We start from the raw sequence: 61,466 nt of genomic DNA, 5'->3' as shown, positions 1-61,466 counted from the left end.
AATAAACCAATCTTAGAAAGTATCTGTTTTTAGAAAAGAAAACTCTTTCAGAGTTTTGTTTAAGTAATGCCCCCTTCCTCTCCCTTCCCTTCCTACTCCCTCCAAGAAATCAGTACAGAAGTCTAATATCTCTTCAGAGAGAATAAAAACCAATGCAACTTCACAAGCTTCCACTCCACAGAATCTGGTGTCCAACTTTGGGTCTATGAAGAGATCCACAGAGACCAAAAGAAACAAGGCCACAGTTAGTGCAAAGTTCATCCAAAAATTTCCCCGTTTCCAGGATAAGCAATTACAAGTCTGATGATCATAGTTTGCCTTTGTGGAAATGGCTCAGGAAACTTAAAAAAAACAATACTGCAGAGCACTAGCATAACAGCTGCAATACTGACCATTTATGCAGGAAGGCACTTCCTACAGACAGGAATTCACTTACATAGGCAGGGATAAATTACAAGGAAGAGCACTATTGCCTGGATTCACCCTATCAAAACACAAGCATTTATCTGAGATGCCTACATGAAGAGAAAAAGAAGTGAGCTGAATCTGAGGTAACACCCATGTCCTTCCTTGGGAGACAGCAGGGAGTCAAGGAGACAGGCTCTTATCTCAGTATCTGGAGTAGAGCTTGAAGACCACATGCTTAGGTCTGTGGTTAGTGACTCACCTGCAATTAAGGTGAAACCTGAGATCCCTATGTAAAGATAAGTCTCTAGACTTTGTGGTTGTAGAGCAGCATCTGCCTGACATCCGCTAACAGCTCAGAACAGTTGTGCTGAGAGGCGAACAGTCCCAAGCATCTCAATGGGGTGCAACTCCCCAGCTGTGCTGGGGGATGTTCCCAGCACCTTGTTCCATAGATACTGCACACAGGTGGCTCCTGGAAGATGGCAGAAATCAGGGTTCAGTTCCCTTCTGCTGAGGAGAAACCAATTAAAAATAACCTTAAAATACAATAAAATTCAGTCCCTCAAACTTTTTTTTTCCTCCAGGAAATGTCGTGTGAATTTTTTCGCTTATACTTCAAGCCTTCCAAGGAGGGAGACTCCCAAAACCACAGTATCCTTTTACCCCAAGAGATGCTCTAACCTACTGGCATGCAGATGTGGTCCATGCAAAAGCACTGCAAAATGCAACCTGATGCTGACAACCAAGTCATCTCACTTTCAAAGCAATCTCCTTCCTTTCCTCAACATACTCTACTTGCTGAAATTTTGTCCTCAAAATTTTTATTGGGTAAGATTCAGGAAACCTTCTCCTGCCCATCTCTTTCAAACAAACCCTTGCCTCTGCTGCTGTGTGTGCTATTTACAGCCATTTTCATAGCACTTTCAGGTTGACCTTGAACAAGAAGTCTACGAAGTAACCTCTTCCAGGGTAAAGACTCCCTCCAAATTCTAAATAGCCAAAGAATTTGGATAAATAACCAAACCAAAACCCAACGGCTCAAATTGAGGTTTTTCTATTATCAGCCTTAATATTACATACAAGCAGGATTAAAGAAGTGCCAACTAATTTGAAGTGAGACACAAGCTATCAATCTGGTTAAAAAAATATAATGCACCTTGATCTAGCATTTTACTATTGGTAAGTATGTGTCATTCAAATAAGATGCATTAGTCACTGAAGAATACTTGCAGAAAATCAAGTGTTTTCTACTCCCTCTCTCAGCTGCAGATGTTAGGAGGTAAGCTGCAACTGCACATGCAATAAGGTTTCCAGATTACTAGCAACTCTGAGCTGGTCCTAAATGCAAAACAAAAACCAAAACAGAGTCTGATGCTCTATGCATGAAAGATAATAAGCAGTGAATGGGTCTGCATACCTGGGAGACTGGCTCTGAAATTACAGAAGCAGTACCCTGGAAGATGATCAGCATCTTCTGTGACAAGTCCATACTTCCAGTGAGGTCTTCAAAGCCCCCATACTTGGAATACTGAAGTAGTGCTAATTTGCTTAAGCCCCAAAAGCCCACTTGCCTGCTTCTGAACTGGCAGGGACAGGAATGAAAACAGAAATGCAACAAGATATGCCCTTCCAGGGCCCCATTTATTAAGTGAATATAAAAATAAGATCATTTAAGTGTAGAGGCACAGTAATCTGCTCCATGGTGAAAAGATGTCTTGGGTTAGTGGTAAACAGAGTTTACAATGCCTTGTAAACAGACTTCTTTACAAGCAAGAAGCATACTGAAACATGCCACACATTGGATTAAAAGTTCCCTGTTGCAGCAATACTCCACACCTCTCATCTGGTGATTTCAGAGTACTTCGCAAAAGGTGAGAGCATCTTTTGCTCAGGTTTCAGAGGAGCACACATGAAACAAATGAAACACAAGGAACTTGCACTGTAAACAGCTGAAAAAGTGCCACAGCGTTTTCTGAGGATGATGGCTTACCCCTTGTTAGATTTGTTTTATAATGAAAAATAATGGCCAAAGCTATCGTGCATTATGTAAGTTTTAAAAATTACTACTTTTTTTTTTAACAGCAACCTGTTGCACGATTGAATAAAAATTATTTTTTTTCCTTAATACAGTACATGGCATTTCTCCTAAATTGCACCAGAACTAAATTTGGAAGCACTTTCAATTCATGTTATAGGCAAACAGGAAAGAAAAACAAGTCACACAGGCTTTCAATCTCCTTTCCATCCCTCTGCCCACTGTTTTAACCCCACCCTTTCACAGCTCTGAGTCCACGTACATTCCATTGATCAGGTAATCCACTTGTGTGTAATCCTTCTTCTTGTAGCTCTCATAGGCCTGCATAAGGAAAAGAACTATAACAGTTATGAAAAAAACCATACCAACTAAAAGCACTGCAAGAAGCAGACTTTTATCCACTAAGTACTGAGTCAGGGGCTCAGCAGCAATGAGAAGATACTCATTGCCCATGTCCTGAGTTTCTGCAAGGCCCGAAGCTGTTGCTTTGGGTACATCTGCTGGAGCTGTGGTTGTTGAAAGAGTGTGAGATGTTGACTTTATCCCATGCCCAGTTGTAGTTTCTGCTGTAGAGGCAGTATTTAAAACTGTGGCACCTCTTGTAGAGCCCAGAAGAGAAGTTGATTTACTCAAGGATGTTGTGGCTGTACTTGCTTCTGGCCCTAGATATAGCAACGTAATGCCATGCAGCGTATTCGTAGAGTGTGAACTCTCCAAGGGGGTGAGTGCTGTGGCACGAGTGGAAGCAATGGAAGATGTTCTTGCATCCTGCGGGATGACGGTAGTCAATGTTGTGCTCAGTGTCTTCAGGCCAGCTCCAACAGCGGCAGGGCTACTAGAGCGGGGAGTGCTGGTAGTGGCTGGGTTAAACTGCTCTGTTTGAGGCACTGGAGTACCTGCTTCAGAAATGACAGTGACGGGAGCAGAAGTAGAAGTGGGGGACAATACTGAGACAGAACTACTATTTCCTGATTTTTCGGTAGTGGTCACAAGCTTGGTGACGTGACTGGAAGTGAAAGCAGAAACATTACCAGAAGTGGGAGAAGAAGCAGTGGATGACATGGCTTCAGCAAGGAGACCAAAACCTCCAGGGGCATTTGAGGCTTTGGCAGTTGTTTCATAAGCTGTAGTGAGGACAGTTGCGTTTGTAACATTTGTTGTTATGGCTGTGGCATTGGTGGTGGTCACTGCAGTGGTGGTTGCATCACTTGCAATTGTTTTTCTTGCATTTGTTGTTAAATCTTCACTCTCAGCCCTAAGCAAATGCCTCAAGTAAATCTTGCGAGTCCAAGCAGTTGAGGAAAACAGGTTTTCCATGTTGTGTCGGTCAACCCATGCATTCACCATCCTCTCCTTTTTCTGTGGATAGCTTTCATGGTAAAACAGGATTGTTTCCCTTTTCCCATCAACAATTTCTTCAAAGACAAAAGCAATGAGATTCATAAGAATAAAACTCTCAAGCTCAAATCTGACCTCATACCCCCAACATGCAAACCAGAACACATATTCTGCAGTACACGTAGCACCACTGGAATAAATCAGTCCTGAAGTCAGGAAGAGCATGAAAACTCAGACCTCTGCCTTTATTGCACATAATCCCTTCAAGGGTTTTGTTTTGGTTTGGGTTTTTTGTTTGTTTGGGCTTTTTTTTGCCACAGACCTCTGGCATTTGCCCAACCAGGGAATTAATTCCACTGAAGGCAGGTAAGAAAGTACAGAGCTACAATGCAGAAGCGCATTATCAACAGGAGCAGCATTACGAAATGTCAGCTCCTGAGAAGATGACTCATGCTTTCAAAGTTACACAGCACTGACAAAGCCTTCATGCTTAGATTTAGAATTTTCACCTCTCAAAACTGATTAAAAATTTCATTTCCACCTTCCAGTTATACCTTCATACTTCGGGAGAATTTCCTTCACAACTAGTGATCTAGATTTATAGTGACATAAATCCCATCTGCTTATCAAAGGTCTGGTTGCTACGTTGCAGAGAAACCTTTGCTAACCCAAAAGAACCATAAATACACTGTCTTTTTTTTTTTAAACTTGTGTACAGTGAACTCTAGGAACATACTTTAGAAGATTCATTCCCCAATTACCAACAAGCTCCATTTTGTTATTGTGTCACTTTATTAAAATTTAAGACCTTGGCCTGGAAAGTCACCATGAGCAATTGCTGCTAAGGCTGCTGATTATAGAAGCAGCCTGCTGCCTCTGGCACAAAATCCTGTCAATCTCAGAAAAAACAATGCCAAGACATTTTCCTTTCTCTTAAAAAATATAAATACATCTGTTAAGCGTTTATTTTCCAAAGGACAGCGTGTGAAGTGCAAATGGCTTGAATTAATGATGTCTTCAACATGGAGACAAACTGTTACTCAGTAACAGTTACAAGAGTTACTGAAAGACACATCATGCACATGTAAGTGCCAGAGCCCTTACAAGGCTAGTGAAACAGTTTTTCCAGCGAACTGACTTTACCTACAGAATCATCCTGCAAATATTTCACAACCCATTTCCCTCAGCTGAAAGCCAGTCAAGGTCTAAACGTAGGCATTTGAAGCAAAAGGACCAGGATTCTGGATTTAGCAGGAGCCTGCAGCATGGCATTACCTCCAAGCACATCTTTGATATCTTGTTCTCCGGCATTCTGGCACACACTCAGCTGGTGACACTGCAAGAGGATGCAGCGATTCTGGTAGGGCACAGACCAATTACAGTGATCGTTACCTGAAAACAGCAGAGAAAATGGGTCGCTACACACAGTATACTGAACACACTTCATGGCTGGAATTAACGAATTAAAGAAAAAAAAAAACAAAACAAACGATAGCTGCAAGGTCTGGCCTTAAAGGATCCTGACCCAGCTTTAGAGAAAATAACTGGAAAGCCAATGAAATCAATATAGCAGCTGCAGCCTACCTACCTTCTTGTCTTCTGGTACCAACATCTAACAACAGCAATTCACTCACCCAGACAGGGACAAAGGGAGTGCACTACAGTTTGGACCCATTTAAATGCTAGCATTTATCTAGATGTCTGGGGGGGGGGGGGGGAGTGAGCTGAAATGGAGAAAACGCGCACCTCATCACCCATGGGAGACAGCTCTCATCTCAGTGCTTGGAGTTACACAGAAATTTACTCTTCATTCACTGAACAATGATACCATTAGCCATAGGAGCCATCACAGTAATTGTCTTTTAGTAAGTTGAATCCCAACACAAGCTAAATAAGGTAATCACAGCAGGAACTCTCTCCTGGCATCCCTTTGAACTAACTAAATAACTTCTTTCTGGGTGTGTCTACATACACATAACCAAGCTTTGAGGGAAGGAATGAACCTCCTCTAACCAGTGCTGAGGAGATATCTCAAACACTGCACCCAGTTTTGGGCTCCCCAGCATACAAGAGCAGTATTGACATACTGGAGCAAGTCCAAGGGAGACTACTAGATGTCTGAGGGGCCGAAGCAGATGATTTACAGGAAATCCCAACTCAACATCAAGGGAAAAAATTAGTTTCCACCAAGAGGGCACTCAAACACTGGGCTGGGGGCCAGAGAGGTGGTACACTCTCCATCAGGTCTTGAACAGCCAGATTTAAGTCAGGTTCAGACCAGAGACCTTCAAAAGGTCCCTTCCTGCCTAAATTATGCTATGATTTTATGTAATACCACAGTAGCACACAATTAATTTCTGGGACACATGCTGTAACAAAAAGCACAGAAGAGGATAACACAGTGCTTAGTCTGGGATGAAGCAGATGTGTGCCCAACTGACCACCCATCAGTGGATTAAAGGAAACTTAAGTGTACGGTAGGAGAAATTAATTTCTGTGTTTTGTTAGAAGTGTGAGAAAGGACAAAGAACATGCCTATGTGCTACATATTTAAAGCTCTTATCTACAAAGAAAGTTACCCTCACTGAGGATTAAGGCTATGGGAAGCTTGAACTTTTCATAAAAAACCATTTACATTACCACAGTTATTAAAAGGGCTTGTGGAAAATTTATGAACTTGGAGAAATCCCTGTACCAACAACTGCAGTCTGTTTTGACAGCCCTAAAGAAACTAGCAAAGGTGGAATTTTACTGACTTTGGTAAATTAAGAAAGTGACTGAAACCATGCAAAGCCTTTAAAAAATTGTACTTAAAAAGTGATAAAATGAAAAGCTTCAACAGTCACAACAGTCACACAGAGCAGGAGATACAGCAGCAGCCCTTCAAGAAATTAAAATCCACTCCTCAGAAGTGAAAGCATGTTTGGATGTGCCCTGATTCCCAATCCCATCTCCTGTCCCTCACTCAATAAGCCATGCTAGTGGGGAAACACAGACCATCTACTACTGTAAATCATGCTATTTCTCACTTCTCGGGAAAGGGGAAAACAAAAAGACAGCAGCATATCTTGCATCGGCTACATATCTAAGTCAGTCAGTTCAGAAAGGTCAAGAGACTAATGCAGTCAGTATGGTTAAAGCACCCTGGTTTCTGCTGCCACCAGGATGGTATCCAGCTGCTCATGACTTCCCTGTTGCTCCCAAGGACAACCAGATACCTCTATTGAGCTGAACTGATTCGTACTCCCTTTGATGCAACTCCAGATTGAGGCTCCAGCTGATGTGTCCACTGCAAGACACATGCCACCCAGTGGCTCCTTTTTGCTCACTTCCAATTAGGAGACAGGAAAAAAAAAAGTGGAAGGACAACAAAAGCTCTTCAGAGCTGTTTTGAAAGGAAGCCATGTAGGCAGATGCCAAGGTCTTGCCCTACCAAACTGGTCTATTTCATTTTTAAGCCTGCTGTTACTGGAAAGAAATTGCAGATGCCCAAAGGCAAGCAGAAGCCACGTAAGCAGATGTATTGTGGAAGTAGGGGGCAGGAATATTTGCTCTTGCAGCCACATCATATTTCCCTTTATTTTCTCCAAAGCACGCAAGATAGCCCAGAATTATGGCCAAGTGTCTCTGTTCTCAGAGCTCAGATGGCCAAGATGTTCCCCTCCAGCACTGGACTGGCCACCCCAGAAGAAACCTGGGAGAGCTCTGACTAAAGCTGGGGATGCAAAAGGAAGAGCACAAGCTTATCTTACCTCCCAACATGGGTTCACTGTGCTCACCAGGCATCTGGGAATCCTGGATTGCCAAATCTTTGCTAAGATGGGCACTTTCTCCATCATGTATATCACTTACCCTAGCAGCATCTGGAGACTTGAACCCATTGCATTAGACAACATACGGAGGTTAGAGTTACTACCCATGCTGTCAGCCCTAGAGAGTTTTGCTGCTTTTATTAGCATGTAATTGAAGTGTCAAACTGTCTCATGATATTGGTACAATTGTTTTGTGATACATTAGTTTGCTAACTACGTATCCTGGCCTTGGGTGTGGATATTCGAAGATGATGCTGGAATAGCTAGATCAGCAACCATTCCCTTTTCTGCAGGGCACATCTAAGATGTGAATGTACTTGCAAAAGTGGTTCTTTTTGTGATAGTTGCACTACTTCTCTAAGTTAGTGATGTTATGTCAGCAAGGGTGTAAATTACTTCTACAGAAGAGAGCCTAACCAGCTAGGAATGTTATTTTTCCACTTCTCCAAGCAATGTAGCTATGAAGACATCTCCCCATGCAACCTCGTCCTGCAACTTAACACTATAATACCTTAAAAAACAACACCCAGTGCTCCTTTACTGACAGTTACATAGGTGTAACTATTCCCATATCTAAGTCTCAGGCCTCATATCTGTAATGAAAGAAAGCACAAAAATAAATATACTTGGGGAAGGTGGGAATGAAGAACAAGAGCAGTAAAGCTGATCTTAAAACCCTAAGCTAATCACAAAAAAAAAAAAAAAAAGACATTTCAGGTCTTTATCTCCAGATGATCTCTCTGCACATGGCTATACGTTTACGTCAAGAGTTTGTATCTTTTCCATCTCCCTTGACCCTAGGTAGTGCAACAGACTGGCCATCAAGTAACAAACAGGCATTAAATTGCTTCAGTGGGTTTAATACAGAACATAAAACCTGAAAAGGTTGATGCTTTGGGGTTTAGTTTCGCATGGCTTCCTCAAGATGAAACAGGTCACCTAATTCTAGAGGCTCAACCCCCTCTGCTTAACAAAGCAAACACCCAACTGGACTTACTCTGTAGAAAACACATCAGGAGAGAACAAGGTAAAGGGTATAAAAAAAAAAGTGGTTGAAGTCAGCAACGGGGTGAAGCATGCACTCAGATCATCTCCCAGCCCTGACCACAGACTAACTAAATTCCTTATGTCCCTCCTCTGGAAGAGACAGCTGATAGCACCTTTTCTACCCTTATGAGATATCAGGAGGTTATGATGACATGTGCACAGTGTTTAGAGATTAAGGTGGAACAGATAAACAGGCAGTGCTACAGACTGTCAGCACAGTCAGTATGAATGTGTCCTCTCTCTAGGGTTTACCACCTTAAAATGCAGAAGCTGAAGTTTTCACAGCTCTGGTGCCTGGGAGGCAAACCCACTCATATTTTACCTCCTAAATAAAACAGTTTATAAAGGTGCTTTCTTTCCACTATGAAGGGATGTCTCATGTTTAAAATAAAGGTTTGAAACCACTGGGCATTAAAAAAAGGCATCTTTATGATGTTCCTGTCAATCTGATTGTCAAATATTCATCCACCTGAGCCAAGGTCTCATGTTCACCACAGCATCACCAGTTGTTTGTAGGTGCTACAAGCTCTCACATGTGGCTAGGTAAGACAGGGTTCTTCATAAGGACAACTCTGAAAGACTCATTTAGAAGTTTAATGCTTTTTAAAGACATCTCAGAGGTAGACAGCAGAAGGCTCTCATCTCCCCAGACTTGTTTAACCCTGTGCTTGGTTGCAGGATACAACTGGTTTCTTCTAAGGCAGAAAAAATGCAGATAAATACCAGTGAGCAAAGACTACTAATTCCAGTGCAGCTGTCTACAACTGCACTGTTCACTTGCAAACGTCCGGCAGAATAGAATAATCATTCTTCAAGTCAAGTGACCTAACACCCTTTGCACGCTACCAGTGCACAACAAGCGCACATGCATGCTGTTTCTTACAGAAGCCAGAAAGGCCCTGGGAAATGGTTGTTCTGGATTCAATTTAACCAAAGCTGTCAGAAGTTATTTAGCACCACAGGACTGCACAGGAAAGCCATAACTGTAAATGCCTGTAAACAACTGGAATTAAGAAAGATAGTTGTCAGGGGAGCAGAAGAGACACTTAAGAAACAGAAAACCCAGCTGGAATTCCAGCTAAGGGACAAGAACCTCACCTGAAGCACCTGGGCTTTGACAAGCCTGCCTGCACTGCTTTTCAGTTGTAAGCCTGTTTATTCGCACTACATGGACTCCTCTCCCTTTCAGGACAGAAAACCTGTGTTCACATATACAGAAGGAAATCAGCAGGAAGAATACAATGGCAGTCCACATCTTCAGGTTCTTATATCACTTTCAGATCCACTGCAATATACCTATTAAAAAAGAAAAAAAAGAAAACTAAAATGATCAATTGATATCAAGAGAGTGTTTTACTAAACACACTCCTATCAGCAGGAATGGGGAAAAAAAAAGTACAAATAGCAGGCAAGCATCATTACACACAACATACAGGCAATGATGCAGAGGCAGGAAGAGAAAAGACCATTCCCAAATTCACAGAGAGGCTCTTTCTTTGGAAAGGGTACTTTGCTCTTCTTCACTCAGGCCCCAACGGAAAACAGCTCAAGTCAAAAGCCATGTATACAAAGCCAAACTCAAAGCCCACAGGCATATGGCAGCACAGACATAATGCCTTTTGACTCACTCTGGGACCCTTAATGTTGTTCCTAGGCTCAGCAGAAGGGTTTGCACCAGCTTGAGCACACTCATAACGCGGGGAGCTATAGTCCTGGCCCTGCCTTTACACCAAGTCAGTCAAAACCAAGCATCAACCTTAGCTGATTCCTGCTTTGATTTTCCTGCTCATTGCAAAAAGCTAAAAGGAACTTTGATTGAAAACAAGCAAAAGCCAGTATTTCAGGTCTTCCAAGACATTACACAGACACAGAAGCTGTTACTGAAGGAGATTCACACCCACAGTAAGCCTTCATTTCCCCACATAAAAAAAATAAATAGGCAATGTCTTTTCTCCACTACCAATGCATGCACAAGACTCTGTCCCAATGGATGGGCTTTCATCCTTGAAGTCACTGGAGGAGCTCCTGTTGACTTCAGAGCAGATCATCAGCTTCTGCCTGGATTTACCCCTCTTGTTTCCAAGACTTTTTAAAGCTTTATATGAGCTTCCAAACGGTTCAGCCTGAACCAGATGAATTGTAAGTCTCCGGCCTAAGTCATTTTTAAGGGGAATCCTCTTCATCATCACCGAAGCAAGCTTTAGTCCTCATCCTGCATTTATGAAGAGAAATGTCATGGCCTTCAAAGAGTGTTGAGATTCAACCTTGCATGACATCTCAGAGATGTACGTGACTGCAGTTGAAGATGCAAAGGCAGTTCACAACACAGAATGAGCAGCATGTGTGAATGGTATAAATAGCATAGTGAAAAATGTCCAGTCATCAGTAACATGTTTAAGACCCTGATTTATCCATCCATGTAAGCAGTTTCACCCTGAGCTCTCAACTCCAGTCCCAACCACTTGTGAATTTAAAAATACAAGTAAGAGCCTTTTTTTCCTCCAAGAAAGCCCAAGATAACATTTATTAGCTTTGACTCCCAGATTGCAACCTTTTGATGCTTCATACCATGAAACTTTTGTTTCCAAATTTTCCTCCTTACTCTACGTCCTAAAGCCCTGAACAGGGTAACAGAGTTTTAGCCTCAAAACTACCCTGCCTGAAAAAGGGTGAAATATAAACAGCTACCCCAAGCTTTGCAGAGGACACACAACATACAGGTCTACATTGGACTGTCAAAGAGTCAAAGACTGGAAAAAAAAACTTGATACTAAAATGCAGTGCCTCAGATTCAGCATCCGTAGTCACCCTACAAGTTCCCTAAGGAACTCAAAGCCTCCTTCCTGCCCTATTATTTATTCTAGTAAAAAGTTATTTTGCCTGTTGAAAATAGATGGGAGTATTTCTACATCCTCTGCTCTCCCTGAGAGCAGGGGAGCCCAAAAGGACTGGACTGTAGGGTACTTGCACCGCTGACCTTAGCTCGTGCACTTCTCTGCGGCTTTCTCCCTCGAGTAAGCGTGCACAGCATCACGCTCATTTTGGGCAAGCAGGTTTCTCACTGCAGCCAAAAGTTCATGCCTGGGTCATTCCACCTGGCAGCTGGAAATATTTCTAAGTCTGACCTGACAATAGAAGTCTTGGCAGGGAAAGGCAGCTCACCAGCCCCATCTAGTCCTGCGTACCAGAGACTGCGCCTGGTGCCCAGCCAGCACCAGCTTCGCTGGGTTGTCTCTCCCATTTCGCACTGCGCATGCACAGCGCAGACTGACTTTGCTCATTCCTCCTCATCACTTGCTCTTCCAAGTGCACCTTAGCAGGAGTTGAAAGAATCGGCACAGGAGAGGAGATGACCTGTGCCAACCACGACCGCAACCCCTGCAACATGGTACACAGGCATCGGCTGCTCAGGAAAGCAACCTCACTTTTTCGGCAGGGAATTAGCAATATGAATTTGTGTTATCCAGCCAAGATAACTTCAATACTTTTTCCACTGTTCTGAATTACAAGGCACTTCCACAAGTTTGCCTTAGCCTTTAGAACGCTCCTGCTGTCACTCTTAGCATATGCTGTAGTTGAATCATTGAAAATTCCAGTTGACAAGACTGGGAGCAAGGGAGAAAGCAAGGGAAGATGTGATACTCTGCCCACAAGAGATTTTTCCTAGAGCAGACAGACTCTTATTGCTGACAGACAGCACAAGTTTGCTTTAAACTCCAAATCCTTCAACTTAAAGCAAGCTATTTGGGTTCCCTCATGGACACTATAGGTACCTCACCAAGACATTCAGAGTACCATTTGTCAACCTGCACTCCCACCACGTTATACAGAAATAAGTGCACTTTTTGTAAAGTTCACAGGTCACAGGCAGAGATTCAGCAAGATCTGACCCACAGAAAAAAAGAAAGAATACATCATTAAGGGTAAATTTTACATTTTAAAGAGAGTCCAGCTTAGGTTTGCTGTCCCTTTTCAAGGTAAAAGGCTTACAAGAAGCAGTATTTTATAGCCTAAGAAGTGACCCTGAGAGTGAATTGGCTGTGCAATAATGTATGCATTTACTGTTTTAAAGAAAATAGTAGAGAATAACAGCAATGAATACAAACACAGAGCACTCTCTTATTATAGGGGTTTTTTTCCTACCTTTACTAATACCTTTGTAGTTATACTAACCAACCCTCAAAGAATAAACATCTTGAATTGCATTTTGGAAATGCAGATATAGCAGCATTATATCTATCCATAAATACTATAATTATTATTATAGTTAAAATCTCAGTCAGTCTTTTAGGACAAATAAAATAATCTTAATCAATCTCAACTGACCCAAGAACTACATATATTTCTAAGATCAAATGTTGATCATACTCGGTGTCTAGAAGCTGTTGCATTAACAGAGCCATCTGTCCCCTATGCACAGAGATGCTTTGTATCCCCAACCACATTAACCCACCAGAAGTCCTTCTCATCACAGCTGACTTTGGTCCCACTTGACTGCAACAGCACCAGAGGAAAGCAAAATCCCAGTAAATGCCTCTCACCTCCTTCACAGCACCTGGCAGCCTTTCTGGATTAGGCCAGCACCAGTTAGGGGGGATACACCAACCTCAGACACAAGAGGTTTGTCTCCCCTTTCCCTCTCTTTAAACACAGTCTCCTCAGGGGCCAACTGATAATCCCTCCCCCAAGGCACTCATTACAAACTTACAAGCTTAAAATAATTTTAAATGTTCTTTAGCCAACTAAAAAAATCTCTTTATGAATTGCAGAGTGAGTGTGTGAAGTAGACAAACACAATACACAGACTGTAAGTACAGCAGACAGGCAAACAGCTCATTTCCAAGTCCAGCGAGGGGATAACCAGATGCAGTCATACCTTAATGTAGTCCAGATGATGCTTGGGATGCTGTATTAAATATCAGAACCTCCAGTGAGGATTGGTTTGGGTTTTTTTTGGCCTCTTCCACCTTAGCACAATCCCATACATCCAGAACAAGAGTTGCAATTACTCGCAGATCACTTTTCCCATCTTAACAACTGCCTTTTATAATTACAAGCAATAAGCTTTATTTCTGCCTTCCCATCACACTTCTAGCCAGTCCCACATAGATTTGTACTCAGAGACCCCACTGAGTGTCCACCCCACACACCTACATCCCAGAAAAGCACCAGCTAAAGCTTCTTCTCCAGATCATGTTGCTCCCCAGAAGAAACCACCCTCTGGCTGTTGGAGACAACACAAAGGAAGAGATGAACGCTACTGTTCCCATGAGAAGTAATTTTGAAAAATCAGGGCAAAATTCACTCTTTGAGCACTACCTTCTCCATCTGTAGGCATCCCCAAGGAAATTAAAAGTCAAACCAAACCACAAAAGGCAGCAACAAATAAAATCTGGGAAAGGACTACACTTTGAAAAGTACAAAGTTTACTTTTACCATCTGTGGCTATAACTCAGCAGGGAACAAGCATGCTGGAAAACCAGAATAACTTTGAGTCAACAACTGAATGACTGATGACTTTGCAATGTACACACACATCCAGAGGGCATTGCCTGCTGGGTTTCAGAAGCATTCCTCCCTTCCTGCCAATTTCCCTGTGCTTGAGCCAAGGAATTCGTGAAAAAAAAAAAAAAAATTCGAAGTATTATTTCAAACAACATTGATTGGGCTGATGTTGCATGAGCAGAGTGAAACCTTTGGAATATAAACCCCTTGCCTCCATGACCTCCCAGCCAGCCTCAGTTGCTCCTGGTTAAGCAGCTTCAAGGCGCATGCAGTGACTGCACCAAGGTGAGAGATGTAGAACTAGACAAAAAAACATGGAAAGAGGGAGTGTGCGTGCTAGAGATCACAGGTACAAAGCGAGCAAAACAAAACATTTAGGGCAACACATGCTCCTTCAAGCTGTCAAAGAGCCAGCAGACACTGCCCCAAAATTCTTACTTACAAGTGTGCATGGACTAGGCATGAAATAAGGTCAAAGAGCTGCAAAGAAATCTTCTATCCTCAGTATAACAACAAAGCAGGGAAAACAAGGGTGGAATACCTTTTGCAGACAATGATGCTACTCTCCCTTCAAATTGAGAAGACATAAGGCCTGGTTTCAATTTGCAATCGCTGCTAAACACTTCATGTGTTGTCAACTCTCAAAACAAGTGCTATATTTCACTCTTTAGAAAAACAGGATTAAACCAGATTTTGCTAAGGGAAGACAAGCACATCTCATTTTGCAAATCAAGGCTAGAATGCAGGAGGCAGGGAATCTGTGCTGCAATCTTGAGAAGCATTTGGCTTCCCACGCTTATCTCCAAGGCTGAAGTTGCATACATGGATAGGTCTGGAGTCAGAAGGGGCAGCACCAAGGCACATGAGGCTGGCCCACTGTCAGCTGAGCACAACCAGATGAAGTTATATCATTCTCTGAACAGCAGCTTTAGAGCCATTAAGTTCCTCTGGCTCCTGAAGAAAGTTAATGACAAGTAACAAAGTTGTTTCTACAAAATGTCACATGCTATCAACAATGAAGGACGAACTGAACACAGGTTGAGAAGCATTAGACATTACAGGGGAGGAAATGCATTACTAGGTCCCTGGTCTGGACACAGTTCCTTTGACTTCCCAAGACACCTGCACAGCATAAAGTGTTCCCACTTCCTTAGAAAACCCAGGACACAATGGTCAAAGCTCCATTTGCTGCCCCAATACAGGCTCTCGATGCCCCCACCATTTCCAGTATTAACAAAATGCTCCTCTGGGAGGACAACTGAGGTGGGATATGCACAGTTCCATACTTTCAGAGGGAGTTTTGAAGGAAAATGTGCCTAGAAATCACCGAGTCTTATCTCATGGATACATCAGCCAGGCTAGGATGGTGACCAACAAGCTGGATCTGATAAACACCTGGAGCTGACATGAAGCCAGCAGAGCATTCAAGGCTGATCTGCTGCAACAGTAGGATGCAAGTTACCCATGCTCCGAAATGTGATTCAGAGAAGAAACATTAACAGCTCAGGTCCGGAAGAACATCAGTTGAATTTCTTCTCCTACCACACAACTTCTTTAGAGCATAACACTGCACAGCTGGCCATGTATTATGGAAGAGCTGGCACATCCCTCCACATTAGCAGGCACACTCCTCACTGCAGCAGGCAGAATAGGGTATTGGGTGAACATCAGTTTGGTCTGCTGCTGCCTTTTCTGATGTTTCTCCTGATACATGTCCACAAAAGAAGATTTAAGAGGATCTTACAAAGCAAAAAAGTCCACACAGACTGCATCACATTGGAATCTGTTAAGAACAACAGCCCAATAAACAAAGACATTTTAATTAGGCAGCCATGAAGTTATACATCTTCTCCTCCCCTAAATATGAACCACCTCCTTCAGTTTGTAGTGTAGTCCCCATCTATGGCTGAATCTCCCATCAATCTGCATGAGACACACCCCACAGGAAAGGTGACTTGATGCCTACAGCAGCATCTACAAGGGAATGAGCCAAAAGATGCCAACAGCTGCAAACAATGAAGTCATAAGAACAGAGACAGCATTCTTGCTCAGCACACCCAATACACCCTCTAGATTCACATTTGACCAACTTAGATGGGAGTTATTAAGCCAGACAGTAAGGAATAATCCAATGTCACTGAGCAGACAGCCTCTGAGAAGGCTGGAATACCGGTGTGGAAATGGTACTTTTTAAAAATAAAAGTTTGCATCTGCTAAAGTATTTCTCCAGCTGCCACATATTACTCTGCAAGAAAATCCATTCTTCTGCTCATAAACGGCCAAGTATAATAGATCAGGACTTTCAAGATGCTCTGCATGAACAGAACAAACACCTTAAAGTCTCTTTCAAAGAGGTGGAACGCCAAGTTTTGCTGAGAAACTCTGTGATCACACTTGGAACTTGGCCAACACATGAAACTTTCACAAGTATAATGTACTTCAGGCTCCATGCTGACAAAGGCACATTATGCTACACAGGGCCAAGGCTGTGCAAAGCTCACAAGAAACAGCATCTCTGCAAGGTCAACACCAGCACACTCCCACAAAAGGAATGGAAAGCCATTCCTTGGTGGATTAATTGCAGGCTCTGAATAGCAGACCTCATTCACACAGATATTAAAGTGCTATATCCTTCAGGTTCAAGATTTTCAGCCACTTGCTCAATCTTCTCTTCCCTACCAGGAACCCAGAGAGGAAGGAGGTTTTAGTGGTTAGAGCCCATGTCTGACAGTGACACAACCTGAGCTCAGGCTCCTTCCCTGCTTCCAGCTTCCTGTGGAAGCAATGCAGGGCTACAGATTCACAATCTTTGGCACATCTTTAGCTGCAGTCAGTTTTGTGGGTAGTTCTTTTGGTTAGTTTTGTTTTGAATATTACCAGTTTTACCCATCTCCATCTTTCTGTGCCTCAGTTCCCCACCCATATTCCTCTCTCAGGGCACAATGCAGACAGCTTACGCTGGCACCATTGAGGCTTCAGGGCCATCACACTTTGCCTCTGAGAAAATAAACGTTAAAGCCTAAAACTGCAAAACCAGCATCACCCATCCATCATCCTTTCTCACCCATATTAGTGCCATGCTCTGCAGTTCAGATGGTGAGAAGTACTACTTAGTGGGATACTTTTCCTGTGAAAAATGACCAGACAGCTGGTTTTGGAATATCTGAAACAATCTAGTTTTAATATAAAGAGAAATGAACTGTCAAAGGCTAACTGCATAAAGCTGTAACTGGACAATAAATCTGTCAACAAAAATACCTCCAAGCAATAAAAACATGCACTATGGCTCAACTGCAACCTTCCCTGGTCTGATCAGCACCCGAAGCAGCTAGCAAATTTTCAGACATGGTGTTGTCTCATGGGAACAGGAGATCATATCCAGGGCATTTCATACCATGTGTTTCAAATTAAACAGCTTTCAACAAGACCCTCAAAGGAACCATCCCAGTGGGCTCCCACATGAACTCTGCAGCCATTGAGCTAATACAGAGCAAAGGAGATCAAAAAGGGTAGGAGGCAAGCTCATGATTTTGGTTTCTCTAAGTGCCTGCAGAAGCAGGTACTCTGCAGCATGGGTGCTTCATGCTTGCTGAGAGATGGCATTAGAAGCTAGAACCAACACAGTGTACATGCACAGGAATAAATTGTGTCTGAGATGCTATTAAATTCAAAACTGCGAAGTCTGGAGCTAACAGACTTAAACAAGTAACGACTTCAGCCTGAAGGTACAATTAACCAAGGGTTACTTTTGGAGCAAATAAAACTGCCAATGTGTTAAAGTCTGACCACCCACCCACCTCCTGCCCTGCAGAATTTTACCACTGTCAGCAATTTCCTGGCAATACAGGTCAAGTTAAATTTCACTGAAGTTGATAGTTTAAATGCTATCTTTCACTCCAGATGTTTTTGAGAAATCATTATGCCCCTCTATAGGTTCATGTAGCTGTAATACTAATTTTAGGCATGTAGAAACAGAGGACACATCTTCATCCAGAACCAAGGTTCTGCAAGTTTGCTCAGGAATTTAAGCCCGTACATGGTTTTCAGCAGGGTTATGCACAGCAGTGATAGCACCCTGTGTTACAAAAGCATCACGCAATACTGTGGAGAGCTCAGAAACTGAGAAGAAAGTTCAGACAGTCTGGAAACAGCCAAAACACAGTCCCAGTGCAATGACTGAAGGGGAGCTTCTGCTCAGTGCTAAAAGAACAGGAAGGAAGGAAAGCAATTTTTGTTATTTCTCCCTTCTGCAAGGAAGTAGGATATTTGTGCACATCCTGACATATGGAGAATAAAAAAAATTAAAAAAAAAACAACAAACAAAACATCAGAAGATACATGCCTCCACCTCCGGTTATCCTCACGAGCAAAACAACCTGAACGCTCCTAGATTATAGGAGGTTTCTTCTTTTTAAGCTAACAACTCTGGTTAACAAACAAAGGTAGCTTTATATAGAAGGTCTGCCAGGTAAGATGCAGCAAAAAGACATTCCAGCTTATCACAATGCAATATGATACTGGGGAGCTTTTCACCATATATATGTTAGCACAAATCAAAAGATTCTTTCCAAACTCTCCAAGCCAAGAAGACATTTATAGCAATACCAAATGCAGGTTGCTGGCACATGCATCCCTGCTTTGTGATTCTGACAGCTTGAAAGATGTCAAAATCACAGGGCAGGGTGGGTGGGGAAGCTTAGCTGAGTCTATTTTTTCCAAACAAAGAGAGAATCAAATACAGCAGCAGCTCTCCTCACCCTTGCTGGCCTTCCCTGTGGAAGGTTCGTCATAGCCAGTAAGTCTTCAAGTCATGCACCAACCTGAATTTAAACCTATGGGTCATGAGAACCTAGAGGAAAAACATCCTTCCCTCTCCTTACTCTCATGGATGTCCATGGCTTCCAAGGCAGCATCCATAGAAGTGCTTCAGCCCAGCTCTTGGGTCTCTTGTCTCCTACACGGCAACAGGGCAGCAGTCGTGCTCTCCTACTTCATTCTAGGTTCCCTCTTTTCAGTGTCAGAGGAACTCATGTAAGTATTGAGTTCTGATGCTAACTGATTAATAGGTCCAAGTAAAAAAAGCTTGGTTTGAGCTCCTCAAAGCTTTTCCAGTACAAATACGTTTGTACAAAGAGCCCCTTACTCATGGAAGGGGGACTGCACAGGTAGGTTCAGAAGAACCTGCTACTTTCTGAGCTTGATATGGAAGGTCTATCTATCTGTCTCCTACTGATGCTGCTAACAAGGACTGCAAAATTATACCATAGGGTTACCTGAATACCATGGGCATCTACAGACAGTCAGCAAAGCAGCTCACCAGAGATTACAACTTATACCAAAAAACACGGAAGTGAAAAACTGCATGTTTTCCCATAATCTCTCTCGTGTTCTGTATTTTCCTGGACAGATGGGGTCCAAATACAGATATTTCCTGAAGCACTCTTGGATGCCTCTGCCCCTATCTCAGTCTTCAATTTTTGCTCAGCAGTACAGCAACAGAATATGGAAAAAACAAAGTTGAAACCTCTCTCTCAACTTGTAGCACCTGAACTCGAAACAAAAGAAAGAGGTTATTCTTACTCCTCCAGAAGTTGTGACCTAAAAGCAGCAGCATAGACTGAACCCATTAGAAACTTCTGGCTACTGATTTTATGCCAGAGATGCTCTGATCCTGTAACAAGGGGAACAGTGAACTAGAAAAGCCAAAATACCAACAAGATCAGCCCACCCTGGTCCAAAGATGAGCTCAGCATACACTAATTATCTAGGTCAAGAGACTGCCTGCGGGAGGTTGTCCAAGCATGGACAATAAAAACAAGGATAAGGACAAATATGTGAAAGCCACACTGCAAGTAGTAACTCTTACTGCTCACTTTGATACACTGAATGGTGTTTTGAAGACTTTGGCTCCAACGTAATCCAATACAAACCTGTCTGATATCATCAGATTGCAGCAGAACACCATTATAGTTCAGGAATCAACAGCTGGAACAGGCTGTGACTGAATGAAATCAGATACAAAGCAAAAGACATGCCAAGAGTTAAATAATTCACACTTGAATTAACATGCACATCCTGCCTACCAAACCCCACCTTTTGCTCCAAATCCAGTTTGCTGCTAGAGTCTCTGCAAGCCTGGAATGAGAAAAGGCTGTAAATGCAGAAGAGCGAGGACCCAGGTGGCCAGCACCAAGGTACAGTACTTCTTCACCCTCATCCTTTAAAGCAAGTTCAGGATCCTCAGAACTAGACATCACACAAACAAGCCCAACTTGCAGGCTGGAGAGCCCCATCGGCTGGTTGTAGGGGCCTCCCACCCATAAACCCACCCCCACCCTCTCAGCTGCTACACAAAGTAGCAGTGATAAACCACAGCAGGGGTAAATCACACCAGTAAACTGCATCAGTTTAGAGCCAGGTACACAAGGTGAAATAGCACCAATTCTGCCTTCCTTGAAAGCTGCAATTTGTAGTAAACCAAGAACTGCCCCATAAGCAGCAGAGTCATCCATACAGAAGAACAGGAACCTCAGAGTGACATAACGTGTGCTGTGACATGATAACTATCAACTACTAGGAAGTGTATTTGCTACTTAAAATCATTTGGAAAACTGAAAGCTTCCAAAGGAGATCAGAGAAAGCTCCAGAGCTATCTTTTAAATGACTGCATGGGTCAGAGGACCAGCAGTCTCCTCTTCTCTTCTCTATTCTGGGTCAGTTTAGTAGAGAACCAGCATCTTCTCAGGACTTGAGGGAGAAGGGTCCTTTGTGGAAGGCTGTGGCCATCTTGGGAAGTTGCTCTTCCAGCTTCTTACTAAGTTGTTTCTGGTGAATCTAATGACAATGCTCACTTCCAAAAGGCCAAAAATTAAAGAGGCAGAGAAAGATGTCCCTAGCCTTAAAGCATGGCTGGGCACAACACGCCCTGGCAAGGCAATATGCAATTGATGCCAGGTTTTCACCTTCTTTGTCAACAACCAGTGGCCATCAGGCTTCAGCAGTATGATGCCACCAACTTTCAAACATAAACAAGAAAGAAAGAACATTTCCACTGGATGTTGGACAACAACTCTCAGCTCTTCCAGCTCTCCTTTGTAATTCCAAATTTGACTTTTTCTTTTTCAAACAAACTCTGAAGCACCTCTTCAGAAGAGGTACTTTGATCTTTCACACAGAAATCTGTCTTTAGGCATATAAAGTAGGAGCCAACAGAGTAAATCTCAATCTACCAAGGATTAAGTGTTACAAAACCTGTCATGGTACTAAAAGGTGCATTTGCTTTTAATGGAAAAAAAGACTTGGCACACTTCACTTTATGGAAGAATCAGCTCCAACTGGGACACTGTGACAGTACCTCTTCAACACCAGAAGCTGTGATCAAGTTGCGTGTCTCATTATCTAGCATGGTTAGCCTGCACCTAAAGCTAGCAATAAGCTTTAGTTATCATCAACAAAACATTTGCACAACCTGTTCTTGGCTACAGAACATTTATGTATTTAGTGAAAGCATGAGATAACCTGAAAACACAGCTCTAAGCCTGATGACATTGTATCAGACACCTTTTAATCAGCAGGAAGTACATAAACTATTATCTTAATGTCAGTAACCACGAAGACTTTAGAAGGCAGAGTGCAGATAATATTCAGGTGAACCACCGTAGAGAAGTGTTCTCCATCAGAAGAGGCTCTGCTCCAGGTCCAGGGTCCCAGTTCAGAGTGATGATGCCAGAGACACACAGGGAGCATGAGCTTCAGCACAGCACGGAGACACCATCTCCCCTACCAGCTATATCTCAAACAATGCAAGCACCCACAGAAGGGTTTAACAAAGCTATTATAATAGCTCACACTTTAAACTCACTAATTTTCCTGAGACCCTGGCTGTAACTGAACAGTCAAGTACTGTTAGCGTTCAGTGGAAGGATCTTCATGAGTTTCATTTGCGAGTGTGGAGAAGTTAAAGGCTTCCTCTGCCCTGGAAAGCAGTGCTTCTGCCTCCACCAGCTTCCGTCTCAGCACTCAGCTTCTTGGGCATCTGAGCCACTTTACAAGAGGGCACTTTCACTTCAGTTGCCTGAAATTGTATCATAAGGTAGATCTGCCCAAGAAGATAACAGAGCAGATAGCGCCCTGCAGTGAGAATTAGATGTTCACAGCATGGATTGGGGTTTTTTGGGGCTGTTTTCGGTTTTGGTTTTGTCTGAGCTTTGGTTTTGGTTTTGTTTGTTTGTTTTTTAATGACAGCCATCTGAAGAGGAATTACGCATCAAATCTTGCTTAGCAAATCCTCTAGCACTGACAGGCCAAGACAGAAAACTCTCTCTTCCTGCATAGTAACGTCTACAACATCAAACAATCTCTAACCACTTAAACTGCATGCCCACCATTTCAGTCTTTACTTTTTAAAGGTTCTGCCCATTTTCTTCATTTCCCTCTGGCAATAACTTTCCTGGAGATGAGAGAAAAATACTGAAATAAAGTTGTACATGTATTTTATTTACAAATTCTCTCCTTCATCCAGACATCCTTTATGCAGATGAATCACCATATGAAATCCAGTGTTACAGCTGTATGTTCATTGGATGTATGTCCACTGTATCTTGCTCCGAAGCAACTGTAAATGTGAATGCTTGAGCACGCTGTGGGATATACCTAACGAATCACAATTTTGGAGCACGTATTTTAACTCGAGGGAACCTCTGCAGGTGTAATCTTAGTGATTTCAATACGGTTCTGCAAACAAATTTGTCCCAAGACATGCAATAACCTAAGAGCTCATTTAGCAGAAGGGTTTGCAGTTTTCAGTCAACTCCCAAGGGACAGATTGTGCACTCCACAGTTTGCATTACATCTGTTTCCACTTTCAGAGCTGTCAAAGACCAAGTGGATAACACACCACCCAGAAAGAACTGCTTGCTAATATTGCCAAAACCTGCAGGAAAAAAAAAGCAACCAAAACCCACAAAACCTCCCACCTCACCAGCATTTTCTGTTTATATTTTATTCTAAAACTCTTTCATTCAGATATTCCTTATGAGGATGGGTCATCAGCACCAGAAATCCACTTCTGTTACAGCTGTTTATTCACTGAATGGATTTCATTACATCCACACATATCCAGCTTCTAGACGTTACAAGATTTTCAAAGCCTAGAAATCCTTGCTCCCTTTGCAACGGATGGAAAAGCAACAAACCGGAATCTATGAATACACCGGATCCAGCCAAAAGCTGTTTGCTAAATAGAAAACAAACCCAACTTCCGTACTTTTGCTTTTCAAGTCAGCTGGTAACAAAAGCCATCCGCATTACAGCTCCATCTAGGCCACGTGCTTCTCAAACTCAAGCAGCAAGTGTCCCTGAAGAACGTTATCAGCTGTTTCTATGTCAGCTTATCTGCCTTAGGCAGCAATTCTTCAAATACACAAAGCACGTGTTTAACTTTATACATGAGAGTAAGTCTAGCAGAACTAGTAGAACCTGCTACCCACATAAAATTAAGTCATGTAACCACTGGCAGGCTCATGGCAGGCTCATTCCCCTGCTGCCTTCACTGCCCAAAATGTGCCCACTAGAGCCAGGTATGCCCCAGATGTCGTCAGTGATACATTTCAGCCACAGCATATGCCTACTCCAACCATCTCAGAGATGGTCACTGCAGCCAGAACACATGGATCCTGCCATATCTACAAGGCAAATATAAACTGTTGGCCATCCCTCAAAAAAGACCATCACAGATGAAGATATAATTGTTCTTGGTGTCAATTATCACCTTGCTTCCTGGCTTCAGGAAGAGTCAGCACAGCTTTTGTAGCACGAAATTATCTTCCATATCTAAAATATTTGAGGGTATTCATTACACTTGGATTTGTATAAAGGATTTTGGTGAGGGACTATTTCAAATTTCTAATGCAAACTAAGATGCTGTTGGCTACAAAGAAAGGCTTTTGCATGGACTGGTAACTGATTGGAATAGGAAATAAAAAAGCAGAAAGAAGCCGTAGGTTTTCATGAGGACAAGTGGTCACCAGTGAAGTTCCAGAGATCTGTGCTGGGGCCTCTGCTATTCAACACATGCAAAAGATTTGAAGAGAAAGGGAATAGTGGGAGGATATTGGCTTTTAACTGAACTGCCAGAAGGTCTCATGATACCAAGCGTTGGAGGACGATGTCTCTAGCCAACAATACTGATCACTGTTGAAGACAATACTGTACTAGACACTCTCCTTCTACCTCATGCAGATAGCTTCATGCACTTAAGGTCCGCTAACAACGGCGCAATAAGCTGACTGATTAACAAGTCCTACAGCTCTTATTGACCAAATGTCCACTGCCATAAAGGCCCAGAAGCAGTGGTGTGGACATACAGTTCAGATGACAAAGGCCAGAAGCTCTTCTAGAGACGTAAGAACCTACACACCATGCAAACTAAGTTTATTTTGTACCAGGTAGCTTGGCCAGAGTTATGACTTCCAGTTAGAAATTAAAGAAGCTCTCTGCACAATTTTCACAGAATCACAGAATGGCTGAGGTTGGAAGGGACCCCTGCAGGTCATCTGGTCCAATCCCCTGCTCAAGCAGGGCCACCTATGGCCAGCTGCCCAGAATGATGTCCAGATGGCTTTTGAGTATCTCCAAGGATGGAGACTCCACAATCTTCCTAGGCAATCTGTGCCAGGTCTCAGTCACCCTCACAGTGAGAAAGTGTTTCCTGATGTTCAGAGGGAACCTCCAATGTTCCACCGTGTGCTCATTGCCTCTGGTCCTGTCACTGGGCACCACTGAAAAGAGCACTCTCCCTTCAGGTATTTACATACATTGATAAGATTCCCCTGAGCCTTCTCTTCTCCAGGTTGAGCAGTCCCCTCTCTCTGTCTTTCCTCATAGGAGAGTTTCCCAGAACAATAGTCACAACACCAATTCAAGAACAGAAGCCTCTACAAATGTAGCAATGAAGGGCAGTTCATATGGACTGCACTAATGGCCATGTGATATGGCTTAATGCACTGTCAGGAAAAACTCTCACCTTCAAGGGCATATGCTCCACCTCACTATCAGGTGAGAGGTGGTCTTCAACCATAGCACTTACACTTCTCATTCCTAAAGGAGCTCTGCATAGCAGTACCACGTTGAGACAACACAGGAGCTGCTGCTCTTGCAAACGAGGCCATTTCCAAGCATGGAAAGCATCTGAGATACATCAGGCTCAGCAGTTCTACATCAGCCTAAGCAAATATTGTGAAGACACTACACCATCTGTATCACAAACCAAGGAAGATACCGTGACTATCCCACAAAAGCCTCACTATAAAAAGGAACTGGAAAGATTAAACACGTTTTGCACATTTTGTAAAGCTCTAGATAATCAGGATTCATTAACAAAAAGGACTAATGACAAAAAATGCTTGAGGAGAGAGCGTGTTTGCTCTTTTCAAAGCTGGTCTCAAGTTTTCATACTCAGACCAGCTGGTCATGCCTACAGTCCCAGCACTTTCCGTCATGCTCATGAATGAGATATTTTCCAAACAAAATTTTTAAAAAAATTGAAACCTGGGAATAGAATGTTTTCTTTTAAAGGAGGGAAGCACATTGCTCCTTTTTTAAGCCTCATCAGGTAAAAGAATGTCAGAAACCCACATGAAGATTGCTTTGAAGTCCTAGTGACAACATAATCTTTCCAGATCAGTTAGGATACGAAGAGCTTTAGAAATGGGAAGAAATTATAACTTAAAATAAAACTTGTCTCAGCAGGAAAAAACCCTTGATCAGCACAGCTGAGAAAGGCAGGAAAAAAGTGTTATAGCAATACTTATTGTTTATTAAGTTAACAATTAGACTAGCATCCATTTACTGCGGGTAGAGATCTAGGGAGTAAATGCTCTTTGCTTGGACATGGAGAATTTCAACTTATCACTGGGCATTTCTCACCCATAAGAAACTCCCATCCTTAACCCCCTTAATAAAGCCAATCTCTTGTTTATCTTATGGCAAAAAATTAGAGAGCTTTTCCACCATGCTCTCCTTTTTAATTACCTATGGGAACTTAAGTCCAGATGCTACTGCCAGCAAAAGACATGCTGATGATGTGAAGTTTCATCAAAAGGATGATGATGTAAAGGAGCTTTGCTGACAAGTACACCAGCCCAACCTTTGTAACATGGGTCAGTCCATAGCATGACAGGGCATCAGTTTGAAAGGGCAGAGCATAGGTAAGATAGCCCAACCCTCCCTTATCTCACAGGGTGGAAAAAGAGGCATGAGAAGACTGAGCCATTTGTGTATAGCTATAGGAGGAAGTGGTCAGAGCTAGGAATGAAAATAGAGTCTCCTGAAATCCAGCTTAGTGCATGAGCTACAAGACAGTCTGCTTTTCCTATGAAAGCATATATTTAGTAAGAGTGTCATTAAGAGCATCTCAGGAACATCCAGAAATACCTGCTGTGGGGTTTGTCTTTTCTGAAGGAGAGGGAGAAGAGGAGTGTTCCTATAACATAAGTCACATACAAATAAAAAATAGTCAATAGTAAGATTCAGGGGATGACAGACATTGAGAAATGAGGAAGTGAAGAGGTAGCACAAATGCATGAAGTAGCCTCCTCTCCCATTAATGGCTTGCTTGATCTTAAATGGATCCCCAATATTTCCCTTCAACCAGTTTGCATTCATAACACTTCTACCTTTATTCCCTGTTCTTCAATTTATTCCTGGTTCATGAAGAGGGATGAATTTTGCCCTCACCCATCCATACATGCTCAGTTCCTGCTGACTTCTACAAAATTTCCCTCTACTAATGGACTTGTTTTACAGCAGTTTCAAATCTGTCCAGAGGGAGCGAAAGAAAAAAAGATAGTTTTGAGTGTAGAAACTTATCAGGCAAACACTTGTAACTGTTTTCTTGCTGTCAGGAATTATTGCACCTTTAGAAGAAGCAAAAGCCAATAAAAGCTTGGATACGGTAGGACTACAGCCGAAAGCATAGAAAAAAAAAATGTGTAAAATATTATTGTAAGCAACCAGAGACACACTTCTCTGAGACTGTCAAAGCATTTTCACAAAGAGATGGAAGAGTGGAAAGGTTTACCCTGCTTTTTAATACAGAGAAGCCATAGAAAGAAAGATAGAGAAGACAACTCCGCAAAAGAACATGCTTAATCCTATTAAAATTAATGAGATTTCATCCTGGTCTCCACACACAAGTTCTATTGGGAGTTTAACTTAAGTGGATTTAAACCCAGGTTTAGTTAAAGTGCTGTAAAGTCTCCCCAAGCCAAATAAATATAAATCCAACACAAATATACATGCAAAATTCAATGCAAATTTCATCAAATTGCTTTTTTCTTCCTTCCCTTTTTTTTTTTTTACAAAACAAATCTAAAACCAGTGCACCTTCTCTATCTGAAGTATGCGCTCAAGTGTTTTGCTGAACTACTGCATAAGCAGTTCTCCAGGCCTGCCACTAAGCTGGAGCTCAGGGAAGGCAATCCCAATGCCCTCCTGGACAGCCAGAGGCAAAGAGGGTCATCATTAGCAAGAAGCAGTGATGGTTGCGTTGTGTTAAAAGTTACTGTCGCACAGGAGTCTGAGGCTTAGCTGGGGGGGGAACCCTCCCGTTGAGTCATGAGGTTCAGACAGGACCCCCTTGCTTTCTAAACTCCTTCTCAGAGAGGAGTCTAGGTGCAGCTAAGTCCAGCCTTAGTCTCAGACTTGGTCAACATTTTATTTTGTAAGGATTGTATATGTAGCCACCCATCAGAGTCAGTGTTTGCCTGTCAGAGCCCTCTCAAGGGCTTTCACTGACACAGCTTTGCAAAGTTGATTAAGACAACAGCGTTAAAGTAATTTGGCAGCGTTATAAATCTGGTCCCGTTCAGTGTACTGAACTATCATGATTACGGATGCACAAATAACACAATACACCTTCAGTCTAGTCACGTTCCATGAACTACCACTACCTTTGTTATGATTGGTATAAAATGTTCTCGTTTCACTTTTAAAGTTATAAACTAGAAAAATTCAAAGTGCAAGCTCAGTGAGGGGTGGTCACACCTTGGAGGCGGGTAGCTTTTGGGATGGAGGTGTGTTTTGGTATTATAACAATGTTATAATGAGCGAAGTTCACCAAAAGGACAGCATTTTGTCAAAAACATGACAGGCTGTTGGTCCAGGGTAGCAAATATGCAGCTTATTGGTTCCATGGTACCTTCAAGTTCCCACATTATCACAGAGCCTGGCCGCAGTGTCCCCACACCGCTCCACCCTCCAGGCAGTTCCTCTTGGAGCCAACACACCAAGTTCCCCTGGTGTTGCTGACATCTAAGGTTGCAGGCCTAGGGAACTTCCATGGAACGGATTCCTTGCATGTCAGCCACACTCCACCCAAGAAGCTTCTTCCATGCTGTGCCTTACTTAAAAGTGTGAATATAAGTTTAATTTCTAAGTCACCTCCAGCAATTATTCCACAGGTCGTGAAGAGGACTTGTTGAATGTCTCAAATTAAAAAAAAAAAAAGGCCTTGTACACAGACAACCTCCCCTTCCTTCTCTGTGTATTTAGGGAATAACGAAGGTAGCTACGGGGGCTTGGACACTCCATAGCCACGTCTGCAGAGCATAATTTAGTTGTCCTTTAGGGGACACAGCTCAACTGAGACTCCCCAAGCAAAGGTGACAGGAGCTGTGGCGATGTACAGAGATAATCAGGGCATGCAACTGTAACCCACACCGACTGCACAGACCTAACTGCCTGCTCAAATGGAGGACCCAGCTGGTTCCTCAAGCAGGTGCAAGATGTACAGATGGACTGTGGGTCCTGCCCCATGCATTGGGGGACAGTCCAGCTGGCTGCAAATAAACAAGTACTCATCTCCCTGTCTCTCTGCCCTCTGTGCCTTTCTTCATACCACATTGTCCTACAAGAAAAAACAAACAAACAAGCACCCAATGTGCTTTCCAAATGGTTGACAAATTATCACATGAACCGGGAAGAAAGGACATGATGGAAAATCCAGGCTCACACGGTCATTCCAGAAATCTCACATTCTGCAAAGTGCATTTAAAGACTAGCTCTCCCACCTTGGTGATGCAGCCATCGGGGACCGTGTTTCAGTCCCATCCTGTATGATGACACTGCACAGCACCAACTCCGTGTCACTGCAGTAGCATCCCCCACCTCTCAGCACTGAAACCCAAGATCTGATCCTTGAGGCCAAGCCCACAACGGCAAAGAAAAACAAAGTCAGCAAAGGCAATGGAAGACTGCTGGAAGTTTTGGCACCTACGCTGATCAACATTCAAAATTGCCTAGAGGAAACCTCATTTCAGTGATAATCACAATAACAGCACAGCAGAGCCATCAGCTAAATGCAGGGGTTCCACGAATACACCTAAAGAACCAAAGCAATGAGGAAGCCAGACAGCACAACAGCAAGCAGCTAAGTGCCACTCTACACACCAGCGAGGCACACGTGTGGTTCCACTGAGCATTAAAACCCAATTCTGCAATTCTTGCCACTTGCTTTTGTTGGATAAGTTGTTCACAGGAACATGCGGCAATGTCCATGCAGACATTCCTTCAAGAAGGGGGTCCCTGTACCAGGCCAGAGATATGTTGTCCTTTTCTGGATGAATTGCTGTACCACAGGCACCCTGGGCACCTTATCTCCATGGTGACCTCCTTGGACTGCCAGCAGTCAAAACCTGGAGGAGCTGCAAACAGCATTTCCCAAGCGCACAGCCAGCTCCTGCCTGCACTCATTTTCAGCATCGCTACTGTCCCTGCAAGGCCAGCAGCATCCTTACACCCCAGCTGTCAAATCACAAGCCCTGCTGCCTCCTCCAAGTCTAAGTTGTAGAAAGGGAACCATAACTTCAGTCCAAAGGAGCAGAATTGACAGGAAAAATGAATGCATTAAGTGCTTGCTACAGTCCAGACAGAAAGGGTTCAATCACAGTTTACTTCACAGGACTTCTTGGCTTCCCAGTCAACAGCCCTTTGGGAGTCCTTCCCAGACCCAAATGGGCTGGGTATCATTGACATCTGGGGTATGATGAAGGGTTACACCTGCAGGACACACTGGAAGGGAAGCAACCTTGCTAAGCCAGAGCGCACAGTGTCAGATGGCATCCAGCAACAGCACATGCAGTAGGGATATTGCCCTCCCAGTCCTTTTAAGGGTAGGAGGAAAAAAGACACAAAGATCATCTAGTTTGGCTCCTGGTGTAGCATAAGCCATAGAGTTTCATCCAGCAATTACTGTGCCGGGGGGAGGTGGGAAGGGTATCTCATCTACTGCACAAATGAACTTTGTACCAGCTCTCTGTTCGTAGGGATGAACACCTTCAGAAAAGCATCCGACCCCAGTTTAAACACTTCAAAGGGCAAATGGCCAGCTGGTGTGGATTGTCATTGCTCTGCAAGGGGGCCATAGCAATGCACAGCAGCTGAGTATCTACACACAAGTGTCAGTGAATTGACTGCTTTTTCCTCCAGCTTTCCCAGTGCATAATTGCTTTTGCTATTATAAGTTTGTATCAAACACAAAGCAACAATTAAAGGGCAAGGATAAATCTAAAACAGACATTAGCAGTGCCTGAACATGCTTATATGTGGGGTCTAGCAATGAGAGCAGAAACAGGTCAGAGCAGACTGATCTGAGCATGGCTGTTCAGCACACACATGCAGGCAATGTAGAAGATCTCCATATGGAGATGAGGCCTGCGAGGAAATGCATGTGCATGACACCCAGCCATCCATATGACTGCTCTGAGCTGTAAGCCCAGCATCACTCAGAACATGCACGTTAGCCAGGATGAAGCAGTCGCTGCGATACACCTGGTTTGTGGGTACGCAGCAGAGCAACAAGTTCATTCCTCCTACATCCAGGTCTCCTGTAATTTTTCACTGCAAATATGCTGGCATAAACTCTTGCTGGACATGGTTTACAGTGCTTCCAGTTTATAAAACTGTGTTCAAGCGTGGATGATGATACATAGAACACGTGCTCAGTTAACACTATGTGTCAGAGCATGGGGAGACATCAGCTTCTACTAAAAGCTTCATGGAGAAAAGTTTTATCCATGCCTTTAAAAAAACAAAAAGAGGCAAGGAACTCTAACCAAACAAATCAATTCTTCACAGTTTCTTCACAGTTTCTTCAAGCAAAGTTTTGGACATTTCCAGCATGCACTGCTTTAAACAAACATCTCCATTCCTTAATGTCCCTGCGACATTTTCCCTTGAAAATTTAGTCAGTCACATACAACTGAAAAAGTCAGCTACTACATTTAAAAGTTGCTACATTACCTAACCCTGTAATCCAAGCTATGCAGCCAGACATTTTAAATACATTATCAGGCCTTCAGCATGGATGTTTTTCACCACTGAGGCTTGAAATTTCGCTTGCAAATTACTCCAATCACCTTTGAAAAGTCTATGCCAGGAGATTTCCCTTAGAAAGCAGCGGCTGCAGGTTGCATGGATGTGCCAATTAGAATTTCAATAGCAGATAACCAGATGCAAAGTCTGTTTTCTGGCAGATGGGTTTATAAATCCAGCAGGGAATTTGCAATTAAAAAAAAAAATGTCGACACCAACAAGTTAAGAGGCATGTAGTCTGGAATTTCCCCCAGAAAAGTACTAAAACAATACATGTGTTTATACATACATTATATATACACATATAAACTAGAACCAAGCAGCAAACACACACAGCAAGTGCATTAATCTACTACAGACATGTACGCTAATAAAAATTGACAGATTCCTTCTAAACTATCCATCACCATGTAACGGACTGCATTAACATTGCATTAACATATATAGTAGTGGATGATTATGTAAGATTGATAAGTAAGATCAATACAGAAATACATGTACTTTTGAGAGAGACACACTGCATCAACATGCATCTTAATAGCCTAGTTTTCAAAGCTACTAATCAGCCACAAACCCTCTGAGGTCAAAAGGGCACCAAATGCTCACTATCAGGGAGTTTACCTCGCTCAGCAAGACTGCAACATTGCTCAAGGAGGGGAGGATTAGTATTTCTATGGGTTTGTTCCTCCAGTAAGCAGTCAGTTAACTCACTTTATCAGGAAACAGGAGTGCTGGTGCATGACCAAGCCTGGCAGGGATTCAGTCAGCTAACGTGCAGGATATCAAGGCACCTTACTTGACAGGATCCTGAGACAGGATTTTTCTTTGCTAAGCCTAGAAGACAAAGTTTGGGAGAGAGCAGAGGGGAAAGTTAAGGGATTCACTGAATCCACCAGAAAAAGATCCACTGTGATGGGATATCTCCACAGGATGCTGTACTTGAGAGCTTAGTCAAAGAACAGTATTTATTCTTCCCACCATATACTGGATTCCCGCTGACACCTTGCTAACGTTGCCCAGGGTACCATTAAACCTACTGAAAACCTTTTTCATCTTATCGTACCTAAAGTAAAGATTTCAGTATGATACCACACAAAACAGGATTCCATTTACAAAGGTAATCTCAATCATATACGCTTGACATTATTTATTGAGATTTTTACATATCTGTGATGCCACGCATAAGGGCAATCCGCTACAGACAGTGTATTTTTGAGGTGGTCCATAGGGCCTAAAAATGTTACATTTCTGGCAGTGAATTACTTGCTGAGTCAATCAGCTCTCTTCCCTGCAATGAAACTGAGTTTCCTCCTCTCCCACCTCCCCAAGAACAAAATCATCTACGACGCCACACACATTGCATTGCAAGGGACCAACGGGTGAGTGCAAAGCCATCACTTCCACGACTGCTATGGGGGGGGTGCAAATTATTTGCAAATTTATTTGCAACTTCTGTGGCAAATTTATTTGCAACTTCTGTGGCAAATTTATGGGAATGGCTGCCGAGCCCCTGCTCCCCCGCCAGGCCACGGCCACCCGTCCTCATCCCGCCCGCGGTCCGCAGCGGTTCAAACCGACACCGGCTCCGCTCCCCCCCCTCTCCGGAGAACCGCCGGCACCACCGCTCACCTGACACGGTGTCCCCCCCCGTCCCCACTCCCCCAGGCCCAACACGAGCCACCGCCCGCCCTCACTCACTCACTCACGACGTAGCAGAGCCCGGCGGAGGGCACAGCCCTAGAGCAGCGGTGCGGAAGAGGCACTTACCCCGGCGGAGGTGGCCGCATGCCCAGCGCCGGCGCGGCCCCCACGGGGAACGAGAAGAACCCTACCACCCAGGGCCCCGCCACATGCCACGACCTCGCCCCGCCCCGGACACACCCCTCCTCCTCTCATTGGCCCGGTCGCCTATCGCACCGCCCCCTCCCGCCCCGGCCACACCTCCTTTCCTCCCGCCCCGCCCCTTCCGCCCGCGCCGGGTCGGAGCATCCCCGTGCGCAGGCAGCGCTTTTCACCCCGGAAACACCGGGGCGCTGGGGGCGGGCGGGGGGGTGTGGTGGCTACCTGCTCGCGGAAGTTATGTATGCAACGGGGGCGGAGTTTAGGCTGGGGCGTAGGGGGCGGTACTGGCACCGAGAGCAGCGGTGGTGGGGCCTGGCCGGGCGTTGCAGCCTGCCTCTGCAGCCTGCCGGCCCGCTGGTCCCGCCTAGTGGGAGTGCGAGCTCGGCACCAATCGTCCCCGCGGCTGACGGCCTGCGGGCGGCCGCCTGCCCAAGCCGCGGCCTGGGCGGCCCGTACCGCCCCCGCCTCCTCAGGGAGAGCTTCGCTGCGGAGCCGGCGGCCCGTCGCGTGGCTCCGAGCCGCAGCGCTGGCAACGCTGTCGTTTGTGTACAGTTGCACCGAGCCGCAAATGGCCCCGGTTGCCGTTATTATGTATAAATCACCTTAAATGTCCACCACAGCTTAAGATCCGTGTTTTTTAGAGTTCGGTCTAGGATACGCCGGTGACAAGCTATAATCTGATGTATTTTCATTCTGAATTTTCATAACACGAACTCCAGCGTCCACCATCTTCTGCAAGTTGTGGCGCAGCAGCTGGAGTGTCTTTTTGGCAAAGCTCCGTTTAATAGCAACGCATTTTGCCCATGTTTTTTCCAAGCAAACGTCACAGGATTTTTTGCGATGAGTAGAGGAACAATGGCTGTATTAGTTGAGTGCAAACTTTCATAATCGCCATCAAGGAGGAAAAATTAGAAAAATGTATGGGCTGACAGCTTCTTGCTACCCTGGACTATGAAAAACACAGATATGCCACCATAATTTGGGCATAACTTTTCTCATATAATCCCTAAGCTATGCAAGTCTGGTTTACTAGGCATGATAGTCGCCCTGGCAACAGCATTGTTTTAGTAGAGAATGCTGCTGAATTAAATATTGAGTCAAATAGCAGAAACAGCTCCTTGTAGATTGTTTTCCTATTTCTAGTGCTGCTGCCTATGTCAAAAGTTTGCACATCAGCAGCCCACAGCTGCTTGGGGCAAACCCTAGCAGCAGTGGAGCTTTGAAGCTTTTATATACCACGTTATGTACATGTATATACAGACACATATATAATATATATGTCTGAGCCGCATTCTGAAGCATGGAGCTGGCTCCATGAAACAGCAGAAGATGCAGGATTTCCTTTAAGCCATCCTGCTCATTTTAGAGCAAGCACACTATCTCCTGAATTCAGCTCCTTTGGGTTATTTCCAGATTGCCCAAAGAAAAGTCATCAAAAGAAGGTGCAGAAAACAGCACTGTGCACATACAGGCACAGTCTGTATTGTGAGATGCTTTACATAGTGATTGTGGCATTGAACAGATGAAGAAGGAGTCCTTGCTACCTCAAATCATTACACAATTTCAGCTCTAATGCTAATCTGGCCATAGATGAAAGTGATGCTGAAGTCATTACTCATCCCAACGTAATTTTAGAACACACAAATTTACTTTTCGGAATGAGCAATGAAGAGGAGTTGATACCCTGGTCCATCAGTTAATTAAAAGTAGACAAAATGCAGAGCTGGCCAGCACTCCACATTAAGGACTCAATTTAAAGCATGTCTGTCTGTATATATTGTATAGATACATCATTCCATCATTCATGTAGGATACTGACAACTACTGAAATATTCCCTCCCCTCCTTTCTAGAGAAGGAGGAAGGGAGATGGAATACAAGCACTGAAAATTACAGGCACTGGAAAATACAGGCACTGAAAAAAGCTGTGATCATGCAAACAAAGAGAATAGGATGTCATGAATGCGCCTCCACTCACCTCTCTCCCTATGATGCACAGGGAATGCCAGTTGGTCAGGCTGTTTCCTTTGGGAATCCCAGAGGACATCATTTTGAAGTGTTTAGAGATCTTTGCAACTTTACATGCCTTGTGTGAAAAGCTACATGCCTCGTGTGCTAAGACATGCTTGCAATAGCAGGTTTTCATAGAACATAAATGAGGGCTAAGCCACCGTTGAGCTTTCAGTTGGTTTGTATTTATTCCAGAGTGTCAGGAGAGCAGAGGTTATGGGATGTGGTCTCCATTGCTATCAAAAATGCTATCAAAGGGCTGGAGGTGCAGGAAAGGAGATTGTAGGATATTAGTTTAAACAGGAATGGCTCCAATATAGTCAAGCTATGTCCCAGACATTAACCCATTCATGAATTTTGCACTGACTGAGCTAGAGACCAAAAGGCAGGTCTGCATTTAAGAAATAACACATTTCTGTTTTAAGAACAGATGGTGATTGGGATACGGAATATTTGCTCTTCTGGACTATTCAGATAAACTTAGCCAGTTGACGCAATGCAAAGAATAGTCACACATCTCCCATTAAGTCTAAGAAAAGGTAGAACTACATCCCTTAAAACACATGGAAGGTTGAACCTCTGTGCCCTGCATTGTAATGGCCCTTTTTGTCCAGTGCCAAGACGGCTCTCCCAGCCTGCTTGGGAGAGCCATCCCCCTAGAAGCATCATGCCTCCAACTCTGCATGTGGTAGATACAAGCTCCTATAACAGAGTTTTAACTTGGTGTGGGCCAGATTCACCTCTGGTGGAACTCCAGTCTAATTAAGCCAAGAACCTGTTTAGGCTGCTATCATTTTTTTCCATAACCATCTCTTCACAGAGGACATGCCTCTGCCAACTCTCAGGCTGCCATTAGGGAAGAGTCCGAATAGAACTGTTGACAATATGTTTGCAGAGTACTAAATACCATTGAATGTGATTTGTAAATATTTACACTTGGAGGAAGAGATTTGCTCTTTGCATAGTTTGCATGCTGGCATCTTCTAGGCTGAATATATTACTAATAAAAATCAGATTGTGAAAAAAATAGTCCATGCTGTTTCTTTGCAGCTATTTTATTAAAGACAATGGTGTGATAAGGAAATACATTCTTTGGGAATTACGTTCTCTCCAAAATTTCAATGCTGGAATAGGCACTATTGCTGCGTGGAACTGAGGCAGCACACGCTGCAGGAGTGCAGGTTTTCCTAGCAAGGAACCCTAGGCTAACACAAGAGACATTTTAGTTGGGGAGGGAGAGTCCTCCTTCTCCAACAGGACTAGTACCTGCAGCCAACTGTACAATGGCTCACTTTGGCTTGACAGTCTTGAAGGGATTTGGCCATGGTTCCTTTCTGGTCTTGCACCTTTCCCAGCCCTGAATTCAGTCCCACCAAATCATGAGTCTGACCAGCTCTTGTAATTTTGAGTCTTTTCAAAGCATTCTAGCTTCCTCAATCAAGATACTGCATGAGAACCTTGATATAATTTTAAAACAGCTTTATTGTATGTGAAATGTGAAACAAGTGCCCCTAAAAGTAGAAACGTGGATAGGCATATCTCAATTTCAGTGAGCTGAACTACTCATATTTGAACACAGGGGTTCCCATCCAGTGACAGTAGTCACTTAAAAGTCAAACTTGATAATTAAAATTCCAAATGCTCTTTATAAACTTATTTTAAAGCCAAGATTCTCATATAATATCACAATTGTAGCAATGTGCACCAAATTAAAGAATTGGTCACAGGAACAGAGCATCAAATTGACTGCATTTTGAATTATTATAAAGAATGAAATACATGCAAATAGCTAAAAATTATCTTCTCTGTGCATCCACAGAACATTACAACCACAGATATAACATTACTCAGGACCCATCAGGATGGTCCAGTTATGACTCCTAGAGCTGTCCCACTGGCATCATGTTACTGCAGCTTCACCATGAAAAATGGATATCGTGCTCTGCCAGAAATCCTGCCTCTCTGAAGCCATGGGAATCTCTGAAGCACAAGTTAAAACATACATTAACTCCTCACAGCTAAGAAGCAGCATGAAAGATATTTCTAGCAGTGCATTATCAGACATTTATTATACCTGACATCATGGCACAATGTATTGCAATGTCCTGTGCTTAACTATCTTCCTTCTTACTGGCTAGCATTGCCTCCTGGTGCAGCTCCTTGCTAGCCTCATCATCCTTGATGGAGTGGAAGAGAAAGTACAGGCTGAGAGGATAGGGAACCTGGGACCTAAGAGAGCCACAGACTGTGCAAGAGGTAGGGCAGAAAGGGGGTACCAGCAAACTGTTAAAATTGCCTTCGGGCCATGGCACAAGGCAGAATGCGGCTCTTGAGAAGTTTCTAACCACAGTCCCACCATGTTACCCTGCTACTACACTGCAACCTGGAAAATCTTTGTTGAGTAAAAAGGCACAGTTCATCCATGGCAGATGTGCCATATGAAGACTGGCTGGGAGTGTTGTTGTAGCTTATCTCTGGGCTGCAGCTGGCAGCTACACTCCATTGATGTGGCCTGGTATACACTCCAGTAGGCAACGGTGCCATCATATACCATAGGGATACATAATAAAACCAGACTGGAGTTTACAATATAAATTAATTCCAGTTCCCAAGGGTCCAAATTCAAGGTTCTTGGCTGTTCTAGCATTTGGATTTCTCATGGCGTAGCTACTCCAACATCACCACAAAGGGGGAGCATATGGTGTTTTCTAGTTCTGGTTTGTAATGTTCTTGCTGAACAGACATGGAACGTGTCTGATGGGTACTGTACAGACACACACAACAAAAGCTGGTCCTTACTCCTAAAATGCTATCCTGAAGAAGAGCAGACAGGCTTTGTCTTCACTAATGGGGGTGGAAAAGGAGAAGGGACATGTTTCCAGTGCGTTGACTGATGAATTTTTCCTAAGGGAAAGTGAAACATGCTTTGACTGATCAATACAACCTGCCTTGTCCACACAAAGATTTTAAGCACGCCTCTCCTTCTGGCATAGGTGTGGCCATACAGGGAAGTAGAAGGGTTGGGAGAGAGACAGATCAGAAGTGCCATATCAGGGATATAGCTAAATTCTCATGAGAGCTACTGTTGACCTGGTTTCTGCTCTGCCATGTTTAGCTCATCCGTAACGATTTCTGACTCACACCAGAATGCTTTGCACTGGCTGCTTCCCTTTTTGAAGGACAGCCCAGGCTGATGCAAAGGATGTATTTGGGAACAAGAGGCAATCCCTTCAGGAAGTAAAGCTGGAAAAGCACCATAAGCAAGAATCCAAACAGTGGAAAAAGTGGGTTGCTGAGTGGGGTGGCAGAGAACAGGGAACTGCCATTTTCAGAAAAGACAAAAAAAAGTAATGAGAGTAGTTGCCAAATCCCATCTTTGCCTAGAGCTATGCCAGGAGGATTTTTAACTTGAGGGCTTAAAGAGTTCTTAAAAATAATAACCTGGAACTTGAGCCTGTATCCTTTATGCTGAAAGCAGGGTTTGTCCTGCTTGAAGAGATCAGCCACAATAAGGAATCAAGCTCAAATGCTACTTTCCCAATCGAATAGGCGGCAAACTTTGCACCACACCTGATTCTGAGTGCAATGTATTCAAGTCAAATACAGGGCTTTGTGCTTCAGTCCTCCTCCTCCCTCCCTCCTCACACCACAAACCAGGACCTTGATACTATGCCAAGAACACCTGAAGATTACATGCAGCTGAAGCTGGAGCTGACCGAACATTCTGCAAATGTTTCTGTTGATTTTTTTCCTTTTGCCTGTGTGTGTGCAAGCAATGGATTTGCCAATGAATTTTGGATTGTGTTCTCTCTACTCACTGCCTTAATGGTAGCATCCATTGAACCATCAGCCTTCTGGCCTTAGAGACAGGCACAGAAGGAAGAGGCTGTAGCTACTTGCGTAACTAAAAGAAACAAAGATCGTTAGAGCAACGCCTGGCAGTGTTGCTGTCAGCTTCGTGTCTGGTGGCATTTCTGCAAGACACCATTCTGCCCACCACCTTTCCACTCCAGGGTTTATAGCTTCGATATTGAAATGTGAGGTGAACAGAAACCTGCACAAATGAACTCAGCGTGGAGCACATGTGGTTTTGGTTTGTTGTGCTACCAAAAAAAAAAAAAAAAAAAGTTATTTTAAAGTAAAGCCTTTTGACTGGATTTTGACAGGTTCTGTGGCATCCCTGTGTAGAAAGAGGCACTGTATAATTAACAAGCCAGCACAGTCTGTGCTTGTAGATTTTTTTTAAAAAAGAAAAATCAACCCAAACAAATCACACAGCAGTCTAAACAGTGGAAGCAGTGATGGAAGAACAGTGTAGCTGCTTACATCTAACGACACAGCACGTGCACGAACACCTACATCTTTTTAAACAGGGGTCCATGCAGCGTCCATAGAAGCTGGAGGACAGCAGTGCATGGTGCCATTCTCCTCCTTAGATCAGGTACAGCCAGGGCAAGAGAGGGCAGTTAACCAGTAACATACTTTCTGGTGCTTAGTTTCCTAAATAATAATCTGTTTAACATTAACTGAGTGGATTATGGATTTTTCCCTTTCCATGTGGGGGGCATATCCCAGCCAAGAGATTCAGAAACTTCCCCTGGGCTGGCAGGGGAAAGGGCAGCAGGAGGCAGCAAGTTACACGGGGGGACACTGCAGGTGCCATATCAGAGTTTCCTCTCCAGCCTGCCCAGGACACTGTGGGTTTCCCAGCCTCCACCCAGGAAACCCAAGGAGTGCCAAAAGCCTGAGGCTTTTGAAGGAGTGGGGTGGTGGAAGGAGATTGCCTGAACACCAGCAGGTAGTTGGACTGACTGGAAAGCAAGCTAGACAAGGAGGTGCATGCACACATCCAAGGGTGCTTAGGGACTGACTCCCCTTTCCAGAGCCTGCGAGGAGCAGAGAAGGGTTAAAGCTTCTTCTCCTCACTGCTTTTTCTTCTTGATTAACCTATTGCCATCCTGTCAGCCAAAATGAATGTCTTTCTTTCATATAAGCCCACCCTCATGCCACTTTGGCGACACAGCTGGAGTCACTCTGTGAGCTGGAGTCACCCCAAGACCAGCACTCAGACAGATCCCTTAAGGCTTTCTTTGACCTTCTCTTCTGGACTTGATCCCATCCCAGAAGCAGAGCAACCATGTTCCATTCATGCATATGCCACCCTGCACTCCACGAAGCGTGCTCAACAGCTGGCTACAGAGCATTTGTCTTCACACCAGCATCCACTGGCAGGGAACATGCCCCACCACCGGGCAGTAAAGCTGCAGCACTCCATGTGCTCCAGGCTGGGGCTGAGCCTCCCAAACACATGCACACACACATGCACACGCACACAGGCGGGAAGGTGTGCGCTGGATGCAGGTAGAAACGAGGAGCACAGGGGGTGGGAGAGGGACTCCACATCACCATGACCTCCTCCCACTGCACCAGGTCTCCTGCACATCTCGGCAAAGCAGCAGCTAATAAACATGAGGCTATGGGAGCATGCTGGCAGGGAAGCCTTGCTCATTGCCCCACAAACTGTTGCAAAGTTCTGAGACAAGCTGGGACATTTTGTACATGTCAGGCCCCCGCTCTGCAACACAGTTGCAAAGCAATCTGAGTTTCATACTGCAACCTGGGCTGTTTGTGAGGTTCCCCAGCCTGCTGGTGTCATGGCAAATGGACCTCCGTTGATATCTACACCCCCCAAAGACCACTTCATACAAACAGTGCAGAACAACAGACTGTCACCAGCTGCTGGTTGTATCCGTTACCTTACCTTCAGCTCTGGTACGTCCTTCTGCCCCTTTGCTTCATGGTGATGCCTTCAGAACTAGCAAAGTGCTTTTCAATGGACTTCGAAGTGCAAGTGTGGAAACTCCTTTGGTCATGGCTTGCTCTTCAGCAATGCCAATTGGCTTGCTCAAAGGGTATTTGCTAGAGGAGAGAGGGAAACCACTGAAGGGAGAAGTAAGAGTGTTCCATAATGGGAGGGGAGGGGAAAGAAGAGTTTAAGCAGGAGCTGTTGAATGGGTCCCTAAAATATATTCTTACACCAAAGTCCACGAGGTCTCATGGTTACATTGTGGTACTCAGACTAAATCTGTTTTTTTGTAATAAAGAAGAGGATAGAGAGAGAAGAAAAGGATGCAAATAATAATAATCACACTGTACTGTCTGACAACTGTCCTAAGGGCAGCACAATACTTCCAGGTGGTTCAACTCCTGCAAAAATCCTTACAGGCTACAGGGGAGTATCTACCACCATCAGTCATCTGGCATGGACTGGATTACTTGACCATGAGCCTGTTCAATCAAAGTACTTTTTAATACAACCCGTGTGGCAGGACAAACACCAGGAAATAAAAGAGTTTTGTCCCAAGCTGACAAGAGGTGGTGTGGAGGAGAGAAAAGCACAGGCTTCGTCTTGGATAGGGACATGGTGAATGTGATAAAACACAAGCTGAACACAGACATATGGAGCCTTGCAAAAGACTTAGCAGGAACAGCTAATACAACTTTGAGGTGAGTTAACAGGAGCTCTCTGTTGGTACAGAGGAAAACTGTTTTATTGGCTACTAAGAATTAGCTTTGGGCTGGCAGAAGCCATGTAGATTGATCACTCTCAAGGGAAGAGGAGACAGGACACAAAGCTGACAATTCAAACAAAGCTTCTTTTCTTGCCTTTTAGTCTCATGAATGTTCCTCACCTGGAGGGGAAAAAAATACAACTAAGTGACTGGTCTCTCTATTTCCCTTTCTTTGTGGATAATAACCCAGTTCAGCAGCTGTTAGGTCCTTCGGGCCAGTAACCTTAGCCAGACATTTCATGCCAAGAGAGAAAGAGCAGCAGGTGAGGAGGGAGCAGGTGGCTTGGGAGCTCATATCAAAGATCTGTGTATCCTAAAGAGCTGTATATAGGGGAGGCACAGGAAAAGGAATTATTCAGGGAATTATTCAGGGCTGACAACTGGCAATCAGATTTAGTTGTGAGTCATATCTGTATGTTATGACTTTAAAAGTATTCCATCAACAGTGAGAAATAAGAGAGGACTTGACATCCCTGATATTGCAAAAGCATAGAAAAAAATGTGTAATCACATCAGGAAAGAAAAACCCTTAAGCAAACAAATATACTTGCAGGCTTTTTTTGTCATGCTTCATCAGTATGAAGCAGTATGGCCACATGCTACTTTTCTGCTCATTTGGTCATCAGAAAGAACCCAACTAGAGCAAGTTTCATCAATCCTGTGCAGAGAAAATGTTCACAGCTGTTAGCATAGAAAACAATGCAAACAAACCACTGACACTGCATGAGGTCCTTCGTTCCCCTTGATCTGAGACTAGCACCATGCTATTTGAATTAATAAGGTACTGGGTTCAGTCCTTCTAAACCCTGAGTGGTTGCACAACGCGTTGAGCAACAACATAACACACTGAAAAAATCTGTCATTGCTGGCATATGAGCTGAATGATTGAGATATATGACCCTCCATTCATTAATGACTAAGTGCAGCAACTGTTTTTCACTACATCGCTCAAGCCACGTCAAACCTTCAGCAGACCAAGCAAGTTAGCCAATACTTCATATAGTTCACACAGTTACCCAAAATGCTAGGTAAAGCTCCCTAGATTTTTAGTAGATCGCAAACTATTTTTAGTAGTTTTTAAGTTACCTACAGTAACTTATAATCTCTGGTTTAATAGGCAAGAGAGCAGAAGGGGAAGTGAAAGCTGGAGTTCTTGCAGGAGGGCTAGCACCCTTTAACGAAATAACTAAATTTCAGAGATCATATTCACGATTGCAACCATGGCTTGCAGCCTTCCCTTTGAAAGGGCTAGAGCCTCTAAAAGAGACAGGGAAGACGCTTGCTCACTGGATATCTTCCACAAAGAAAGGTATTGCTCAGCTCTCGTGCTTACTGCAGTGACCTCCCCTTTCATGTTTGCAGGAGCAGCAGGTGGGCTTCAGAGATTATCTCAGTTCAGAAGCTCAGCCAGCTGCTGAAAACTCATCTGGGAAATGGTATAGTTTGTACCCACTACACCGGTTCAGGAGTTGCCGAGACTGGCTCCACAGTTGCCTACCCATGGAGTACCAGAAAGGGTCAGTTATTATCATTAGGCATCTCAGGAGGCTGCTGCCTGCTTTCAGCCTCCAGAATGATCACCTGCTGATGTTGCTGCAAAACATGGGATTATTCAACGTCCTTCCTGACTTCTGCTAGCTTGATGTCGACTGCTTGCTAGGTGCCAGGAGACATTACTCATCACATGAGAATTAAAATTGTTATTGGCCATATTTTTTGCAGCTGGGCTTTCAAACTGTTTAATTTTGCCAAGGGTTTGTGTTGTCAAGCTGCATTTTCTTTTTGATTCATGTTAAGTTTCATTTGAGCTGGTTGTCACTGCATGCACTGAGGACTAGTTGTCTGAATATGGAGGTGCATGTATGCCATCGGAGCTTGTCCCTCTGGACATACTGGTAATGTTGCTTCTCACATATTTCCATTTTGCCTGCATGCATTGCTGCAGGTCATGTATCCAACACATACAATTTATTCTCAGCCCAGGAGGTGGGCAGCAGTCTTAAAGCTGGTGGTAGAGCTTTAGAGAGGCAAGAAGGCCTTGGGATCATGGGCTCCCAGCACAGTTTTGGGGAGCTGAGAGGAGCAGCAGCACTGTCTGTACAAGCATGTCAGGAGGGCGTTAAGTGGGGCTGTGGCTGGTTGGACCAGCTCCTGCCAGTGAGATGCAGGAAGACAGAGCATGGTCCAAGGGTTTGTTCAGGACACAGGGGAAGAGGAGACTCCTAGGCTAGATCTGTGGGTGAGAAGATGGGTTGATCTTCTGAAGGGAAAGGAGCACTGTCATTTTATCCACACTGAGAACCTGTGTTACTGCATCGCTGCCTCTACCAGCACTGAAACACATCTGAACTATGTGAATAGAGAACGGGAGAGTGAGCTAATCAGGGCATTATTTCATCTCATAGGATACCATGGCAAGAGCATTTAGACCATGTCTGGTAATCCCAGGCTGCTCCATGCATCTTGCGTCTCTCTGGTAAAGAAGTCACAGACCTGACACAGAAGAGGTTCCCATTCCAAGCACTTCTTTTGAATCCTCAACTACATATTTGTTGCTCTGGCTACCCTCCAGTACAGCTGGGGCCTATGGGACAGAAAGGTTGTGTTCTCTGATGATGGGTTCCTACAAGCTGAGACAATAAGGAGGAAGGATCTTGGCAGTACCCCCGCTGAGGAAGAGGAGGCACAAAGCCTATATCCATTATGAGACAGAAGGGAAGCCACACAAGATGCCTGTTGCTCCAGGAGTCACCAGAACCAGCCCTCCTACGTAGCTTTTCTTCCACCTCATCACAGCACTGCCAGGATAAATACAAACATTAGGGGAAAACAGCATTTGTTGCTTTATTGAACTGTCTCTAGGGATTGCTGCTCGTTTTGCCTTCTCACATGGCTCTCCGTCATTAATCAAGATCACCCTCATCAGAGCAGCCAGGAGCCTTTAGGAGGAGGAATTGCAGGAGAGGAACCTTTGGAAATCAACTCAGATGCTTTGGGCCTGACTTATCTGCAGCATTGTCAACTCTGGCTATTTTGCAGTCCTGCAATAGGCTTTGGGGCTGTGGGTTTCCAGCTTCTGAATAGTGATTTAGATACCTGAGCTTTCACCCACTAGCAGTAATACAGGTTTATAATCCTTAGGATTAGAGAAAAACATCTAAGAACAAGTGCACTCTGTAGCCTACAGTAACCAGCAGAGAGCTATGTTTTTAGGGGAAAAAAACATTAATATTTCAGGATGCTTAACATTGAACTAGCACATATGATGCTTATGATCACTCTGTCCAGCCCCCAGCTTCACTCCCCCTTGAGGCATCTGAAGCTTGAAGTCACTCCTTGAATCTCCAGCCAGACTCACCGGGCTAGTAGAACACTCCTTCCAACCAATCCCACCACCACTGCCTAAGGGCACCAGTCCTTCTTCACCATTGAGTGATGGCTGAGCTAAGCCTTTTATTGCTCTCTCTGCATCCAACAACCTTCACAGGTTGAGCAGAACAGAGTGAATTGATCTGTAATTCACTTGGATGACCAAGAGGGATGACCCCTCTTGGTCATCCAAGTCCTATATTAGAAAAAAATTGGTAGCCACCCCACTCCTTGGCAATTAATGGGCTCACAGTGTCATAGCAGGGCTAAAAGCCCCAAATCCAATAGTGATATACAAATTTTGTTGTCTCTCAGAAAGAATTACTGTGTCCTTGCAGCTTGTGTCCTGATGCCTCTGATGGTCCCTGGGACTGCTTCACCCCACGGGTGCCCCTGGGGTCTAGGTTGTGTGGCCTCGCTTTGCTGAGGGGAGCTAAACCCTTGCTGAAAGCTGGCAGAAGTGACAGTTTTACTATAGGAAACTAGGTCACCTGAGAGGACAGCCCTCCCTCCTCCCCACAGGTTTTGTTTCTAATCCAACGGAAGTCAGTACATATTTAATCAAAACCTGGTGCTTCTTTTTGCAGCTGTTTCTTCCTGACTCTGGCAATCTTCATGTGTGGCCATGCATTTCAGATGCGTGATGTGGCATGTCTGTATGCCCTAGAGGTTGCTGGTTCCTGCCAATGCCAATCCATAGGGGGTTATTCAAGTGTAAGAAAGTCCAAGATTTGACGCCTAGCCTACAAACATTTCTGTTCCCAAGTTAACTTTTCGAGTATTTCTTCTGATTTGGGGGTTACAGATGGTCTGTCCCTATGCTCTGACTCCCCAGACATCTAAGGAAACATTAGCAGGTAGGTGAGGTTCAGAATTCACCCTTGTAAACCAGCTGAGTTAGCATCAATGCAATAAACGCACATTCCAGCTCAGCTAGCAAGGTCTCTCCCTCAGGGCTGGACCACAGTGGCTGCCAAAGGAAAACAGAAGGGATTGAAGGGCTCCAACAACACTGTCAAACTTCAGAGCAAGAGCACGGGCAGATCAGTGGGCATCCTGACTTCACCCTTTGCCAGCCAACGTCTTCCCTCTTTGCTGTTCACTAATGTAGATTTACTATCAGCTGACAGAAAAAATGCGCAGACGATGCAAGGTCGGAGATTCCTGTGTTTCCCATGATATCAAGCCTGCAGAGTTTTCTCAGGCTTCATCATTTGCTACTGGAACCATTGCCCTTAGTACCATTTTACAGATAATGACACTCCCTCTTAAGCTGGAGGTTTTCATTAATGGCAATAGTCACAATAATAGACAACTTTCTGGACAGCTTGGGTTGCAGCATTAGCTGCTGGGGTTATGAAGGACAACTGACTCCTGGAAATCTCTACCTAAACAGAGAGGTACCTCATGGAGGAATCATATGCAGAGTAACATGCAGGTTTTTTTCACTGCAGACTGTTCTGTATTTACACATGAGATCTAGCTGGAAACTTAGCTCCCTGCCCCCTAGAAAACAACCTGGACCTCCAAACCTGCATCATCCTCTCATTTTATAACTACTACAGTCGATGGCAAAATGTCTTTTTTCCCCTTTAAATGCAATCGCTTGCTGGGAAATAATAAATAAAACTTTATCTGGTGTTTATATAGATTAAAAATTACCTAGCAAATTCACTTCTTACACTTGAGTTTGCAGGCCAGGTGTCCATCTGTGTCAGTCTGAGGCTGATTCATTGCTGCAGGACCCCACTGGTGGAATTGCAAGCCTTGTAGCTGAATGAATCAGACCTCTCCCCTTCCACTGCACACCAGTGTGGGTTTGTACAGCTCAACGTACCAGGCAGCTACAAATAAAGCCTAGGGTGTGCAGCAGATAGAAAGAGTGCAGCTGCCACCATCAGGAATGCTGGGGCAGGGTAGGTGAGCACAGGGTCCACTCAGGCCTCAGACAAACTAGGAGCAGGGAAATCTCTGCCAGGGGCACACGACAGAGGAAATCAATGAGTCTGCAAGATTTTAGAGGCTGTTAGATGGAAATGAGAGGCAGAAGGGGAAAAATACCAAGCCTTACATGAGAGTGGTGGCTTGCAAACTGCTGTGAGGGGAGAGGTCTCCGGGAGGATGCGCTAAATTTTGCTTTCCTGGGGTGGGGGAGAGACAGAGTGTATTTCTGTCCAACAAAACCCTGTAAAGGAGCGATGACTTGGCTGCAAACCAAAAAGGAAGGATAAGGCAGGAGAGGGCGCCACTGGTTTGCTGGCATCTCCCACCTCATCTGTCAGGCTTTGCTGATCCCTGCTGACATAGGTCTAATCCAAAGCTGATTGTACTGTTTCCACCAAGTGCAGCAGACTCTGGATAAAGTGAACAGCAGAGAGCTCTGAGCAAGACATGCTGAAGCTTCCCTTCAGGGACGGGCAGGCAGGGTGGTAACATCCCTTGTGGGCTGTTACCCTAAGGATGCATTTCTCCTGATGCACACCCCAATACCAGACTGGCTTCATCCCAGAGCCATCACATAAAACATGCTCATGGCCCGTGCAGCGTGGAGTAGCTGTGGCTCTGTGAGTCTCCTGGTGTGTTGGGTCACTACCTGCTCGCTGCTGGGTCAAATGCTGTGGGGCAATATGTCCCCTCTGCATCCCTCTCTCCCCGCCTTGCTCCTGCCACTGATGGTAGAGGAATCGCTGCAGGACTGCCACTTCCCTCTCGCCTTGTGACAGCTCGGGTCGAAGTTCCATCATGCTGATGCAGCTCCCCAGCGTTACAGGCAGGGGAGGAGGAGGGCACGCTGCCGAGGTATCTGCAGTGCATCCTCTGGTCCTGCAGGGACGCGGCTGTGCCCAGCAGAGCAGCCTTCACTCTGTGTGTGGCAGGAGCAGTGGAAGTTGCCAGTGGGGAGAGGTTGAAGCACAGAGGGGTGGAAAGCCCTCATTTGCAAATATGATGTACAACTGCTTTTCCTTACTTGGGGTACACTGAAGAGCTCACTGGCCTCACAACACACTGGCTCCACTCACATGTTGATGAACAGAAGCAAACGGAAGTATTTGGGAGCAAGAACTAGAGTGATCTGGAAGGGAAGGGCACTGCAAGTGATCCCTGAGTCTCCTTGCAAAGCATCACAGACTGTTTTTGAGAGCCTGCACTTGCACTCTTGCAAACACACAGATGGAGGGTAGCGCTGCAAGGGGTGGGGATGTGGGGAAGCAAGGGATGGAGTCCAACAGGGAGCTACGCCTAGCGACTGGGGCTGAGGATGGCACAAAGCCCAGCAGGCAGGCCAGAGGAGTAAAATAAGAAAAGGTCTGCAATGGCACAAGAACAAATTCCCCTGAGTCCTCGGGATTTTCCTGCTCCCTGAAGCAAGGCAGAGGGCCTGGCAGAGGCCTCAGGATCAGACAGAGCTCTGGAGAGGACTGAAGGTTCCAGCTACTGGAGGGGGCTTTGGGGGAGAGAACAGAGGGGCTTTCTTCTAAGGAACTGTGCCCTCACCTGCCCACTTCTCCTCACCCACTGCAGGCTGCTGGTGGTCCTCACCATCTGCAGGGCACCCAGCGGCCATCCTCAAAGGATGGCTTCTTTGGCTTGCACTCAATACCAGCCTGACCCTCTAGGAACAATGGTGTTGCTGCCTCTGAGAGCAGAGGATGACTCCAGGTGAGAAAATAACAGTGAGACTACAACATGGCTGTTTCAGAAAGGATACCCAGCCCTGGCGTTGCTTCTCCTCGGCAGGAAATGCACCAGAAACTCCCAGCTCCTCTTTGCTGTCTCTCCTCAATACTTGCAGGTGCTGTGTCCTTTTGATGCTGCATTTTTTCCTTGCTGCTTGGTACCACCTTCACCTCTTTTCCTCCTACCAACCATTCTTCCAAGAGTGAGGGCATTCAGGCAGCGCCTAGGTGTGTCCCAACCTACACACGCTCTGCCAGATCACCGGCACAACAGTGGGGTAGGAGATCCAGTGGTGCAGGGGTTAAGCCATTCTGCTCTGGCTGTCCAGGTCTCTCCCCTCCCACCTTCTCCCATGAAATAATCAGTGGGTTTTAGCCTTGCAGGCATGCAGAGGGTGTCCAGCTGCTCTTGTGCAGGCAGTAGTATCCTCTAAGCTGCTGGGGACTAGCTGTCCAAAGGAATCATTTCCAGGGACACGTTCAGAGTTGAAGGGTAAAATTGAAAGAAAGAAAGAAGAGAGAAAGCAAACAGGTGCAGCTTATTCCAGCAACATTTAACACAGAGGTCAAGGTCTCAGTGTTTGTATCTCCCAGTATTTTAGGGAGAGGAGAGATTGTTTTCCAGAGGCCCTGACTTAAAAAAACCAAAACCCACAAACATATAAAGAAATACTTATCTTTGTGGATGAGAAAAAAGCACAGCTGAATGTCACTCCCGCTCTCAAACTGAATTTCCACAGGCTGGCTCAGGAGTGGCAGGTAAGAACATGGACAGAAAAAGTGCATTTTTCAGCATCAGGTCACAGCAAGCAATGAGATGCAATGGGATTTGATCTGCTTAGCTGGCCTGGCAACCAGCCAGCCTGGGATAACGCAAGGGAGGCCATGGTTCCACAGCACTGCTAGCTTTCTTTGGTCTGAAAGAATCTAGCAGTTGCAAGACTAGAGAGAAGCATCTGCCTGGGTACCTCCATCTCTTTTCCTCTATGCCATCAAGTTACCAAATCAGCTCATTCAAAGGAACAGAGAGGATACAGAGTCTGCTGCCAATACACTGCATGTTTGCTGACATGTTAAAGCACACAGAGTTTGCAGCCTTCAGGCATTCTGTGTCCATTGACATGAAATCAGTGGTTCAGATGGCATGGAAGAAATTAGCGGAGATAACTAACCTCTGCCTCCTCTGATACAAAAGCTCAGAGGGCTCAAATGAAGGCAAGAGGTTGCAGATTCAAAAAGTTCAGGAGGAGGCAGCTTTTCTTGTGATGTGTAGTGATGCTGCAGAACTGCCCACAGCAGGATGTGGTGGATGCTGGACAGGAAAGACTGGACAGGTTCAGGGAAGACAAATCCACCAGGACACAGAAGCTGTAGTTGGCTTAGGTAGTACCTAAACCATACGCTGTGAAAACCTTCAGAAGTTTGACTCTGGACTTGCTCTGTTCTTAGGCTCTTCTTCAGGTGTCTGCGATTGCCCACTGCCAGACACAGGAGAGGAAGCGAGGTGACTTGGAGGCTTTCACTGTACCCAAGAGTCATTCACAACTTTTACAACTGCTCATTTGCAGCTCTGTGTCAGGGCCCTGAGGACATCCATAGGCCTTAATTAACCCAACCAGCCTCACCTGAGACCCCCACCCACAACTTCTGTCCATGGGCCCCAGTTTAAGTTAATCCCTGGCCCTTCAGTCCTGGCCTGATATATGTCATAGGCGTACCTGCTCCTACACCTCTTCCTGGGGTATTTGGATTTCCTGGCTTGACCTCAGACCTGACTCGCATCTTTACATCTACTTGGCCATCACAAGATCATTCATGGGACCAGTTGCAGTTACCATCCCTGTGCCCCTCACCCAGCTGAGATGTTGCGGGACTGTGCATTGTCAGTGAGGGTGCTACACTTGGGACTTAAAACCGGCTGTAACGTGGGGGTATTATAAACTGGTGCCAGAGGACTAGCTTCTGTGTCTTCTCTTAGCTTGGCTGGAGGCGGGTGCTGCTGGCTTGCAGCAAGGTTGTTACTGGAGTGGACAAAAGGCTGTAAAGTAACCAGCAATTGTCAGACTCGCACCATAAAACACAGGACACGAGGGCGAAGCCAGAGTGGTTTATGAGGGCAACAGCCCTCTGAGGAGGAGAGCCCCAAAGCTGAATCTACAGCAAGATTTCATCTATCAGTCAGAAATGAGATATTCTATAGGAGAAGGGCTGGGCACTGGGGGCCAACGCTAATTCTGTATTGGTTAGGGACACTTCACAGAAGCTGGATTGCTTTAGTTAGATCATTCAGCCCGGCGGGAGGATGAAACTGCATTTCTTCTATAGGGATAATGTTTACCAGAAGCAGCAAACTGCTTTTTGTTTTGAGTTCAGGTATCAGCTGCATCCACAGATGCTGTTTTACCATCAGAAGGTCCCTGCATATTTTAGACTGGCCTCAGAGCCTCTAATCTTGCCGGAGGTATCTGCTGCACACAAGTGGGCTGCTGGAACAGCCCAGCTTGGGGGGTGTTTCAACTGACTCACCAGGGCCTCGCTGAGACTGGCAGCCTCAGACCTCTCTGCCTCAGAGCAATCTCCAGTTCCACAACAACTCCACCGTTTAACCCTCTTCTCCAAGGAGATTTGGCAGACCATGAGGGAGGCCAGCTGGTGATGGATGGCCTCAGGCTCTTCCTTACCTACCTGTCCACTTTGCTGCATTCACTTCTCTACTCACTGCATTATTTCAGTTACAAGTACTTTTATGTTTTTGAGCTGCTGTGACTCTTCTCCATACCATCCTGGGGCTTCAGCTCATGCTCTCCCAGTGCTTTTCTGGGGGGTAGTGATCAGCTGCATGGACATCCTCACCCTCAGGTGAAACACTCTGCTTTGTTTTTATGCTGCACCAGCATTGATTGCTGTTGTGTAATGCAGACCTGGAGCTTGCCTTTTCTGCCTGAGCTACACAAAGTGCTAGGTTTGCTGAGTGGCTCAGAGCTTCTTCTCAGGAATTAACCCTTTCCCCTGTTTCTGTCTCCTGTTGCTTGGAGATACCCAGGGAACCAGTGGTGGAATTTCCTCCAGGTCTCTTCCACTTCTTCTAGGGAGTTTCAGACTTGCTGTAGCTTTTTGTCATTTGTCTGCCAGGGTTTCTCCTCAGTTTCCTTTTATTCCCTCTGTGGACTACAGGAACATATCAGTGTTTCAGGACCCTGCAAGAACGCTGCTTTCCCATGTCCCATTTTCCTGGGTAGCAGAAAAGAGCCACTCCATGCCCAGGTGTACAGCCCCCCATGCAGCATGGAGATCTCCCCATTCCGTGGTCATGCTTTTTCCCTGGCTGAGAACATAACTGCTGTCACCCCAGCAGGGTAAAGCTCCCTTTCAGCTCACCAGGTCATGCAATCTCTGTGAAACAGGCCAGGCTGAGTGGGAACCAACATGCTGGAGACAGTGCTGGATGCTGAAAACAGGGGAGAAATTTCTCTGCCTCTTTTTGAATTGGTAGCACTGGGCTGTCCCAGTTTGGCAGATTTCTGCTAACCCCTCCTGTCACCTTTCCAGTATAAAAAGCTTAAATACCTTCTTATTCTGGTCTGAGAGGAAAGTTCCTAGCCTTGTTCCTCCTCACCTGCTGTACCCTGATTACCTGCACTAATGATGAAGTGAGTGCTACAGAGGGAGACTGTACACCCACTTGCCCATCCCTGGTACACCCTGCACAAGGGTGCGCCACCAGTGGAGATGGGGGTCTTCTCCTGCTTGTTTGACATCTCAGCTGAAGAGTTTTGGAAATCTGAACACTTTACTTACCCTCCTGAACAGAGTCAGGGGCACTTAGGGAAGCCAAGGCCTTTACACCTGAACATCATCAGAAGGCACCACAAGCTGAGCATGGGATACACATGGTAGTCTTGGGTTAATCAGAGCAGAAAAGGCTCTGCAGACTGAGGGGCATGGATTGACATAGAGTGGGCAAGTGCTTTTCAAGGAGGAGCAAGTTGCTCCAGAGGAAAGCAAAGGCTCCACACAGGGGGATGCTCCCAGGGCCGGGAAGAAAATGCTGGTCCTTGGCTCCATGGGGAGCCCCAGTGCTTTGGGGCCTTGCAATGCATGCTGCTGCTTACATGCAAAGGGCCACCAAGTCCACAGCTGCAGGACTTTGTGTTGTACAAAGCTTGAAGCCCCAGTTCACAACATATAAAGGAATGGACAGTTAGACCTGTATTCTTTGCCACATACTGGTTGATCCTCAGCAGCAGGTGGCTGCACATCGAGACTGTGGCAATGTAATTGAGCTGTGCTGCAGGAGGCTTTGCCTGATACTCTGACTACTCTGCCACACCACTTACCTTGGGGAAAAATGTTAAGAGATAAGGGCCAGCCATGCTTAATTCTTTCCACATAAGCAGTGATTACCTTCTAGCATAGAAAAAGTATGTGTATAGAACTATGGCCTATGAAAAAGTAATTAGGACTGTTTAGATTTCCTTTCTGCTCTTTAGATTGACAAGTTGACAGAAGAAGACCAGTAGACATGATTGGTAGCATTCTGCTCAAGCCTGGGGTCAGCCCCATAATAGGTCAGGATCGATGGTGCACCATTTGCACTGTAGCAAACAGATGCTTTTCCCTGTGGTTCCCTTCCAGGCTCCAGATCTGCCTCAGCTTCTCTGCTACTTTAAATTAAAAACAGAATAATAATATGCAAAAAGAGATGCCATTACACAATATTTTCTAGCAGTTGGCACAGCAAACAGAAGCACAATAAGAGCTCAGGGAAGGGAATCACTTGGCAAAGCATTACATGGTCAGGAAACCTCAGCTCATCAGAGGTGAAGTTGCCTGTGCCCTCACTGAAAATGATTCCCCATTTGTAATCTCTGTGAGATTTGAACTTTAATCCCTGATCAGAGACTAGGGAGGGTGGGATGCATGGGGGAAACTCCTTTAGTAAGAGGAGAAAACAGTTTCCCTGTCTCTTCTTGCCAGGGCTGCTGGGTTCTGGACTCTGGTCCTGACTCCACCATTACTTTGCAGTGTCACCCCACACAAGGTTGGGTGCTCCAGTTGCAGTACCCAAACAAAATGACAAAGTAACCAAGGCACGTGGAGCCACAGGCACAGCAAGAGTGATGGGAGAGTCCCCCTGGTCCCGGCGGGCTTGTGAACTCTTTTCTCCCAGCTTTTTGTTGAAAATTTGAATTAAGTGTTGACAAAAGCAAGCATGGTTTTAAGTGGGTCCCTTTCCTCATTGGTCCCCTTCAAATGAATTCTGTTGGCATCTGTGATGTTATAATGGTATTAGCTCACCCATTTCTGTACCACTGCAGAGGAAAAGCCAGGTGATACTTGGTTTTATCTGTAACGAAAAAAACAAGTTGAGGAAAAAAATACTTTATTTATCTTTTCAAAAAAAGAGGACATTTCAGGCCTCCTTTTGTCAACCCATTAAAGCCTTCCCCATCATGCAAAGGAGCACATCCGCTTTGTTAAAGGAGGAGAGCAAAGGATCTCCAGAAGGCTCTGGAAATGCACCATCAGATTTGCCTTTCTTTTTTGGTGGGGAGCTGACCTCTCAGGAGGGGGATAGAGTCATTTGAGGATGATGCACCTTTTCTGGCTTGTCAGAAAGGCAGCTTCAGTCCCCCTTGCTTGTTGTGCTCCAGCATGGTCAAAAACCATGGCCCACATGATGCTGTGCACTGTGCAAGCCACCTGCATGGGGGAGGGAATGGGGGATGCACAAAGTTTTGCTCAGCTCAGAGACTTCAGCACTGAGATGAGAAAAATTTTCACACAGCTGTTGCCTTTTGTTACGAGCCCTGAGTGGCTGAAATGCAGCTGTTTAATTAGCATATGCCCCAGAATTTGGGGCTACCAGCTCCCCAGAGGCTAAAATTTGGATTATCTAAGGCAGAGAAAGAACTGAGTCTTGTGGAGGTTTTTATTGGAGGACTGGGAAATTGGCTGCTTGCGGAAATGAATCATATCAGCATGACACACTAAAAATCTGGAAAAGCCGTTGGCAACATGACGAATTTGAACCCCGTGTCTCCCTTGGAGGATGGTGACTGAGCTGGGGAAGAATCAAAAAAGTCAAGAGTCCATTGACTGACATCACCATTAATTCAACCACTGTCTGAGATAACGAAAGGGTCTTGGCCTTAGCCAGGAGTGAATTATGCATGTTTACAGATGCATCCCTCCATGGGTGTCACCACTTCTCAGCAAAAATAATAGCAGAGATAGAAAATACCCTTAAAACAACAGAAGTTAAGCAATTAAAAAAAAAATCTTAACAGTCATGAATATGGTATCCTGGCAGCATCCCTTTGGAATTTGTTTAGTAAAGGCTTTAAAAAGGCTGGGCTGGCAGGACACACAGCTCTGGACAGAGAGATGAACCCACCCAGGGATGAAGGCTGCCTGGCTGCAAGATGTTATTTGCTGCAAGTCTTCCAGAGACCAGGCTATGCTCCCTACCAAGAGTCCCAGGTCCTACGGGATCCTGTGTAATGGTATAGATCTTTGGTTTTCTCTGTTTTTTAAAGGAAAAAGAAGTCATAGGGGACTGAGTTAAAGGCTTGAGCATGGGAGGGGGAGGTGATCAGTGATCCGCGTCTTTCTGTCTAGGGTGATAAATTCCCAGCCACTTGATGGTTTCAGATTTGCTGACATCAGACTGTTGTTAGATTATTGGTAATCTGAGGGGAGGGGAGAGGCATTTTATTATGTTTGCACTGTGCCCGGTAAAAGTGTTGGTACCTCTAATCATCATCATAATAAAATGGAATATTAGTAATAAAACTAATCTTTTGCTCAGGACTTCAGCACCACAGTGGGGGAGATTTGCATGATGTTCCTTTCAAAAAATTGACTTCTCACTCTCTCCTTTCCACTTCTATCACTGCTGCAGCAAAACAAAAATCTCCCCAAGCAGTTTGTAACATGGAACATATGACAAAGATGAGCAGTCTGACCTCTCTGAGAAGCAATGATACAACCACACACACACACACACAGTTGCAGTAGGTTTCTGCAACCAGTTTATCATTAAGCTACAAGGAGCAGCTCACATGTCAGCTTGTCAGAGTTCCCTTAGAAAGTTAAATAGTGCACACTTTATTTGTAATTGGATGCAAATTAAAATATCACTCATGAGAGGGCTGAAATCCCAGAAGGGCAGATTGCATGCATTAAGCCTCAGGATTTGAATAATGTCAGAGAATATGCTGTTCCTTTTTACAGTTTGTTTCTGTCCTCTGCCACCCCAGCAAAGTGAATAAATCAGTCTCTTCCCCCTTCCTGGAAAGTGAAAGGGGAAGATTCAACATCTGCTGATAAAGAGCATTTGAGTCATTCACAGTCTGCCAATTGGAGCTGCTCAGTGCAAAGTCTGAAAGTCAGGGATGGCAGCAGCTCCATGGGGCTTGGAGCAGGGACAGCCAGCCTGAGGCCATGTGTGTTACTGGGTATGCAGAGATCAGCCTGCTCTCCAGGGCAGCCTGCCACATTCTCAGTGGGTGAAGAAAATCAGTAGATCTGCCCGTGAATTCAGCTGCGAAGAGGGAGACGGTGTTAGGAAATAGCCACCTTCCTTGTGCTTGACGTGGGGTTGGGCTCTGAGGAGAATATGCTCAACCTCCGTCGTGCCCTAAGGAGAAAAATGTCTTGCTCAGAAGCAGTGAATGAGCAAAAGCAGCTGGAAGAGGTTTTCCCTGAGTTTTTCCTTCCCGTTCAATGGCCCACAAGAAAAGGTCTCATGACTCCCTTTGCCCAGTTATGTGGATGTGGACTCGCAGATTCCCCCTCTTGTTTCCCCATACAGAGACATGCCTTTAGAGGGTGGGTAAAATGCAGCAACTGTCTTTATCCTAAGGGAGCCCTGGCACAAGCAAGGGATGAAAGCCAGGTTTGTCCTATCTTTCGTAGGGTAGCCATTGGCCAAGGATGTATTGCTGAGCAGAGACCTCTCTAACTGCTCCATAAGGGACCAATGAGGTTCCTTACTTGGCCCCACTCCCAGCAGAAGGGTTGAATCCTGCAGGCATTACCATAGTAAAGATTGATAACACGAAGATGGAGGCCTCACTCAGAGCTTCTAGCTGGTCTTTTTAGTCAATAACCGTTTTCTTTCATGCCTTCCACACACAAATCATGCCCCAAAGGTGCTCCAAATCCAAAGCCATCATGTCTTCCTGCCTCAATCCTCTGGCTGGACTGCCAGCTCACGTTTGTATCCAGCCCAGCATGATCAGTCTCACCACAGCTGCCATCGTGCTGCGATTCTCCATAATCACTGGATTATTTCAGGGAGGGTGGAAAAAAAACCTACTCCAAAACCTGTCAAACCCAGTGCTACTCATGCAGAGAGGCCAGGGCAAGACAATGGTCAGCTTAGCAGGGCAACCTGTCCTAAGCCTGGTCTGGAGGGGGTTTATGAGGACATCCCATTTTTAGGGTAACGTCCTATCTATGGGCGACATCCCATTGTTCTTTGGAACATAACAACAGACTCTGGATGCAGAGGGAAGGCAGCCAGGGAAGGAGGATGGTGTGTCCATACAGGTGTGTGGAGGAAGCTCCTAAGGGAGACGGGAGACTCTGAGGACCACCCTTTGGTATTAGGCTTCCCTCAAGCAGAGCCATCCCTTTAGCGGTAAAAGAGAATTAGTGACATCTGGTACTTCTGGTGGAAAGCAAAATTATCCCTCTAAGCAAACAGCGACAAGTCACACTGGCTTGTGCAGCTCAGAACTAAGTATAAAAGATGGAGAGGTGCAAAATTGACAGCCCTGCAAAAGAAGGACATCGCCCCTCCTTAATTACAACTGCCACTTTATTACCTGGGATAAATATTGTCTTTTGGGGAAGTTTTTTGCAGTGTTTCACCACAACAGCTGCCTGTCCTGTGCTGTGGCTTCTTATTATTAACAGGCCCATGGGATTATAAAGCCGGAAGGGAGCAGGGAAAATCTTCCCCACAGCACATACACAAACAGCGTGCAGTGAGGTCAGGACCAGTTTCTGAACGCTAACAGTTTGGATCACTGGGAAGATGCTTTTCTCCCACCTCACTGGAAGCACCTGTCCTCCTGGGTGTCTCAGCTCCTTGGAGCACCGTGGCATCTGGAAATGAGTTGCAGGCAGAGAACAGTATGTCCTCTCCTGGTATCTCTTATTCTAGGGAAACTTAACTAAAAACCTAAACATAACAAAGCTGCTCCAAAAGCAGTTAAACCTTCCTTGCTTCATGAGGAGCATATAAGCACTCTGGCATCACACATCAGCCTCTCTCTGACTGAGGCACCTCGTTCCTCACTGCAAGGCAGAAGCTGTCCCTTCACATATGCTCAGAGAAATTTCCCAGAAGAGGCTTCATAAAGGGCCTCACCTCCCTAAAAAAGGAGTGCCATCAAGACAGGACCCTCATGGGTTAGAAACAAGAGGAGAGGCCCACCATCTTCCACCTTCACCCTACATGTGGGAGTTCAGCTCCTCCAGTCACCCTGTTTTCTTCCCTGCCCATCACCTGAGCGGGGTCTGAGAAGGTCCCTGTCACCTCAGGAAGAACCAACTGGATGGCAAATACTCAGCAAGGCTACTGCCAATTTGCTGCCATTTTTTCCCCCAGCTCAAGCAAGACACAGAAGCACCGCTACACTCGTATACCAAAGACAACTTATGTTAGTGGCTGTGAGCTTACAGAGAGGAAATGGGGATGCAGGACCGATACCGCACAGGAATCAGGTATCAGTTGCATCCCGCACAGACGGACTGGTTTGGTTTCCCTTCTGATGCACATGGCAGACGGGGAGAGATGTGCTTTTTACACTGCTTGTCTGGAACAACCATCAGCCAAGTCCTGAGCATTTCCAAGGGAAAGGGTAGAAAAATGGTGTCCAGGTTCTGCATTATACAGGCATTTAGGCACAAGCTGAGAAGAGGACGTCATACCAGTAACACCAAATGGCACATACCTGAAGATGTCGGAGACATTTGTTCTAACTATCTCCTTCTCCCAGTCAACTTCATATAGCAAGTATAGCAGCTATAGATATCTCCTCTGCTAGTAGCCCCCAGGGCACTACCAGCTTTGTTCTTTTACCTGTATTATCTTTGCAGCTTGCCTTTCTGCTGCCAGCAGGCATAAACATGGTCTTTCTTTTTACATAGGGTAGGAGATGGTCTCAGAGGTAGGATAATTTTCCAAATTTATGTTTCTTCCCTCTTTTTCTCTCCAGACTTCCAAAGATTCAGGACTGAAACTTTGCTCTGAGCCTTTACCTAGTACAACCAACAAATCCTATGACTGTAATTGGTTTTGCTAACTCAATAACTGAATAAAATTTTGCTGAGTAAATGAATTAAATTCCAGTATCTCTACAAATATACAGGGACAGGATTATTTGTGGCCTGACACAAAACCACCATATTCTGATCAGCTGGATGCAGGTCATGCTACAATCCCATATTATACCTTATAGCATGATACAAACAGGAGTTTGTTCACTAGGTAGCACTGATCAAGTACAGCTGGTTCTTGTAGAGGATCTTCTATGAAGTTTAGCCATTTCGAATCTCAACATTTTTTATCTAGGATTACAAATAAACATATTATTTTTTCCCCTTTTTTGGCACTGGATGTGAACCACAACATAAGTTAATGCTCTGAAGATAATGTCTAGCCCTAGGCCAATTGTTAATGCTGTTGCAAAGAAAACTCTATGCGGAAAATGACACTGCAGAGCAGTTGCAAAACTCACGGTGCAACCCAAAAAGCAGGAGCAGATGATTTTGCATAGGTCTGGATTACTTCCATAGCTTTTTACTTTTCCCCATTGCTGGACACGGATGCAGAATACTGTCAATATTTCATTCGAAGTTTTCAACTGAAGGGGCAAAATGTAGAGGGGTTGCTAAAGACCAGTTTCTGCACATAGTTCATAAACCTAAGTGCGCTGGTGAGAGCATATGAAATCACACTGTGATGACAGAAATAAAAAAACCTTTCTAATATTCTTGCTAGCACTGAAATGCCAAACCTAGAGAGAAGCAGAAACAAGGGTTTCTTGGGCACTGATTTGCCTCATCCTGTTGATAGTGTTGCACATGAAGAAGATCTGCATAGCGGGTGAGATAAGATGGTTGGGGTTTGATGACGGCTGCTTGAGTGCTGACAGGTGTTTCCTTTTCTAAATCCCTTGGGGGAGTACCTGGCTACCTTCCCTGAGGAGACACTGGTTATCTGAGTTGATCTCCTTTGCGTTTTAACTTCTATGAAGCATTACAGGCAATATTGTATTTTGTGTGCACTACAAAGAGCTGGCTCCTCCCAGAGCTTTCCTAGGGTGTCTCTAGAGCGGCATTGACTAACTCTATTAAGGGACTTGGGATTAAACTCTGCTCTGAGTGTTTCTTCTGCTCTGAAGAGAGATGCTCTAATACAGTGAGTCCTGTCAGCAGAGCAACGCCACAGCTTTAATAGGAACTACTTGGTTCTCAGCCTAGACTGGTTCCAGTTAATTAATGGTTTCATTATCCAAAAGGGTGTTTATAAAGTCCTAACCCCTACTCCAGTCTAAAAGCTTTCATGTTTCTAGCATCTTCTACCCAAAGATCTCAAAACTATTTATCATATTACCTGATACCATGGATATTATCTCCCTTCTCCAAAAAGAGAACAAAGCCAAACTTTCCAAAGCGGCCCATCATTTTTGGGTGCCTGATTTTTGGCCACATTTTGGACTAGTTTTCAGAGCTACAGGCTTTTCTGGGTCTCACAGGTCAACAGTACTGCAGAGGTCTAGTACTCATAAAAAGCAAAACATGGATATTTTAAGTTTGTTGTTCAGAAGAGTTAAAGATTATGAAAAACTGGCTTGAAAAATTCAGAAAAATTTCAGGATTAGATAACAGAGCATGGAACTGGATCTGAGGGCTTGCACAAGCCCCTGTGAAAGCTCTCTGGCCAGTCAATGGCTAATAACCCCCTTTGGAGTCCATGGAGGGTTGCTGCCAATGCAAAGTCCTGCAGCTGGGTATCTTTGGGAACAGGCTGAAGAGCTCTGTTGCAGGTGACTTCAGCATCCTGCCAGTGTACCCTAGAAGCACAAGACAGGAGTTTGAGGATGTGTTTTGCCCTGCCTGTGGTCCCAGGAGGCTGTGGTCCTCTTACCCTGACTAGGAAGAGGACGAATGCATGTTCCTTCCATCACATCCCAGAGTGGTTGCGAAACAGCCTGGAGTGACTCAGGCGCAGCTGGAGAAAACATCATGTTTTCAGGACCATAATGTTCCTGGCCTGCAGTCTGGGGCCTAGTATTTGTGGTAGATTTTAACTAGGAACTCAACTGACGGCCAGTTTTGCTCCCTTTAAGCTCTGCCATCTGAGCCTTTGATTTCTTGGGCCCCCATTTATAATTGTCTACTGCTGCCGCAAGGAGTTATGTGCTCTAGACTGTGTGGAGAAATAATCAGTTTGGGGTATACAG

At 44.9% G+C, this 61,466-nt stretch overlaps 1 protein-coding gene across 6 annotated transcripts; it reads right to left on the bottom strand.

Annotated features, from left to right (window-relative positions):
* Positions 1-2,018: 2,018 nt before the first annotated feature.
* Positions 2,019-33,381, bottom strand: C6H11orf24 (chromosome 6 C11orf24 homolog). 6 transcript variants are annotated; one of them, XM_072865578.1, is made up of 5 exons: positions 33,283-33,381; positions 32,227-32,349; positions 9,739-9,936; positions 5,057-5,173; positions 2,019-3,858 (listed from the first exon to the last, which is right to left on the bottom strand). In XM_072865578.1, exons 3-5 carry the CDS (start codon positions 9,893-9,895, stop codon positions 2,684-2,686), a joined length of 1,449 nt encoding a protein of 482 aa, XP_072721679.1. In that variant the 5' UTR covers positions 9,896-9,936; positions 32,227-32,349; positions 33,283-33,381; the 3' UTR covers positions 2,019-2,683. The 6 variants fall into 6 exon arrangements, with proteins under 6 accessions (XP_072721679.1, XP_072721680.1, XP_072721682.1 ...); XM_072865579.1 differs by having other exon boundaries at positions 33,214-33,346; XM_072865581.1 differs by lacking the exon at positions 33,283-33,381 and adding an exon at positions 33,218-33,236.
* Between the last annotated feature and the right edge of the window lie 28,085 nt (positions 33,382-61,466).

This window comes from Ciconia boyciana, chromosome 6 (genome assembly GCF_034638445.1).
Source record: "Ciconia boyciana chromosome 6, ASM3463844v1, whole genome shotgun sequence".
Taxonomy (NCBI): Eukaryota; Metazoa; Chordata; class Aves; order Ciconiiformes; family Ciconiidae; genus Ciconia; species Ciconia boyciana.
The sequence above is the reverse complement of the archived record's forward strand: the minus strand, read 5'-3'. Positions and strand labels throughout refer to the sequence as shown.

What these genes read in the sequence shown, in the direction of transcription:
- C6H11orf24 (XM_072865578.1), bottom strand. Translation starts at nt 9,895, where the DNA reads ATGTGGACTGCCATTGTATTCTTCCTGCTGATTTCCTTCTGTATATGT. An exon ending in TCAAAGCCCAGGTGCTTCAG is followed by an intron (nt 5,174 to 9,738) that starts GTGAGGTTCTTG and finishes TGCTGTTTTCAG; the next exon opens with GTAACGATCACTGTAATTGG. An exon ending in TATCAAAGATGTGCTTGGAG is followed by an intron (nt 3,859 to 5,056) that starts GTAATGCCATGC and finishes TTGTCTTTGAAG; the next exon opens with AAATTGTTGATGGGAAAAGG.